General features: G+C 50.7%; 1 long non-coding RNA gene across 1 annotated transcript; it reads left to right on the top strand.

The window, feature by feature from the left end:
• Positions 1 to 27,568: 27,568 nt before the first annotated feature.
• LOC103787991 (uncharacterized) lies at positions 27,569 to 42,337 on the top strand. Its single transcript, XR_613787.5, has 4 exons — positions 27,569 to 27,638; positions 35,469 to 35,520; positions 38,275 to 38,386; positions 42,096 to 42,337. It is a non-coding gene; the product is annotated as an uncharacterized LOC103787991 (long non-coding RNA).
• Positions 42,338 to 71,124: the final 28,787 nt, after the last annotated feature.

Here is a 71,124-nt window from a genome sequence, read left to right as displayed (position 1 = left end):
TGTGCTAAGTGATTAAGTAGTGATGTTTTCTTTATGCTGCCTGAAAATATTACCACTTAGGTATTACGAAACCTGCTCTAATACACCAGGAGACCGAGGCTCCGTCATTCATGAGTCACTCAATTTAGCAACAGCTTCTGGGCTGGGTCCTGACTGGCTGAAGTCAATCACCATGTTGATTGGCTTAGAGACAGCAGATGGACTAATTTCAGCCAGTGAGGGAGAACAGATCACAAGTCCTGTGAAGGAACCACTGGAAAAGGAAGTATGTCTCCCTGGATGGTGTGGTGTGAAGACAGTAGGTTTGGAGCTGCTGAAGCCATTTTTCTTTCACTAAAGAAGAATCTGGGCTGTTGCAGGGAGAGGTAGCATGGGACCACGTGAGGTCAACATCGTGAGTCTTTGGAAACACAGTTTGGGCATGTGGACTGGGCTAAACTACATGAGTGAATACATTGCTTTGATTGTTTAAGCTGGGTTGATTGGGCTTTTGAAACTTGCAGTGAAAGACCAGCACACAAATGAGAAACTATAGCTCCTGTCCTGGAGGAACCACACCTGCCCAATAGGTCTGGCCCCCAAGAGGTAGCCCTGGAGTGAGCTCACCTGTGAAGTAGGGAAAGGGTTGAAAGCAGGTGCAACAATCATCACTTGTCCTGATGGCCACTGCTGATCAGGGCACATCCGTGGACAGCTGCCTGCTCCACCAGCCTGGCTCTGGCCTGATCTGTTGCCTCTGCTTCTCAAGTTACAGTTCACCTGATCACCCGTGGTACAGACACCCTAGTCCATCCTGCTTGGCCTAGTTAGGGTGCCTGGACCCAGCCCAGGCCTAGCGTAGCCCTATTCCTTTCCCACATGACAGTTCTAGAGGTAGCATGGTTGGGGCTGGTGCATAACTTGGCACCACAGAATGCTCATTTGTACCTTTACTTTTTCTAGACCAATCAGCATTGCCAGCAACTTGTCTATTTTGTCAGTCTTTTCAAGAGCCATGTTTTGGTTTTGTTGGTGCTTACTATGCCCATTTTATATTTCATTGATCTCTGTCCTCATCTTTCTTTTATCCGACTTTATTTAGGTTTACTTTGTTGCTCCCTCCTCCTCCCTAAGTTCTTGAGCTGGACTTCACACTCTACTTATTTTCTTACATGTGCCATAAATGAAGACTGCAATTTTCCCTCTAACATCTGTGAAACTGCATCAAGAAATTTAGAAATGTTATTTTCATTATTGGTCACTTCTAAATATTTTAGAAAGTTTTAAAAACCTTTTGAAGGTGCTTGCAAAATGCTTTTTATAGTTTGAAGGTACTTACAAAATAGGGAGATGGAATTTCCAGTCCACTGTTGTGTGACCTGAGCAGGAATTTCAGTCCAACCCTGTGTGATGTGAGAGTTGGTAGAAGGAAGGGGAGAGCAGCTCTCTCACTCTGGGCATGGTTGGGGCTCCTGTCTTAGTTCGGGCTGCTGGAACATTTCTTAAAAGTTTTGAACCAGTAAGTCTTCCTTTCTCTCTCTTTTTGATACAGGTCTCACTCTGCTGCCCAAACTGCAGTGCAATGGCAATATCTCAGCTCCCAGGCTTAAGCAATCCTCCCACCTCAGCTTCCTGAGTAGCTGGGACTACTGGTGCACATCATTATGCCTGGCTAGTTTTGTATTTTTTGTAAAGATGGGGGTTCGCCATATTGGCCAGGCTGGTCTTGAGCTCCTGGGCTCAAGGGATCTGCCCACCTTGGCCTCCCAAAGTGCTGGGATGACAGTTGTGAGCCACCGCACCCAGCCAGCTCTTTCACTCTTTGCTAAGGGTTTCCCTCTGGATATCTTACTTCTGGGATCATCATCCTTATAAGTTTTTCACCAGTCTCTTGTTTGCCTCATCTATTGTCACTATCTCAGGCAGCTGTGATGTTAAACAGTTGCTGCTTATTGTTTTCCACAAATACCCTGAGAATAGGACTTTTTTTCCTCGTGCCTGGACTGAACAACTGGGGAGCTTACAGGCTGTCCATGTACCAGAGGTAGGTCCCCCAAGCCCCAACTCCACCATCCCCCTGGAGTACAGTACTGCCTTTATGTGAATATCTTAACTTTAATTCTTTGCTCGTTGGTTATCAGGGCCGGTAACTCCCTGCCGCCACCAGTCTCTACAACATCACTTACTACAGTTAAAATTTTGGTTTTTAGTTACTTGTTTTTGGCTCCAGAAGAATTCTCTTTACTTTCTTGAAAGCTCAGCTGTGCATTTAAAAAGATGTAATATTTTATCCAGTGTTTCTAGAAGAATGAAAGACCTCATTTTCTTAATGAGTGAATTTATTTCAAACATACAGAGAAATAATCATGTAATAAAAGCCCATATGCCTACTTCTTAGCTTTAGGAATGTTTATATTTAATTTTAAAATTTTAAAGAAAGTAATGGTACAATTGAGCCCAAATGGTACAATAGTACAATGCCCCTTCCTTATCTCATACCCCTCCTTCTGTCCCCAAAGGTGAAAAATACTCTGACACTAATGGGTATCTTTTCCCCCTATGTATCAATGCATTTTCCACATAAGGAGTATGACAATTCATAAGTTTAAAATTTACATAATGGGATATTTGTAAATATTCTTCTACATTTTTTAAATTGTTGACCAAAATGGTTATCTAGGTTTTTCCATGTAGATACATCAAGCTCTCGTATGTTGACTTCAACCTATGTATAGTATTTCATTGTATGAAAATATCTCAATTTATTCATCCTTTTACCTATTAGTTGACATTTGGATTATTTCTGTTTTTTTTTTTTTATTTTGACATTACACAGAAAGCTGCACTGTCTTTGTGCATATTTCCTGAGTTCTCCTGCAAGAGTTTCTACACATAGATCTAGAAGTGTAATTGGTGGGTGGTAGAATGCGTATCTAAAGCCACAGGAGATCTCCCTCGTAGAGTCTCTTGTTCTCCGGCTGAAAGTAATCTCATTGTCTTCCCCACTGTGGAGTGCTGTTTATTTCTATCCCATTGCATTACCTTCACTTTGCCTTGTGCCATTGTTTGTATGCACGTCCCCTCTCACCATTTGAAATCCACAAGATTCAATTTTCTTGGAGGACGGGCACCATGACTTGCTCATCAGAGCATCCCTCATGGGGGCGGGTACCCGGTAGTCACTGAATAAGTCACACTATTTCAAAACCTGTGCCAGGTCCAAGTTCACTGGGAAGCTTTCAGCCTTCCCTCTTCCTCCCTTGAGTATTTCAACTCAGCTAAGTTCCTCAAGTGTTTTTCAGCAAGTCTGGAGATGAGTACCGTGAGATGGATTGGGGCTGGGATCAAGGTTGTCTCCATGTGGAAATTTTGGCTAAACCCTTCTTCCTGCTGTGAAATGCAAGCGTCCTCATGAGCTGCCAACTCAGGCAAACATCTTTGATTGTGGAGAAGTGGGCATTTGAGGTTTGTAATCATTTGAATATGGCTGGGGACAAGTTAGCCTTTGTTGAGCCAACCTTTTCTTAGTGGAAGTATAAAAAAAGGTAGTGAGAAAATGGTGTCAGGAGTGACATTCAAACAAGACATTTAAAAATACTTGTGAAGCTTGCTCATTCACATATAAACAACTGCTTTGCTGGTTATAGCCGATTCTTAGCTGGTCCTTGAAGCAGTCCCCCAAGGGCCTCTGCTGGTCACACCTGGTTCCCATTTACTATATCTACTTGAAAGTCGTAAAAGTGCCTTTCTTCAAAATGCCTGTAAAGCACAGTAATTCACTCTGATCTGCCCCTAGGCTGTCCAGAGCAACTGTCTGACAGTTCCATGTGATCACAGTTATCCACAGCCCCTAGTGAAGGCACATTTTGTTCAGACAGGAAGAGACCATTGGCCTGCCAGCTTAAAATGGCAGCAGAATTCAGCGGATACCTCCTTGGGCAGATGCATCTGCCCTGCACACTCAATTGGCAGCCCTGACTCAGGCACCATCCCCTGCATGCAAGATGTTCACCTCGGGTACACGTGGCTCTGCTCACTGCTGCCAGGGCCTCTGGATGGAAGTTCCACTTTTCTGGCCAATATGAGAAGACTGGAGAGAGCTAAGAGTTGGTAGTGTTTGGGGAGTGTGCAGCTTTCTGACACATGAAAGCCATTTCTTCCCTTCTATGGGCAGTGGGGAAAGAGCCTTTTCTCTTCCTTAAAATCAAAGGAGGGGACACCAAGAGACGTTTTCTTAAAGGTCCCATTATGCGTGTTTCCTGGATTAAAAAAAATCATTGGCCCACATTTAAATTTCTTTTTGGAAAGTTTGAAAAACCTTTTGAAGGTGCTTGCAGAATGCTTTTTATATTTTGAAGGTATTTACAAAATAGGAGGATGGAATTTCCAGTCCACCGTTGTGTGAGCTGAGCAGGAATTTTAGTCCAGCCCTGTGTGATCTGAGAGTTGGCTGAAGGAAGGGGAGAGCAGCTCTCTCACTCTGGGCAAGGCTGGGGCTCCTGTCTTAGTTTGGGCTGCTGGAACAGAACACCATTGACAGGGTGGCTTAGAAACAACAGACATGTACTTCTCACAGTTTTGGAGGCTGAACATCCAAGACCAAGCAGACAAAGCGAGGCAGAGATGCTGTGAGGAAGAGGCTGCTCTCTGCTTTGTCTCGGTTCCAGTTTCCATTCCTCGGCTCGCACATCCTTACAAATGGAATGCCTAGAAAGCTGCTACTCATGTGATCTTTCTCAGTGGCGTTGCTTCAAAAAAACAGAGTCGAGAAACCAACTCTTATGTCATTATAACTTCAGTTCTTTCCTTTTTGCAGTTCCATAGGGGGATAGCAGACCACATGGAAACCTCTTAGCCCTCCCCCCATTTCTCTGTCAGCCTCTGTGCCTCCCTGGGCACAGTTCTTTCTCCTCCCACCTCAGAGTCACCCTCAGCACTAGCCCTGAACTTCAGGTTCCTTAGCTGGGTGTGGGCCGGGTGAGGTGGCTCATGCCTATAATCCCAGCACTTTGGGAGGCCAAGGTTGGGAGTTTAAGACCAGCCTGACCAACATGGAGAAACCCTATCTGTACTAAAAATACAAAATTAGCCAGGTGCGGTGGCACATGCCTGTAATCCCAGCTACTTGGGAGGCTGAGGCAGGAGAATAGCTTGAACCTGGGAGATGGAGGTTGCAGTGAGCTGAGATCACACCACTACACTTCAGCTTGTGCAACAAGAGTGAAACTCCATCTCAAAATAAATAAATAAAAATACATTAGCCAGGTGTGATGGCAATTGCCTATAGTTCCAGCTACTCAGGAGGCTGAGGCAGGAGGATTGCTTGAGTCAAGGGGTTTGAAGCTGCAATAAGCTATGATTGGATCACTGCAGTCCAGCCTGGGTGACAGAGGGAGACCCTGTCTCTACTACAAACACACAAACAAACACAAACAAAAAACTTCAGGTTCTTTAGATTTACGTGGGGGTGCTGATTCCTGCCTCATGGTGGCCGGGAGGGTTGAATGGATGACCTGTGAGCAGCAGAGTGTTCACTTGAGCCTGGAGGCTCTGTGGACACCCAGGAACACGGGAGAGCAGCTACTCGCAACTCAGGAGGTGCTACTCCTGTACAGCCCCTGCCTCCCAGGACTGGGGGCTCTTTTCAGAACCTAGCTCCTTCAGGGCCAGAGTCCTCTCTGCTGTCCTGGGCGCCTTGGTTCTCCTGATCCTTGCTTAAGACCTGGCCAGGCTTCGCCTCCTGTTTTCCTGAGGCATTGGAGGAAGTGACCCTTCTCATTCCTCAAGCTCCTGCTCAGTTTGATTTCATGCTCCTTGGTGGTGTGCCTATCGTGCCCCAGGCTCTGCTGAGGGGGACTCTGGTGTTAGTTTTTGGAGGTGTCAAACTTGGGACTGGCTAAGAAACATTCCTTCTTGGAATCCCAGTCAGCAGAGCTTCCCAACTCGGGCCAGTGCCCCAAAGAAGTCAATGCCCTTCCCTGGGCCCAGTGTCTCTGCACTTGCCTTGTTCCCTTTGCTGCTTGGCCTGAGTCAGGTCCTCTGGGTCCTCTCAGATAGCCGGGCTGGGATCCTAACCTCCCAGGGCCCTTCCTTCCTGACCCCAACAGGGGCCCCTAGGGCCAGCAGTCCTGCTGCCCCCTGCCACTGCCCTGGGACTGACTTTTGGAATCCAAGGTGGAAAGCTGGGAGAAGGAAGGAAGGAGGCAGAGAGGGAAGGGGGGAAGGGAGTAGGGGAGAAATCCACCCCAATTGCAGGGCTGCAGTGAGAAGCTCCCAGGGTTCTATCGGCAGAGGAGCAAGGTGCTTGGCGCATAGTGGGTGCTCCCCGCAAATATGCCAGGGTGGCTGTGGGTCTCATGTGCCGGTTTATCCATTTCCGAGAACCTAGAGGAAGAATGCCTGCTGCCCTCACCTGCCTTTGCTTGGTTGGCTAACAAAAGCAGCACAGAAGGTGAACCGTCTGTGCCCCTTGTGGGCTCCGCCAGTACATGGGCTGTTCCAGCTGTGCAGGGTGTGAAGTCACCTTTGCTATCTGGGAGCAAAGCAGGACTAGTGTCAACAGGACACTTGAGCAGCCGGGACTGAGAAGCGGTTTAACCCACTTAGCCAATCCGCTGCTTAGAAACACAAACAAATAACGAGCGTGCTACTTACCAGTGATAACAAGGTCTGACCATTTCAACACCCATCAGTCATCTCATTTAAATCTCCCGACAGCCTGCGAGATAGGCCAGTGTTCCTCCTGTGCAGGCTCTACAGACGAAGTCACGGAGAGCCAGGGAGGTGCAAGTCAACACAGCTGAGCCCAGACTCACACCCAGGCCTGAGCATCACCTCATCCTGCCTTTGTTTCCCATCCCATCCACTCATTCCTGGTGTCCTTGGCCAGCGAGGGAGCTGGTGGTAGTTTGGAGTGTCAGTCTGTCCCAATGGTAGAGCGGTGACCACTGTCTCAGTACCCACAGGAATGGGGGCTACCCAGGATGGTCCCAGCATTTGAGCAGTTCAGGCCTCAGGTGGCTCGGGCTATTATGCTGCTGGTGAACCGGGGGGCGTGGAGTGGGGCAGAAGCAGGAACACGGGCCTTGGAATCAGACAGCTCTGGGATTCCAAACCCAAGGGCTTACAAACCATGTGACTCCAGACGAGTCCCCTTCTGTGCCTGAACCTCATTTCCTTCAACTGTAAGCTAGTTGGGCAGAGGGTATAATATCCCGATTTCTGATACTTGCCTTGATTAGGTGCACAGGAAATGTTCATTTATCTCTGTGGCCATGGAGCCCCCACAGCCACCCAGAATGAGGCTGTGCAGAGTGAGGCTTCTGTCTGATGGCAGGTAAGGGGAATGCCAAGGGCAAAGGGAGCCAGAGGGGAATAACAACTCAGCGTCTTCCCCAGCCAGAGACCCCTTGCACGCATCTGCAGCCCTTTACAGTCTCTCAAGTGCTAGACACACTTAACCCAGGATGGTTGTCAGCCCATTTTGCAGTTGAAACTGTGGCCCAGAGGCAAGGGAGTTCCCTTTATGTGCCCAGCTTGCTCTGGGCACCTGGGTACCTTATTTCATCCTGATATAGTCCCTGTGAGGTAGGCTATATTATATCCATTTATTGCTGAGGCAACTGAGGCTCGGGAGGAGTAATGGATCTGGGGTCACACGACTGCTTGGGGAAATCAGGTTGCTACTCAAAGGAATCTAACTACAAAATCTGTGCTCATTCTGCCCCGCCACGAGGACGGGGCAAACACCCTGCTCCCTTCTGGAGGGACTCCCAGTCCAGTACTCTTTCCTTGGCTCATATTACCCTTTTCTGTGCAGAGATTCAGGGGAAACTAAGAGACCTTGGCTGTGCTTTTGTCTTCTTGGGGCCACCCCATTTCCAGTGGGCCCCCACTTGGCGATGGCTTAACTTCCTGGCTTCAGAGGGCAATGAAAGATCAGTGCCCTGAGGACCCTCACTGGGCAGCTCAGCCCCATGGCTTTTACATGACCTCTTCCCTGTTTGGAAGAGCTGGCTCTGGTCTGCACAGTCCTGCTTCCCAGGTAGGAGCCCTTCCATTCGGCAGGGCTGCTGGGCGGGCATGCCTCCTCACCAGCACCATGGCTGGCACCTGTGCAGGATAGGTGCCTGACCCACCAGCCCTGCCTGGGGAGGCCGGGTGTCACTCTGGATCTAGGAGCCCATCTCCTAGGGCTGAGGGGTCGCTTCTTCCAAGCGGTCCTGTGTTTCAATGGTCTGATTTCTGTGGCCCAGGATGACGGGTGGAGGAGGGGGTGTGAAAGGGTTAATGTAATTTTGGCTGTGATTCCATTTTGGTATCTGCAAGTCAACTTAATAGGCTCTCAGTTTTCCTGTTGCCTCACCAATGAAACAGAAACCAGACCACAAGGGGGTCTGGAGATGGTTAACCGGTGATGCCTCCTGGTGGGCAGCAGGGCTTCCTCTGAGATGGCGCCAGAAATGACTGCTAGAAACTCGGCTGTGCTGGGCTCCTGGGTCAACAGGACGAGGGAAGGGGCAGGGAACTGGGGTGTCCCAGAAAGTGTAGCTCTAGGCAGAGGGGAAAGAAGGTGGGTGCAGGGTCCACAGATTCATGCTGGGATTCCCGGCTACCCGACCTTGACATCTTTGAGTCTTAGCCTGCCAGGGGTTTGTGCCTCTCAGGATTCAGTACCTACGAGAGCACTGAGCTTGGCACAGGGTACGTCCGCTTAATAACTGTCGGCCCTGCTGAACTTCTCTCTCCTGTTCTCCTACTCCCTGGGCCTTTGCAACTCCTGTGCTCTTGTCCTGAAGGCCCTTGCTTCTGTTCATTTCCTGGCCAGCTCCTACTCATTCTTCAGATCTCAGTTAGCATGTCACTTCCTCCAGGAAGACCTCTGCAGCTGGACTAGGGATCCTACCTTGGGCCCCAGGTAGGCCTTTGGGTGTCTTGAATATTCCATTTCAGCCTCGTCCCCACCCCATCCCTTAGTCCCCTGCCCTCACCCCAGTCACATTTCCCTGGTCTCCCTGTGCCTGTGGGGCGGGGCTGGAATGTGGCTCAAAGCCTGAGCAGAGGTTCTGCAGAAGGGCCACCCGTTCACTACCATGGAAGGGGTCGGGGAATGACTTGGGGGGGAGGACAGGTCACCAGTGCCCTGACCCACCCAGGAGCCCTCTGGGAGCCATGAGTAAGGGGATTTAGCCAATTTCAGGCTTGGGACTCTCCTGCCAGGATCGCTTTTCTCTCTGAGGTGGTTTTCATTATTTTTCATTCCCAGACTATTTTGGAAGCTGGCTGCCATGGGAACTGAGTCTTTGGAAAGCCCTGGCCTCCTTCCTCCTCCTGCCCCACCACTCCCTCCTTCCATCTCCATTCCCTCTTAATTGGTTTGTAGTTCCCTGGCTTTCAGGCCGTCTGTTTATTTTGATTGCAACTCCACAGAACAAATCTTTAATGAACCAGCTTGTGGGGAGAGCCATTAGCAGCCGCCTGCCTCCAGGGAGTGGGGGAAGTGCCTGGCCAGGAGACAGCCTCGGCTGCCCCAGGGAGGAGGCGGTGGCCAGGCACCGGGTAGCAGCCGAGTTTTGGGCTCAGTCTTCCTTAGGCTATAGTCTGGAGGTAAAGGAACAGAGTTTGTCCTCCCTAAGCTGTCTGGACCCTCAGCCAAGATGACCTCACAGTCTTTTAAACAACCCAGGGGACTTCAAAGGGTTCCCCAGTCCTCCCAGTGGCCCCAAGAGGGATGTCCTCTCAGTAACCTCACTACAGAGGAGGGGAATGAGGCTCAGAGAAATGGAGAAGCTCAAGTTACCCAGTCAGCAACCCATGGTTCCATGAACCCTGACCAGGGGCTTGTCCACTGCACCTAGGATGAGGCACCCTCAGTTTCCCAGGAGTGTCACCTCCTTAGGCCAAACGGGCAGCTGATAGTCCAGGCTAGGCTCTACCAGGCTCTGACTTTCTCCTTGTCTCGTGCCTTGGTTTTCCCATCTCTAAAATGTAGACATCTGGGCCTCACACTATTGATAGGACTTCTTCTTAGACTAGATGAGACTGTATGTGTCCAAGATCCTGAAAAACAGAAAACGTAACGTGTGTGTGTGTGTGCTGTTATTATTATAAGGAGGGAGTGTAGGCAGTCCATGCAGTTCCCTTACCTATAGCAGACCTATTGACTGGCCCCGTCTTCAGGGTGACCTGAGTAGATGTGGTTAGTTTTCCTTTCATATTGACCCTATTCTGCCAAAGCCATTAATCTTAGAAGGATAGGGTAGTAGAGCAGGGAAGTGTCTCAGAGATCAAGCCCAGCAGTTTTGGAATTTCTGTGACTGGGACCCTGAGGAATACAGGGGTGGGCTCCAGTCTCCCCCCATCTATAGTCCAAAGGGCTCTGCTTTTCTCTGCTCTCTGTCACGGGGTGTGTGGCATTTCTTTCGAAAGGAAGCCTCCTTTGCTGTCATGGTCCTGGTTGGCTCTCCAACATACGTTCACGCCAGGCAGTGATCTCACTTTTCTGTTCAGTGATTGGTTTAGGAATAGGCACTTCTGGCCAGTAGAGGTAAAGAGAAGTCAGCAGGGGGCTCATGGGAAAGTTTTCTTGCTCTTAAAACTGGAACACAGGCCAGGCTTGGTGGCTTACACTTGTAATACCAGCACTTTGGGAGGCCAAGGTGGGAGGATGGCTTGAGCCCAGGGGTGTGAGACCAGCCTGGGCAACATGGTGAGACCTTGTCTCTACAAACATTTTAAAAATTAGCCAGGTGTGGTAGTGCACCTCTGAGGAGCTGTGGTCCTAGCTACTCAGGAAGCTGAGGTAAGAGAATCACTTGAGCCCGGGAGGTTGACGCTGCAGTGAGCTGTGTTTATACCATTGTACTTCAGCTCGGGCAACAAAGTGAGAACTTGTTTCAATAAAAAGGAACTCGAGAAAGATGGATTCTCTTCTTCCTTGACTGCTCTTGTGCCTGGCGCTGTGGGAGCCAGCCCATGCCCAGAAAGGAAGCTGAAATCCATGGAGAACTGCAGAGTGCCTGACAACCTTGGGAAGTAGCGACCCAAACCATCCCTGTCCCTGGACTTCTTGTTACCTCCAATGATACATTTCTTTGTCGTTTAAACTATGATGCTATTTTTGGTTTTTGTTTCTCTCTGTGTATCCCTTTTTGGTTTTGGTTGTTTATTTTTGTCTGCCCACTTGCTTTTGCTATTTATAGCCAAATGCAAAGTAATTTATATAGTTTGAAAATTGCAGACCTAGCTGCATCCCCACTTTTCAAAGATGGGATGACTGAAACCTAGGGGAATGGAGAATGATTGGGTTGAGGTCACGCCCTGATTCATGGCAGAGGTGGGCTGGTATCCCAGGATTCCTGACTGCTGGCCTAGCACCCTTCTCTTAGATTCACAGCCTGGGGTCTTATATGCTAGGTTGTCCCAGCTAGCATTGTCCCCTTGTCCCAGGAGGATCCAGACAAGCCAGGGAGGGCCTGCAAGGCTGAGGGAGTTGGGACCACAGTGGGAAGAACAGACTGAGGGCCTCTTCCACTGTTCTTATGGGCAGCTTTTTGAAAAGTGCATAGCAGCCGGGCACAGTGGCTCACACCTGTAATCCCAGCACTTTGGGAGGCTGAGGCAGGCGGATCATAACATCAGGAGTTTGAGACCAGCCTGAACAACATAGTAAAACCCCATCTCTACTAAAAATACAAAAATTAGCTGGGCATGGTGGCATGCACATGTAATCCCAGCTACTCAGGAGGCTGAGGCAGGAGAATCAAGTGAACCTGGGAGGTAGAGGTTGCAGCCTAGGTGACAGAGTGAGACTCCATCTCAAAAAAAAAAGGAGAAAAAAAGAAAAGCGCACAGCAGCTGCATATCACCCATTCCTGCACCAGGTTATGGGCTCATGGAAAGAAGAAGAAACTGAGGTGTGCAAGGTTTCCATGTAAATCAGTTAGGACGTACATTTGGCTACTTAAGAGAAGCCTTAAACAAGTAAGGGGTTATTTTTGTCCCACAGTTGGAAGCCTGGGTATAGGCAGTCCAGTTGGGTGCAGATGCTCAAGGGAGTCATTAAGAGTCAGGGCTCTTGCTGTCTCCCTGTCCTGCCATTCTTGACTTACAGCTTTTGTTCTCATGGTCACAAATGGGTGCGTCACTTTCAGCCATCACATCTGAGTTCCAGGCTGGAAGAAGAAGGTGAGGAAAGAAGTCTGGGCCAGCCCATTCTGTCTTTTTATCAAGAAAACAAGGCCTTTCCAAAGCCCCACTGTACAATTCTTTATATATACACCTCATGGGCCAGAAATGGGTTGCATGATCATCCTAGCTAGATTTGGGGCTGCGAATATATATATATATATATATATATATATATATATATATATATATATATATATAAAATTATTCAACTTAAAAGATGAATCTTTTTAACCGAGAAGTTTGCTGCCCCAAACAAACTCAGGTTTTGTGAGAAAGAAGAGAGGGTGAATGGACATTAGGGGGCAATCAGTGTTCTTCCACACAGCACTGCCACAGACACTCAGCAGGGCAACTGAGCCAGGAGTAAAAGTAGAGGGGGCTATCCCCTCTCTGAAAGCCCTGAAGCTGCTCAGGCTTTTATCTGCTGCCTCCAGTGTCTTCTCTAAACCATCTCTTCCACAGATGTCAGACTAATCTTCCCACAGCACCCACTCTGCCATATTGCTTCTTTACCTGATATCTCCCTTTGCTCGTAGGATGTGGTCTTAATTCCTTGGCCTGGTATGTAAGGTTCTTCTGGATCAGGTTTCAAACCACCTCTCTGGCCCAATTCACCTCCTAGCCCCATCCTCAGCTTGCGTTCTGCCCTGCTTAGATAGTGCCTTCTCTTGGTTTCAGGGCCATCTCCTGCTTTCCTGTCTGACAGAATCCTACCACCTTTAGGGTCACCTCATCCCCAAAGCTGCTTGACTGCTCTAGACGTCCCTGTGGTTTCTAGAACATACCTTATGCTACTCAGATCAACTATTTTTCCTATAGCAACCACTCTAGGATTTAAGTTTTTTGAAGGTGAAAACCCACCAGCTCTGTCTCTATAACCACATCTTACATATAGAGGCTTGGTAAATACCTTTTCACTCAAAACAATTCTTCTCTGGCAACCTCCGGCCAAGGGCTCTGGAAGCGTCCTTGGAATTTGATGGGTTCTAAAATACAGACTTGAGAATATGCTTGCAGTGATGTAAAAAGCTGGCAATGTTCAGGTTTGCTTAAGTTGCTTTGACTTACTAATAGATAGGCAAGGATCCCATCTGCCTTGTCTACTACCACTGTGTTCCCAGCACATAGCGTGGTAGTGGGCCCCCATGGGCACTGAACAAGCACTTGTTGAAACTGACATAAGAAGGTACTTCTGAGCCACTAATGGTTGAATCCAATGCGCCTGACACCTTATCTTCCCCCAAGACTTTCCCTGCAGCTTGGAAAGAGCTCTCCTCTATCCTGGTAGGAAGAATTGAGAAGCCAAACCCCTTAAGACCTCTAAGAGAAGCCATCCACGGCCCCTCCCTGACTCTACTCATCCAGAGGTTTGGGTCCAGGCTTGGCATGACAATGTCACCAAGAACACAAGTGCCCTCTCATGCTTTTGCACTCCCATCTCCAATGTTTTGAATGGTCACATGCATATGCTGTAGCAACAGGGGAGGCTGGGAAGTCACACAGCTGGCATGCTCAGTCCTGGTGGGAAGCAAAGATGGGGGAAGGAAGGATATTTGGGCAGGTAACAAACAGCAATATGCCATCATTTTGTTTGAGGACAGGGAACAGGGGCTTGGAGAGATTGAGTGGCCTGCTCAATGTCCTACAGGAGGCCAGTGGCAGAGCTGGGGTCTGTCTGATTCTAAAACCCTGTTACTTCCTTTCTATTACCTTCATGATACAGGACAAAGGGGCGCACTGCAGAGCATATACGGGGCTGGATAGGGCAGTTCAGACACTAGGAACCTCCATCATCATAGGGACCAATGAGAATGGAATATCAGACCCGGGCCCTCTGGATCTGTAACTCCTTTCTCTTGAAAATGGACTTTATTGGGTAGAGATGAAATAGGATGGAAAGGAGAGACTATCTGCCTTTATCTTCGTAAAACTTGTATTAATAAAGTATAATACACATTTAGAAATAGTACAGAAATTATAAGAGTACAGCTCAATTAATTTTCGTAACAGGCACACACTTGTGTTCAGCACCCAGCTTGAGAAACAGAATATTACCAGTGCTGTGGAAGCCCCTTTCTTCACTCCTTCCAGTCTTCTATCACCCTAGCCAGATTAAAACAATTTTGGTTGTTTTGGTACTTTTTATAAATGGAACCATACAGCATATATTCTTGAGTGTGAATTCTTTGTTCAAAATTTTGGGCTGGGCACAGTAGCTCACGCCTATAATCGCAGCACTTTGGGAGGTCAAGGTGAGCGGATCACTTGAGGTCAGGAGTTTGAGACCAGCTTGGCCAACATGGTGAAACCCTGCTTCTATTAAAAATACAAAAATTAGCTGGGTGTGGCAGCATGTGCCTGTAATCTCAGCCACTCAGGAGAATCGCTTGAACCCAGGAGGCAGAGGTTGCAGTGAGCCGAGATCGCACCACTGTACTCCAGCCTGGGTGACAGAGTGAGACTCTGTCTCAAAAACAAACTGACAAACAAAGAACAAAATTATGTTTGTGAGGTTTATCCCTGGTGTTGTGTGAGTTGCAGTTCATTCATTCTCATTGATGTATAGTCTTCCATTTTGTGAATATGTAATTTATGTATCCATTTTACTGTTGATGGGCATTTTGGAACATTTTTAGTTTTTACCTATTATAAATAGTGGTACTGTAAGCATTGTAAACATAGATATAATTTTGTTGGATATATATATTTGAGAGTTAAATTCTGAGTAAGAGAAAAGGTGTATATTTAGTTTTAGTAGAAACTGGCAGGCAGTTTCTAAAGTGGTGATATTTGTTTACACTCCCATCAGTATGCATGAGTTCCAGTTGTTCCATATTCTTGCCAACACTTGACCTTATCCGTGTTTTTATTTTGACTATTCTATCCAGTGGGTGTGTAATGGTATTTCATTATGGTTGGGTTTTCATTTGTATTTCCTGATTAACTAATGAAACTGAGCACCCTTTACTGATTATTTAACGATCATTGGTCATTTACGTGGCTTTATCTTTCAATATTGACCTACACAGAAGGAGAGAAATGAGAAGAGGCCTTCTGAGAATGAAAGTATGTGATACTAGGTACGTTTGGAGGGCACACCTGTGCTACTTGAAGACCTCACAGAAGCAGATGGTGCCTGGGAATGAGAGTGGCAGTGTTACAGGTTGCACTGTAGGAGAGCCAACGAGATACTGATGAGAGGAAGAGCTGTCTTTGGCTCTGGCACTTCCTAGCTGCCACATTTTGGGCAAGTGCCTCAATTTCTACCTCTGTCAAATGGAAAAAAAAATAATGCCAACTTACAGGGTCATTGTGAGATTTAAATATGGAGTGTGAACACTGTCTGGTGTGGAAGTAGACAGAGATAGATCATCTACAGTGCCTGGCCCAATAAGTGACAGCTATTATTACCACAGAGGGACTGGGGAGTGACAACCAGAACAAGTGCCTTACTGGTTGTCTATCACAGCACAATGTTGTGACTCACAAAAAACTTCCTTTTTTGGCTTAGAACCTTGCCTCTTATATGGCCCTTGCCTTAAGAAATTAACTAGTCTAAGTTCTTTCCCTGCTTCCGGTATCCTGCCATAAAAACTTCTGAACCCATCATATGAAATGAAATAAAATGCACTTGTTTCTCCTAAGAAGATACTATTGAAAAAATCGTCTGTTTAGTGTTCTTCCTTACTGTAGCAAATAAGTAAAAGTCAGTTTTACAGCTGGGCACAGTGGCTCACGCCAGCAATCCCAGCACTTTGGGAGGCTGAAGTGGGTGAATCACCAGGTCAAGAGTTTGAGACCAGCCTGGCCAACATGGTGAAACTCTGTCTCTAGTAAAAATACAAAAATTAGCTGGGCATGGTGGTGGGCGCCTGCAATCCCACCTACTCAGCAGGCTGAGCCAGGAGAATCACTTGAACCCGGGAGGTAGAAGTTGCAGTGAGCAGAGATTGCGCCATTGCACTCCAGCCCAGGTGACAGAGAGAGACTCCATCTCAAACAAACGAACAAAAAATCAGTTTTACTTTTATCCTAACAGCTTTCTTTGAGCAAGGGCTTCCCACAATTTACGTGTTATTCATCTAACTTCACCTCTATCTTCTGTTTTGTCATGAACTTCACTTGTCCGTAGTGGGGGAAATGATCATAGAATTGTCAACAGAGGAGTGCCAATAAGTCCATGGTGAAAACTATCCCCAAGGATGACAAGTTTAAGGTCTTGCTAGGTTGGTGGCCTTCAGAAGATGAGCTTTACCTTGGGTCACCATATGAAAATGTTACAAACTCTATTTTTTCCTCCAACGTGACTTTGTTTTCTTGAGAGATGATTTGGGAGACAGAATCCCCAAAACCTCATTTTGCTGAGAACAGCAGGTAGAGGTAGCCAGCCTCTCTTGTTGGGAGCCCAAGACAGGAGGTAGAAAAGAAACCCACTTGACTGACTGTGACCAACTTGCCTGGGGTCGTCTCAGTCCAAGTCCCCCCCTCCACAGTCTGGACACCCACTCTTTGAACGAGTCTTACTGTAACACAAATTCTCAGGCATATCCTACAAAACAGCACAACTCCACTAAGAATAGTCTGGAATTACAGTGACCACATTGAGGAACTTTTCATATGACCAAAATTGTCCATCTTAGAGATATCTTGGACCAGAGGTTGATAAACTTTTTCTATAAAGGGTGAGTTTAGTCAATACTTTAGGCATTTGGGGCCATATGATCTCTGTAGCAAACTATTGGACTCTGCTGTTATGGTATAAAAGCAGCAATAGACAGTGCATAAACAGAAGGGTATGGCTGCGTTCCAACAAAACTTTATTTACAAAAAAACACTATGGCTCAGAATTGGCTTGTGGCCTATAGTTTTCCGAGCCCTGTCTAGTATACCTCTCACCCATAAGCAACATAATTTTGGCAAAACAGTAAAGGTGGGGCATGGATGGGAATCAAGACCTCAAGGCCCATTTGGAAACCTTCAAATGAATTTTACACAGTGATCCTCTGTGATGGAGTATGAACATGTTCTCTAGTTTTTGTTTTTGTTTGCATGTTTGTTTTCAAATGTGTTGAAGCCTTTCTTTGTTGAAGAGCATAAAATAAAAAGCCACTAAACTTTGTATTTCCTACTAGGAAAGTCCCAATCTACTGATCCAGAGGTAAGTATCCTCATTTTACTGAGATAGTCATTAAAGCACTCTGCAAGACATTCATGTTTACTCAAAATTTCCTCTGTCTATACCACCACTTCATCTTCAGGCAAAACAGAAAGGATAAACAGAATCCTCAAGTTAAAGTCAGCCAAACTTTCTAAAACACTCGAATTTCCCCGGGTCCAAAGTCCTGCCCTCAATCTTAGTGACGGTAAAATCAGCACCTTTGGGAAGTCATCGGCTCTCTCCTTATGAGTTGCAACAGACCTATGCAAATATCTAGGATGTAGCCAAATATTGTAAGAGATGCATACAATAGGCCAATCTTGTAATCAACATTCCCCTAATCAATCAACAACCTAAAACCTCCAATTGATCATGAACTCCAAAGATTTATTTTTAAAAGATTGTCCTGTTTGAATATTGCAAACAGTGTTTCTCCAATTTTAGAACATTAGGATTTTAAAAACCTGCATTTTAAAAATCACACAATTGACTCAAAAGCATCATCTACTCTCTACGTAAAGCTCACATTCCCATTACTGTGGTGTTCAGTAGAAATGACAACTCATAGCCCAAAGGAGATTGCTTGAGGTGCAGAGTAAGATCTTTTTAAGGCACCAGGCCTCTTTCCCTGGGTAGACAAACAGTTCCAAGAAAGAAAGGGTCACTCGGAGACAGAGACCCTTCTGCCTACTTCTTCTCTGTGGAATTAGGCTTGGTCCTCCCAGACTTACTGACCCTTAAGTGACCCTTCCAAATCCAGATAATCCTCTAAAGGTCAATCCACAAACCCATCACCATCAGCTCCATCAGAGCCTGAAATTTTCCTGGGCTGTGATGAAGGAAAGCTGGACGCTTTAAGACTGTCCCCCCCTCCTCTCCAGTAGCGATGGTCTTTTAGGTCTGGTGGGAGGGTCTGGCAGAAATGCCCCAGCCTGGGAGTCAGGAGTGTCTCTATTCTTTCCTAAGCTGGCATTGTTGAAGGAAGAAGGAATTCATTTAGAATGAGCCTGGACCAAAGTTTGCTTTGTTCTTTTGAGATCTATTCTGCTTTGCAAAGGCACTCCAAAGGGAGGAAACACTAAATATGGCGCAAGGGTAATGCAAAGGTAATGGAAACATATGAGGGAGGATAAACCCTAGAAAATCCGAAGCTGGTTCCCAGACAGGAGCCTCGACTGGAGGGGAGATCAACAGAGACAAACTTAATCCCTGTCCTCAGAGAGACCTGCCCACCGGGTTTTAGCAAAAGCCTCTGTGCTTTTTCTCTTTTCCTGGAGAATTTTGACAAAATAGCCCTGAGCCCTATGAGGCAGGGGAACAAAAGGTCCTCCCCCAGCTAGACTGGGGGCCTTTGTGAGTCTCATGAGCCCTGCCTCTGGAGGGGCTGAGTAGGGAGGGCAATTGGGAACATACCCTATTGTGGGAGGGAGACCAAAGTGTTTCCAGAGCCTGAGAGAACCCTGGAGATCATCTAATTCAACTCCTTCGCAGTGATTGCCACAGAGGACCAGAGAGTGCAAGACCTGCTCATGTCCCCCAGGAGCCACCACATTTCAAAGGCACAACTCCTGACGCCCAGGCTAACCCTTTTCCCAGATCTCAGCCTGAGTGGAAGAGTTTAGGTTTGGTGTTTGTTCGTTCATTAATTGATGTGTTTATTGAATAGTAGCTTTATGCTTAGCCCTGTGTAAGATCTGTGGAAGAGTCAGGGAAACTCACCATATGATCTTTACCCTCCAGGAACTTAAATCCTAAACACACACACACACACACACGCACAGACATATGCATACATGAAAACACACACAGAAACACACATGCATGCTCACCCCCATGAACAATGACGTTGAGATAGAGAGCAGTACATATTCTCTTCCATAATGAATCACATGAACAGAAAGTGATGTTGGAGATCAAAGTGCAAGAAATTGGTATTTCCTGGGGTAGGGGTCACTGTAATTCTCTAAGAGCACTTCTTACCCTGTGCCTTGGAAACAGTCTGCTTCATGTGTCTGTCTGCCCAGGTCCCCAGCTCTGGCTTGTACAATGCTAGTATTGTTGAGATTGAGTTGAATTGATTTGAATTGAAATGGGACTTTTTGGGCAGAATTGGGCTCCCTTGTGAGTGTGGGATGGAGTCACTGGGAGCTAGAGGAAAGAAATGAGAGGCGCTCCTCTGCCTGGTCTCCTGGAATTCAGACCCGGCCTGGAGGCTGGGGCCTTCCTCTGGGATGTCCAGGCTCTAGTGAACTTCTGGGGAACCCATGAGCCATGAATCACATGTACAACAGCATGTATCTCCAGACTGCCCGGTGAGGCGGGTGTGCAGTGATGAGCTTCTCCAGCACAGAGCAGTGGATGTGACAGGAAGGCACTTCCTAGTCATCTGCGGAATCGTGGTCACTCTCCAAGATTTCCACATCATGAGAAGGAGGAGCACCATTCATTTTCCAAATGCCCAGCACTTACGTATCTAGCACAGGGTCACAAAAGGTAGAGGCACTGTCCTTTCTGTGTTGGAAAGACAAGGAAAAAGTATCTGGAAGTGGAAGAAAAAATTGCAGAGGAATAACGAGGTGGGCTTGCCTCATGGGACGGGCCTTGCTCATGGTTGGTGGCAGCAGGGCATTCCCCCCAGAACGGTGTCATCCACCCACACTGGCCACGGACGTGCCGCCAGTGGTGCTGCCATCTCCTTAAACATCTGTGGACTCATCTTGGGAACTCACCTTTTTGTGCTGTGTGAGAACCTCAGCACACTCTTTTGATTATCCTCAAGATGCAAATCTCTGCCCTTTGTGGGTGAATCGAATTTTTGGAAATGATGTGTCAAAAGTGACCCCTAGCTGACACAGGCCATTCAGTTCAGTTCTGCTCAATTCAACACAAAATGACTGGGTGTCTGCAGCACTGAGGCACTGTAGTAGGCTCTGGGAATTCGAGAAACCCCAACTCTGCCCTCTCAGAGCTGCCAATGTGGTGGGAAAAGTAAATACTAAGTGTAAAGATGAGCACGGGCACGCATCACCAGTGTATCAAGGGGTGGGCATTGTTGGAACACTAACAAGGGCGGGGGCTCTGAACAGACACCTGATGTCTGAGTGGCAGTTGGTCAGACAGAAAGTGTTCTGGGTTGGAAAAAAAAGCATAAAGGATAACAATACTAGCTATCATTTATTGAACACAAACTGTGCACCAGGCATTTTTCTAAGTAGTTTAAGTTTATATCCATGATCCCATGTAATCCTCACAATAAAATTATGCAGTAGATGCCATTATTATCCCCCAAATTATAGATGAGAAAACAGAGGCATGGACAGAATAAGCAACTTTTCCAATTAGGAAATAGCAGAACTGGGATTCCAACCCAAGCTCTCTCGTTTCAGAGCCTCCTAACTCCTATGCTAGAGAGCTTCCACATGTGCAGATGGAATGGCACCATTTGAAAAGGAATAACGAGAATTCCACTCAAGAGTATGGGGTGGGAGTGGGAGGCGGGGAGGAGACTGTGGAAGTATGAATTGGTGTACTCTTTTAGAAAATAATGTGGCAACTCGTGAGTAAAGAGATGTAAGGTGTGCCTACTTTTTGACACAGTATTTTTACTTCTAGAAATGGATCCAAAAGAAACAATCAGAAATGTGCATAAAAGTGCGCCACAGGAAACGACCTAAACAGCCTTCAGTAGGGGTTGGTTAAATACATTACAGCACATTTATGCAGCTAAATTTTATGCAGCCTTTCAAAAGTAAAGATTGCGTCTGCTCCTCTGGGTTCATGCCTTAGGTGTACTGTGAGGAAGCATGAGAGAAGTCTGTGAACAGAAGGGGCTGGGCTCCTCTGTCAGCACGCCTGGGTAGTTCAGCACCCTGGGGAGGCAGGGAGGCCAGGAAGAGGGGCAGTGAGACTCAGCTCCAAGTAATCCTGACCCAGGGGAGGGGAGGGTGTGACTGGCCAGCGGACAGCCTGAGCTCTGGCCCTGGCTCCAGGCTCTGGGTTTAAAGAGCTTTAAAAGCTTATTAAAAAGGTTCCTTAGACATCAAATGGCTCTTAAAAATCAATATTTTGATGATTTAAGTGCAGGGGAATCAGAAACATATGGATCAAATTGCCCTCAAATTATACACACTTAAAAAAATGTGTTGGTCTTTAGCAAGACCCAAATATTTGAAAACCAGATAGAGACGTTTTCCTCATCTCCTGACACAGCTCTGCTAGGTCAACTTGAGGAGTCCAGAGAGGAGGTAAGTGGGAGTGGGTGGGGCTCAGAGGGAGAAGCGAGGAAATACCTCTAGCTGGTGCCTTCCATGTAGGCAGGGCTGTGAGGGGCAGCTCTGTGTGTGTGTGTGTGCAGGTGTGTGTGTGCATGTATGCAGGTGGACATGTGTGCACACAGGCAGGTAACAGTGAGGATGGGTGCACATTTCCTCTGGGTCTCCTCATTCTGCGCCCATGTCCCACGGCCAGTCTTATCCCTCCATGTCCTGGACATATGTACTGGCACTCAATCTAACGTTTAAAAAGTATGTTCCTTCGGTTCCTCCTTCTGGGTCTGTCCCCCTCCCTCAGCAGCAGATATGGTGTTTTCCATCTCTGCAAGGTTCAGGCCAGGAAGGACACAGATATCACCTTGCCCAGAGGTGACCAAAGGCCCCTCGGCTGTGGGCTGATTCTGCAAATGAAACCCTAGCGGTGCAAGTCGGTGTAATGACGCTAAGCCCAGAGCCGCTACGCTCTGCTTCTCTGCACAGAGAGCCGGGGCTCTGAGAGCAGCATTTGAACAGCGCACATGTCATCCCCAATCCTCCTTTCACAGAGGCCCAGAGCAGGAAAGCAAAGGTATATGTTTGGGCCCAGGGGAAAATGTGTCACACACCTAAGTCCAGCTCATCTCAATCCAAACCACCATGGCTCCACCCTGCCCACTCCTTTTTCTGTCCCCCACTCCCTCCTTCCCCCTGCTTGGCATGGGGAGTGGCAGAGCCCGTGGGACCTGGGTTTCAGCTGGTGGTGCCGCATGGTTTTGAAGGTACCTCTGGTTCTGAGGGCTGCTCCCATGTTCTCTTCCATCTCTGGGACAAGACGGTGGGGTGAGAGTGGGGAGCTCTGTCTGCTGGGGCCTCTAAGAAGGAGACAAGCCACACCTGAGGGCTGGCCTGAGGACTGAGGGGCTCCAGAGGGAACAGGATTGGGGCCAGCTGGCTCCCGCCTTCAGCCCCTCCAGCCTCTCTGGTTTAGGCCTTTGAAGGGCCCGACACCCTGCTGGCAGAGAGTGAGTCCCAGGTGAGCTGCTACAGAGAGCAGGTGAGAGATTGGGCCCTAAGGGATGCCTGTGACTCAGCAGGCCAGGAGTGTTCCTTGGGCACGCCGCCTCCCTGGCTAGACTTACTTCTGGGCTGGTACCTGGCTCTTCCCACTGGACCCCTGAGCATCCACTTCTCTTGTGCCAAAGAACATTCTAGGCCCTAGGCCTTGCAGTGCCTCAAAAGGACAGGGACTGGTTTGCTATTCCAGGCCCCAAGAATGGCTGGGGGAGCATGGGCATTTTTCCCAGGGGCCTCCCCAACGTGGCTGCTGGCATATTATGCAGGTTGTGTGTTGTGAGACTCCTCCAGCAGCCAGGGGGCGTGGTAATTAAGGTGGTGATTTCCACCTGGATGGGCAGTCTCAATGGCCAGAGGCTTGGGTCACTCTCTGCACCCCAGGTCCACAGGGGCTGTCCAATCTGAGGAGGGAGATAAGGAGACAATATCAGAAACGGGGTCCAGATGAGTGGGACAGGGCATCCCAGAGGGGATGGGGCCATCTGCTGGTATCTGAGGCTGGCTGGGCACAGCCCCATGGGACAGAGCGGAACACCAGCTGCTGGCCACCAGCAATGTCCCTGCCACCAGCAGAGTCAAGGGGCATCAACCAGCTGCATCTGCTGGTCTTATAGAGAACTTATAGCCCTGTCCCTGGCCCTTCTTTGGGAATTCTTGGGAATTCTCAGAGGCCTGAGCTAGAGTGTGGAGACCAGGAAAAAGGTGGGAATGTATTGGGGTCTTGGATGCAAAGGGGCATCCCAAGGGCCTCTCCTGACCACTACTGGGATCCTCAGAAAGAAGGGTTAAGAGCAGGTGACAGATGCCTGAGGACTGTGGCCACTGCGGCTGGACAAGGTGGTGTGTCCTACAAAATACAAACAGGAAAATGAGAAGGGAGGTGAAATTCACTCTTCAACACCAAGGAAAGGAAAGGGAGTGGCAAACGCCACCCAGCTCAGGGTTCCTGCTTCTGGAGTTGTGCTTCTTCCTGCACCTCAGCACTCAGCCCCTGGAGAGCCCACTGTGGAAAGAAACAAGAGGCTGGAGAGGCGCCTCCCAGGGTCAGGCTGGGCAGGCCCTGGGGTAACAGCTCCTGTGGGGGTTTCGAGTGTCCCCATGGCATCTGGTCACTGTGCTGGAGTAGGCTGGTGTTCGTCCCAAGAAGGAATGGTCATTCCCAGCATCCAGCCCTTGCTCCCAGGACTCCCCATGGGCCACTGAGTGGACACTGGGCCCAGACTAGGGAGGCCCCTTAAGTTCTGAAATGTGTCCGCTGCCCGCAGTCCTGCCTCTGCATCCTTGCTCCCCACATCCAAGGCCCTCTGCCATCCTAATCTACTGTCCTCCTTGTTGCAAGCACCCCTCTTCCCGACAGTCTTTGCTGAATGCTCTCCCACACAGGTGTGGGCTGGGATGGGGTGAGTGGATCTTGAAGCATGCTAAGGTTTGGCTTAGTAGAGAGGGAAGGCACTGTCCACTATGCTCACTGCACTCCAGTTCCCCGCCTCATCCTCTTCCCAGGCAGCACTGACGTCTGGGTTCCAACTTCTCCAGGGCTCCAGCCCAGCACCTCCCTCTCCAGACCCACATTCCTAACAGCCAGCCAGACACATGGCCAAGGCCAGCACACCAGCCTCTGCCTGGATTCCCACCACCACCCTCCACTCAGCCGAGGCGTCCAGAATCCTGGAATTCATCCTTAACGCCAGCCTGGCCCTTCTTCCCCCATGCCAGCTCATCGCAAGTCTCTCTCACCTCTCCTAAATATTTCTTACATCTGTCCCCTCATCTCCATCCCCCCAACCCCAGGTCCAGGCTCTCTCTGCTCACCTGGGTGACAGCCACATCCTCTGAACTTGTTTTGTCTTTGTGCTTTGGTTTGTGCTTCCTGCACATTTCAGTCGAGTGAACTTTCTAAAATGCTAAGCTGCTCATGTCTCTCCCCTCTTTAAAGCCCTGGCAGGCTCCCTACTATCGACCCTATGAAACCCTGGCTTCCTGGGCCAGCAGACTTTGCCCCCTGTGACCTGGGCCCATCCCTTTTCCAGCCCCTTCTCTGGCCTCTCCCCATGCTGGAGCTTTCTATTCAGGCCTAGTGAACTGCTGGCATGTCCCAGGCCTGCTAGGCTCGTCCTTCCTCCTTTCACGTGCGGTTCCCTATGCCTGGCAGGCTTGTTTGGGTCAGCCCCTCTCTCAGACCCCTTCTGATCTCTCAGTGCAGTTGTTCCTGACGCTCCAGATCATCTCATCCTATGCTGGATGTGAGATTCTGCTCCGCGTTTATGGCATCACCAGCATTGTTTCTTGACTCTCTCCTAAAAAGCCTATGCAGACTCTGAGGCAGGCACTGGATCTGAGAACCATGCTCAGCACCTGGAAAATGTCCACGGAATGGAGTGAGTGAATATGTCTACATGGCATGCATTGGCCGGCCCCCTGGCCCTCTCTTGAGGTCCCATCAGGTATAAGCCTCTGGCACACCCTGTCTACCGGGCATGTGGTCCTTGCATAATCCACATGCAGCTCAACTGTGGAATCTGGTTTTTTTTAAGTTTAGGCTTTTTGGGGTATAGCCCAGGGCTGGAATGGAGAAAGCCTCTGAGCATCCCCTTTCCTTTGTCTTGGAGGGAGTTTGATGGACAAGAGCAGCCACGCATCTGAGTGGAGGCCAAGGCTTCAAGGATTCCAGGCCTGGCTCTGCCTACCACAGCCACAGAGCCATTCAGTTCTTTATAGAGTCCACAAATATTTATTGAGTGCCTACTGTGTTCTCCTGCCTTTAATCCCAGCAATTTAGGAGGCCGAGGTAGGAGGATCACTTGAGGCCAGGAGTTCAAAACCAGCCTGGACCTCAAAGCAAGACTCCATGTCTACAGTAACAACAAAAATTAGCTGAGTGTGGTGGCACACGCATGTAGTTCCAGACACTCAGGAGGCTGAGGTGGGAGGATCACCTGAGCCCATGAGGCCGAGGATGCAATGAGCCATGATCACGCCACTGCACTCCAGCCTGGGTGAGAGAGTGCAATCTCACCCCCCTTCCCCACAAATCAACATGTGCTGGAGGGGAGACAACAGGGAGGCTAGAAGGGGTGGACTGTTGCAGATAGGTTGCCACAGAGCTTCTTGGAGGGTCAGTGTTTAAGCTGAGACCTGAAAGATGGGAGCGAGGCAGTCATTCAGAGCACTGAGGAGAGGGAGGGAACTCTAAGCAGGAGGCAGCCTGAGCCAGCGGCTTGAGCAATTTTTATCCCTCTCCAAACCTCAGTTTCCCCATTTGTGATGGGGCTATAATGCTTCCCTTGCCTACTCACAGGGGCCTTGGCAGGGTTCAGAGGAGCCCGTGCTAGAGGGCATAGCTGGGTATGGGACAGAGTTGCATAGGACACACCTGTTCAGACTCAGAGGCCATGAGATTCTGTTCTGTGTTTATGGCAAGATGGCTGTCCCCTCCTGTTCTCCACAGGAAGGCACCAACCAACATCTCTGTCCTGGTTAAAAAGTAAATAAGGGGCACATGTCCTCAAAACCTCCTGAGGCTGTGTCATGGGTGAAAAAAAAAAAAAGTAAAGCAACCTGGGAGGGTCTCCCTTGAGGCTTATCAGCCTCGAGCTCCTCCGTATAAATATGGTAATCAGAGTCTATCAGGAGACCAGATTTTTGAGGAAAGACAGTGTGGGGTCTGAGACAGATGGGTAGAAGGCACCCCTCGGGGGAAATAGGGGAACCCGGTCTTCCAAGCCTTCAAGGGGAACCCCAGGCCTGGGACTGCCTGACACAGCGTGGGGGCCCCATGCAGTGCTGGTGAGGGGATGAGCCAACATTCCCAGCCTCACCCGAGGAAGGGAGATTTCCAGACAACAGGGGTTCCGAGATCCCAACTCCCTTCCCTGCTCCCCACGCTTCTTCAATTCTTCTGTCATCTGCCCCTGCTTTTCTTGCAGGCTTTAGGGGGTATTCATGCTCTCCGTTTCCCAGTGGACATGTGGCCGGGCCAGTGGGGCTGTGTGCGTGTGTGTAGGCACGCGGGCTGTGAAGGGGCCGGGGACAAAGGCCTCGGAGTGAGATTCAGGGCACAGCTGAACTGCCCTGAACTCTCCTTTTTGTTTTCAAGGAAATGCATAATCCAAGAACCACCCACGGCCCTGGCGGCTCTGCTAAGCAGGGCTGGAATGTGCTGCCTTTCCCGTTAGTAATTGTTTTTTCTAGTTAGCCTGTAACCCTTCGCCTGCCATTCCCCTGCTGCAGGGGTGAGGCCTGCAGGGATGGACACCTCGGCCGCCCTCCTAAGATGTCTGAGCACTCTCCACCCCACTCCCATGGGGCCCAGGGCCTGGTCCTGGCATCACACCCTGGACCCTCTGCCTTCGTTGGAGCTCCTTCCTCACTGAGAGGGGCCAGAGCTGCTGGAGACCACAGAGTCCTTCGTGGGGCCTGCAAATCCTTGTTATGAAATCGACGTGTCTGGTTGTAGCCATGGCTGTGACTGTGAATGGGTGCCAGTGCAATGGGTGGAGGAATGTGTTTGTGTGGGTGGCTGTGACCTGGGATACTGAGGACTGGGGGGTGAGGGGGGGAAGGAAAGAGAGAGTGTACCCTGAGAACATGGGTACACATCTGTGAAAGGCAGCAAGTGTGGTTGTAAATCCAGCGTGTGTGCAAGCGGGGGGTGGGGGTGTGTGAGCGTGTGCCTGTCCTGGGAAGGAAGAGCTGCGTGGACCTGAGCTGACTCAGCACTTCTTTTTCCCGCCCACCGAGCTGAGCGCCTGAGCCTTTGCTCCAGGGAGGAAGTAGTGCCCTCTGCCCCCCTGTTTGTGTCATTGGCTGCCTCACCCTCACCAGCAGGAGGGGGGCAAACGTGGCACCCTGGGCCCCGTCCCAGTTAGCTGAGCTGTGTATCTTTAATCCCTAGGGATTAAAGAGGTCAGAGGCTCATGCTATTTCCTGACCCCTTCCTGCCAGGTCCTATATTCTCTGGGGTCTGGAGCCCTCTGAAGTGGCTGTAGGTAAGTCCAGGCCTCTGCTCAGATGGAGGTGGCCTCTGTGGAGTAAGAAGGGGTACTGGGCTATTGCGTGTTGCACCCTGAACCCTACCTCCTTACAACACTGACCGTTGCTGCCTCATCCTTGGTGACTTGTGGCTTCTAATTCTTAGTGTGAGCTCTACCTCCCTGGGTGGGGAGGGGTGCTGGGGTGGCCTCGGCGCCCCCATCTTTCAGGGAGGTCTGCCCCTCCAGAAGTCAGAGCTCAGATCACAGAAGGGCTGGGAAGTCAGGAGGGAGGGACAAAGCCCAAAGTCTCCTGTGGCAGGCCCTGGGGCAGAGGCTGGCCTGTGCCCTGAGCAGCGAGCAGCACAGCAGTGCCAGGGCCCGGTCCAGTGTGGCTGCTGAACATTTGGTTCAAATCAAAGGCCTTTTCCAGCCAACAGAGGAATGCTGCCGAGTGGGCTTTGGGAACGGGGCCCGGCAGGGCGAACACTGCCTTAATTGAGGCCCTTCTAGACTTTTAATTACAAGCAATGTTTTCCCAAGCTTCCTAAATTGACCATGGAGACCCGCTGGTGTTCGTGCCCATGCCAGGGACAGAAAAAAAAATCATTGTGCAAGCTTTTTCAGCAGGTTTATTTTAGCAAATGTTTTAGGTAGAAAGGCTCACACAAACTGGAGGTGAGATTCATTTTTCTAGGAAGGCCAGGCACAGACACAGAGAGACCCACACCCACAGGTGGGGTCAGACACACAGGCCGAACACACGCATACCGGCGGGCACCTGTCGAGAGAGGCACGTGGACAGGCGGAGGACGTGACTGAGGAGTGGCTGCCCAGGCTGCAAACACCAGGCTGGAAATCCAGCCTGAGCACCCGGAGCGCTTTAGAAAGGCAAACACTGTTGGCGCCCTGCCTGCTCCCACCTTCACCTCCTACCTCCCCTCCAGGCTGGCTGGGCCTGGGCCTGCATCGGAGCCCCTGTGCCCTCCACAAGGCCTGTTTACAAGACCCAGGGCAGCCGCCAAAACCCCAGCTGTGCCCCTGTCCTTGTCTGTCTCCAGCGGACATAACTGATTTGAAAGGAAGCCATGCCTTTGTCTGTGCAAAGAGGACCCATGTTCAGCACCCAGTGGCATCCTTGGGGCACCTCCTGAGGGAAGCTTCCATGGGGAGCAGCTGGTCCGGGTTACAGAGGCAGGAAGTGGAGGTGCCCCTGAAAAGCAGACCCCCTGGGAGGAAGCTCCCAAAGCACGTTTGTGTCCAGGAGTTGCCCGGATTCCAGGACTGCCTCAGAGCTGACTGCCCCAGGCAGGCCTGTGCGCCTGAGAGCGCTGCTCACTGCGGCAGCCTCAGCACTGGGCATGCTCAGCTCAGGACCTCTTTGTTCTAACAGTGACTGTTCACTGCTGGGCTCTGGGGGCCCTGATGGCTGGAAAGACAGAGCAGGTACCCTGACACAGGTGATTCTGGAAGCCCCAGAGGGGCCCTCTCTACCCTCTTTTCCTCTTTCCCTGATGTTTGTGCCCCATGTCTGTGGGTCGACACCCAGGCAGCCTCCAGAATCTCTCCCAGTGTTCAACAATGAGCCCAGAAAATGATGCATAATAGAAATGGGAACAAGTAGGGTGCCCCGAGAGGGAGGGAGGCCAGAGATAATGCCTGTTTTGCCATCCTGCCAAGGGTCCCCTTGAGTGTGGGCAGTGGCCAGACACAGGGAGGTCAGGGCCAGGAGCAGAGGGAGGCCATTCCCTGGGCCCAGCCCTGCCAGCCAGGGCGAGCCTTGATGGCCGTTACAGGCCGTTGCTATCGTCCCTTATCTGGGGCTCCCGGCTCTTACACCATGTCCCCAACCGCCCCTGGAGTGTGTGTGTGTGTTCAGGGGGGCCCCGCTTCTCCCTCCCTAAACAGACCGTTACTTGGTTTCCGTTGTTTGGGGAGGGGGTGGGGAGCTGTCTGCTTAATTAATCATTTTAGGCCACCCTGGGAAACTCATTAAGCCACCTCTCAGGGCTGGGAGCAGAAACTCAGCCCTTCAAGTTGGGACTTTCTGGTTTGCCATATCAGGGTCCAGTTTTCCTTCCACTCATGTGCACACATGTGCATCAGAGTGCGCCTGTGTGCGTATGTGTGCGTGTGTGTGTGTGTGCGCGCGAGAGAGAGCAGGAGTACAAGGGAGAGTGCCCTTGTATCTATGATCCTGTGTGTTTGCGTTTCCTAGATTCTGCGAGGAACTTCCCCTGATTCTTCTTAATTACCAGCCTAGAAGAAATTCAAGATGCTTAGAGCAAAGGTCAAACTCCACCTGTTTTCCCTGCACTTCATTTTCTGGCAGTTCCCACAATAGTACAGATAAGTAAAAGATTAAGGCAATCTTTTCTAATTAAAGTAATTAAAAAACGGCGATGATTGCACCTTTCATCTGAAAGGGAAAATATTTACTCACCCAACTGCAGGCCCTTAAAAGCATTCAGGAGGTCTATTTTGACAAACGGATCTTCCTCCCCTCCCCCAGCCCATTCTGCTTGTCCTGGACACACACACACACACACACACACACACACACACACACACAAAGGCTGGTTTATTTAGCAAGCAGAGGCTTGACAGGGGCACCCTGAAAGCGGGGCGCCTCAGGCGGTTTTGAGCAAATGGACACTTTGCTTCAATCCTGGCTTGGCCCCATTGAGAGGTTTCTGGGCCGTTGGGATTTTGATTTGATGAATCGATGTTTTACTCTTCCTTCTTCCTCTCCTTCTCCTTTGGGTGGGAAACCACTCAAGGTCCCTGTCTGCTCTACTTACCCCTCTGTCCTGGTTGGGATAGAGACCCCGAAAAGGAAGAACTGGTCAGAGGCTTGGATGTGGTCCATCCATCCTTTTACCCAACAAGCACTGTGCAAACAAAGCACTTGCTCGGTGCCAAAGGGGTGCTCTCGGGTGTGTGCCCCAGTCCCTGAGAAGTGCAAAGTCTAACAACTGCCCTGGGCTTCCCCAGGAGAAAGCAAACGTGAATACAGGCTGCTGTCATTCACTTCGTCTTTGAGGCAAGTGTAATCAGCCAGTTTCCTGGTGTGTGGGGTCTGATTGCACAGATTGCATTTTTTCTCTAAGTAGAGAGCCCCTCTGGTGACATGTGACAGTGAGGACAGTGGTACCTTACTCCAGAGGAGTGGGCAGTGTGAAGACTGACAGCGATGTGAATACCCAGTCCAGCATTCTGGGAGGCCCTGATCGCTGTCCCATCTGCTCTCCTCCTTCAGCCCACCTGCAGGAGATGCTCTGGAGCCCGTGCTGTGGAGCTTGGAGCAGCATGGATAGGCCAATATACAGGTTGCTCCTCAAATCCTCAGAACATGACATAAAGGAATATCGCTGGATCCAGCTCTAAAAACACAGGGGCCCAGCTGTCGCCTGAGAAGGGCCTGGTTTGCCTCTGCCTGCCCGAGGTCAAGCTAGACAGTGTCCTCAGTGTGACCCGCCGCCCTCCACTGTCCTCTTGGCAGAGATGCAGCCTCAAAGAGCCAGTATGGGCAGGTCCAGCTCTGCAGTGACCCTGCTGTCCAGGGTGGGCTGGGCAGGGAAAAGGAATGCTGTGTACACACGTGTATACGTGTGCAAGTGAGCACATGTGTGTGCTGTGGCTGACCTGTTTGTGGACGAGCTTGCTTGGTACCAAGAACAGTCTCATCAGAGATTAGGGACAAGCCTTCGGGGCTCTCTGTACTGCAAACTCACCCAGTGTCAACAGCACCCTCTTTGGGCTCTGGACTGTAGCAAAGCAACCCCCAAACCTCTCTCTTTCCCGGCCTTGCCCCTCGAGTCACGGCCTCTGGAGTGACAGCTCTCCTGGTGTCATTTCTCTGCCTGGTCACCCACAATGGCTCCCAGCTTTTGGAGAAACAGATGCACCAGCACACCTAAAGCACTGAGGTCCAGTGGCCCACCTTGCGCTCAGGGGATTGATTCAGGCCCAGCCTCAACCAGACTCTTCCCGCTGGTCCCGAACACCCTTTGTGAAGCTGTGAAAGTTGTGGATTCCCTCCCAGGAATCCTACTGATCTCTGCACAAGGGCCCACCCCATGGAAGGGCAAACAATTCCAGGGTTCCTGGGTGCCCTGATGCCCATACTCGGAGCCCAGGCTGAGAACTTTTGACCCACAGTCCCTATGTGCCAGGTTTGTCACTGGGCTCTGATAGGCTGCCCCTCACCTTGTCTTCCCTCCAAACTCAGTCCAACCCTCTCCTTGTGGGGGAGACAGGAGGAAGCCTCCAATCCAACAACCTCCACCCAGTGCTGGCTCTGCCCGAACTCTGCAGTGCGCTTTCAGCACAGCCCAGGGCAGCTGCTGTCGGACCCACTCAGGGAATTGTGTCTGACCCGACCTACGCATTTGGTGGTTAGCTGGCTCTGTGGAAACAGTCCCCGGGGGACTGGAACCCTCACTGCAAAAATAAATTCTCCCTCTGGATGTGCTTTTCTCATCTTGCTTTCTCTGCATTCTGGCTTTTTCTTTTTTCTTTCTAGTGTCCCAGCCGCTTTTATCTTCTTCCTTTCCTCCCACTGAGACCCAAACAAATCCCCTGGTAAACAAACTCTCAGGCCACTCTCTTAAAGAGACAGTATGTGTATGTTGCCATCTGGCTGTCCGGTCCTGCTAAGGGGCTGCATGAGGTCTGGGGACAGATGAGCTGAGAGGTGTTAAAGAGGACTCCAGAGAGTCACAGGAAAAAGCTGCCCTTTTTCTTGGTACACTGTGAGTGTACCAAGAAAATCACCCTAAGAGTTTCCTTCCCTCTCCCACCTCTCACCTGAAGATACAGAACTGGAGGGAACCAGGGGCTTTCCCCTCAGCCAGTCTCCCTGAGTGGTGGTGTTGAGATTTGATCATAAGACTATCATCCTCTTTTGTCTACATGATCTGAAAAGGATTTCTCCCTTTTTTTTGGGACAGAGTTTCGCTCTGTCATCCAGGCTGGAGTGCAGTGGTGTCATCTAAGTTCACCACAACCTCTGCCTCCTGGGTTCAAGTGATTCTCCTGCCTCAGCCCCTGAGTAGCTGGGATTACAAGCGTCTGCCACCACGCCTAGCTAATTTTTGTATTTTAGTAGAGACAGGGTTTCACCATGTTGGCCAGGATGGTCTTGATCTCTTGACTTCAGGTCATCTGCCTGCCTTGGCTTCCCAAAGTGCTTGGATTACAGACATGAGCCCCCTCACTTGGCCAGGATTCCTTCCTTCTTAAGTGTGATTTTAAAAATACATATTTTCATGTTAACCTCCTCCCCTCTACCCCACCAGGAGAACAGGTCTCTGAAGTGATCGTTTCAAACAGAGGCAACGTGAGGAGAGGGGCAAACCTAGCCTGCACACCACTTTCCTGGAACTTGGTGACTTTGTGACTTGGAGGGGCTCTGGTCTTCATTTGTCATTGAGTATATGTGGCTGGCTTGGCGAGTGGAAGTCACTGTGGGACAGGGGAGCATGTGCGTGCTCTCCAGTGTGCGCCGGTGAGCATGCATCTGCACTGGCGCCCGGCAGCTGCCTTGAGGGTCTCTGCTCCGAACAGGTTCTGCACGGTGCTGAGGCTGCCCCTCACTTCCCATCTCAGCTGTCTGAATGAAAACACTGGCATCTATTTCCTGTCAGTGCTCATTCCTATTGCCCACTGGCAGAGCAGCCACAGGACCCCGCCCAGGGACAGACAGCATCCAGGGCACGGCTTCCTGGGATTCTGTGAAGATCCAGGGTCCCTTGCAGTAGGTCAGCAGAGGCAGAGCCTCCTGGGGAGGCTGAGTGGCTGGTCTCCAGCCGATGATCTGGGCTGTGAGGTGGGAGGGAGGTGGCATGGTGGTCCTGCTGCCCACTGAGAAGGCAGGGCCGCCTCTGCCATGGCCCCGTCCCTGTCACCTGCACTGGGGGCTGGCCGCTGCCAGGCACAGGTATCACCTTCAAGGCACAACAGCAGACAGCTTCTAAACCAGGGCTCTGTGGAACAAACCACACCTAGCAAAGGTGGTTTTTCCCCTTTAAGAGAATACATTCCTCAGCAGGACAGTCGCCCTGGGCTCTCTCCCTCTACCACTTGGAAGCCAGGCAGAAAAACTGCCTGGTGGGCAGGATTACAGGATTAGTCAGCTTTCCCAAAACAGACCCACAGGCTCTTAGGTGGAAATGAGTTTTGGTCTGAGCCCTTCTTTCCTGGTGACAGGTGTGTTTGCTGGGCCCTCCCCCTGCTCCACTCCTCGAAATTTGCCTCTTCCTGACTGCTGGGAACTCCTGTGCTTTCTCATTCAGGCAGGCACTGGGGATTGGGGGGAAGCAGGTTTCAGTGGAAATGAGCCCTAGGGTTTAAGCGACCAGGCCCTGGGAGGAGGGTGGCACTGCTTGGACCAAGGGGCTGGCTTTACAGACCCCTCTTCATCCCTACCAGGGAGCAGCCCTGCTGAATAACCCTGTGCTGGACGGGCCAAGCGGGGCCCAGTGGGCCATGATGGTCCCAGGCGTGTCCGCTCCTGCCCAAATTCCCATCGGCCCTCTCTCCCCACTGGGTCTTTGGGTGTCTCGGCCTCCCTGACCTGGGCCTGCCCTGCAGTCTCAGAGTCTGCAGTGTATGAGCTGGCCTGTGCCAATTCCAGAGGTGGTGTTTCCCAGAAACAAAGGGACTGAAGACCAGTTGCTGAGGCTGGGCCACCATGCTGGGACACTCAGATGTCTGAGAATGTTGCTGTGGATGGATCCGAGATTTGGATCTAAGCGAGGAAGGGATGTGTCCTAAGTCTCTGCATGGGACCTGCAGCCTTGCTTGCATTTAGAAGTTCAGAATCATATACTCACAGCTGGTGTCCTATACAGGGGATGTTCTCCTTGGAACTTCTTTCTTTTTTTTTTTTTTAGAGAAAGCTGGCACAAGAAAATCTATTTTGGTTCTTTGGCCCCGATAATCTCTGGAGTCAGCGTGGTCCTCCTTTCAGCTCTGTGGCTCTTCAGGAATCTGGTGGGGGCTCTCCTGGCGATCTGTCTGGAGGCCACTTCTGCCACGTTGTTATAGCCACTGGGAGCTGCCTGGACTGGCCCCTCTGGGCTGTTATATCCCAGGCCATGCCCAGAAACTGGAGTCCTGAGCCGAGGGCAGATTTCAGAGCACACTAGGTGCAAGGCCAGAGCTCTCTTGAGGCTAACGTTAGAGCTGACTGCAATCAAATACAGGGGTGAGCTGTCAAACTTTCTCAAGGAAGGGCTGATACTTCTTTTAAGGGTACAACATTACCTGTGAAATAAATAGTTCTCATGGGTAAAGAGATAAGGCTCATTCGCATTTGAGCTGGACAGAAAGGTATGGATCTCCTGACTCTGGCTGGTATCAAGGCTTGCAAAAACATGGGCCCTGCCTGAGAGGTTCTGATTCAATGGGAGAAGCTGAGAATTTGTATTTCCTTTCCTTTCATTTCATTTTAGAGATGGGGATTTTATTCTGTCACCCAGGCTGGAGTGCAGTGGTGCAATCATAGCTCACTGCAGCCTTGAACTCCTGGGTTCAAGTGATCCTCCCACCTCAGCCTCCTGAGTAGATGGGACCACAGGTGTGCACCATCACACCCAGCTAATTTTTTAAAACTTTTTTTTTTTGAACAGATGGGGTCTCGCTCTGTTGCCCAGGCTGGTCCCAAACTCCTGGCCCCAAGTGGTTCTCCTGCGTGGGCCTTCCAAATTGTTGGGATTATAGGTATGAGCCACCATGCCCAGCCTAGAATTTGTCTTTCTAGCAAGTTCTCAAATGATGCTGATGCTGAAGAGGCCACAGTTTAAAAAGCATTGATTGTCCCAGTGCCTTTCTCTGATTTTACAGGTGCAGAGACCACTGTCCAGGGAAAGAGCAGTTTGAGCAAGGTCACCAGCGGGTAAGTGGTGCAGCTGCAGTCTAGGTCTCCCACCCCCAGGTTAGCGAAGAGCCGCTGCCCAGCCCTGGGAGTCAGCCCTTCTTATAGGCTGCCATGGCCCACTGGGCACTCCTTAGTGCTGGCCGTGACTTAGAAGACGAGTTAGTGCTGGTAGCACCCAGTTGGTGCTGGAAAAGGAAGTGGCATGTTTTGGCGTGTCCTGGCCTCTAGGCTGAAAACTGTTTATTTGGACAATTAAGAACATGGCTTCAGCTGAACCACAAAATCAGACGGAAACCTTTATCTTGGGTGGCACGTTCTTGGTTTCCTCCCATGCCCTGGCAGGCTTGTGGTATGGGGCCACGCTGGCCAGGGTGGGTCTGGGAATGGTTCCAGGGGCTCTGGCCTCCACCCTGGAGAGGTCGGTTAAGTGTGTCAGGAGCAAGCCCTTGGTTGCCCTTTGTGTCGATGATGTGGATGGAAAGGGGGGTGTTGGGGGGCCCCCAAGCTCTTTAAACCCCTAAGCCCTCTGGAGTCCCTTGAGGTGAGGCTTCTTCTACATTGACCATAAAATTCAGTATCTGCCAGACCACCTTCCCCTACTGCAGATCTCAATGATCTACCCTCCTCCCTCCAGCCACGAAATGGGGGAGCTCACATCACCTATTCCACATTCAGACCCCATCCCTCTAGGGTTCTGGGCCTCTACCTCCATGGGAGGTTTGAGGGTAGATAAGTGAGGTGTTTGCTTACACCCTCCTTGAAGTCTAAGCTTCTCCCGTACTAGGAATGGGGCTAGAGGCCCCAGGGCCCCGGACCCCACTGAGGATTATGGTCGGGAGCTGGAGAACAAAAGCCAACAGCTTTCTGCCACTCCACTCCCCAGAACTCCCAATCAAAGCAAACAGAACAAACACCAGGAGTTGCAAAGATCCATTCTGAGAATTTGTTACACACTGGCTCAGTCACTTCGGTAACATGAGGGCCATAGTGGACTCGGAGAGGGGCCCCTGCCCAGTGAGAGAAAAGGACAAGCTTAGAAATAACTAGAGAAGAAGCTGGAGCTGGAGCGGCAGATAAAGAGCTATGGGGTCAGCCGAGGATGGGGTGGCTTCAGCTTTATGCTCGGTGGCCAGAGGTGCTCATGGGAAAAACAAAACCCAAGCCACAGCCTCCCCCAGCGCCAAACCCCAAGAAGCGCTGAGGGGAGCTGGCCTACTCAGGCCACAGCTGGTCACACTTAAGCCACTGTGTTGAGACACAGTCTCATGACAGGCGCTTGGGGAACAGCCACTCTGCCTCCCTGTCTGAGCTGTGTTCCCTGCCCCCCATGGACACCAAGCAGGCCTGCCTGGCTCGAAGCCCTTCCAGAACACAAGGGCTCCCGTCTGTGTCCCTGTGAATACCAATAGGACTTGTTTCCAGAACATCAGGTTTGTTTTTTCAAAACTTTTAGATTCGGGGGTACATGTGAAGGTGTTTACATAGGTGGACTTGTGTCACAGTGGTCATCACCCAGGTATTGGCCCAATACATAGTTAGACTTTTCCGCTCCTCTCCCTCCTCCCACCTCCACCCTCAAGTAGACCCCAGTGTCTGTTCAGAACCTCAGATTTTAAAATTCTACATCTTTTTTTTTTTTTTTTTTTTTTTAAAGATGGGGTTTCACCATGTTGGTCAGGCTGGTCTTGAACTCCTGGCCTCAGGTGATCCGCCCGCCTTGGCCTCCAAAGTGCTTGGATTACAGGCGTGAGCCACCATGCCCAGCCTAAAATCCTACATCTTATTCTGTTTCTAAACGACTCTCATCTGCCAATCTTGTCTCCCTCCTTAGTTGTACACTATAAAAACTTCTTAGGCTGAGCACAGTGGTTCACGCCTGTAATCTCAACACTTTGGGAGGGCGAGGTGGGCGTATCACCTGAGGTCAGGAGTTTGAGACTAGCCTGGTCAGCATGGTGAAACGCCGTGTCTACTAAAAATGCAAAATTAGCTGGGCATGGTGGCGCACACCTGCAGTCCCAGCTACTCAGGAGATTGAGGCGCGAAAATTGCTTGAACCCAGGAGGTGGAGGCTGCAGTGAGACAAGATCATGCCACTGCACTCTAGCCTGGATGACAGAGCAAGACCCTATCTCAAAACAAAACAATAACAACAACAACAAAAACCACCTTCTTAGGCAGGAACTCAGTCTGCTGCCAATTACAAGCTCCACCCATCGCACCCCTCCTCTCTTGCCCCACCTGGATCTCAGTGGTGGCTGATGAGTGATTTTGGCAGTCACTACCTAGGCTAATGACGTTTGTCACAGGGTGTGTGTGTGTGTGTAACTGCAGGAGATGGAGGCACTGGAATGCATGTGGCTTCTGTCTGCCTCAGCTGCTACTTTGGGGTGCATCTTCCACCCCCAGTGTTTCCCTCACACTGGTGATAGGGCTGAGGGCCTGGGAGGCAAGAGGGTGATGTCTTCCACCGGGAAGTGCCTTCCTTCAGCTGCTCAGTACGCATAATCCTGCAGATTCCAGCAAAGAGGGTGGAGGGAAGGAGCCCCAAGGGGCACAGTCAGATCTCCAGTCTGTTTCTCCCTCCTGGCTCCAGTCCCAATTTTAAAAGAAAGAAGCAGCAGCAAAGAAAATAACTGCAGTGCTGTGAGTGCAGCCAGGGCTGAGCTGAGGGCGTGGGGGGTCGGCAGCCCACGGAGGTGAAAATTAAGCAAGAGTGTGAAGAATTCTGCATTGCTTCAAAATTGGTCAACTGCTTCCACATTTATACAGATGCCTAAAGATGACCTGGTGAGGGAGAGGAGCTGAGAAAAGGATTACACACCAAATACCTGGGAGGACACTGTGGGTTGCCCGTCAGCCCCTATGCCAGTGTCTCAGGGAGGTGAGAGCATATACCTGTCCTCTGCCTTTTCCTCACTGGCCCGCTGGTCCTGCCCCGCCCTGCCCCTGCCTGAGGCAGCCTCCTGGGCTGGGTCCTCACCCTGCCCCATTTCCTGGAGACCTCTGGAAGGTTTTCCAAGTCGCTGGCTGGGGGCCTTGAGGAATGAAGGGGACTCTCCTGCTTCAGCTGAGCTTGGAGGAGGGGAAGGAGGGACAGAGGGCCCATCCCTCTTCAGAAAAGAGGAGGGGAGGGTAAAGAGAGAGGCTAGAAGAGGAGAGAGGCAACTGGTTCTGTTGGAGGTCTTGTCCTGTGACCTCCCCCTCAGTAGAGTCCCCTGTGCCTCTCATGCTTTGGAGAAGGCCAGACTTCAGGGACAGTCAGTAACAACCATCACGCTGGTTTATTGAGTGCCACACCCCCAGCACAGAGCTTAACGCTTCACATGCGTGTTTCATGTAACTGTCACAACACCCTCCCCAGACGGGAGTTATTGTCCCTTCTACAAAAGAGGAAACAATTTCAGGCTGAGGGGCTTGCCTGAGGTCACCCGGTTTTTAAATGGCAGGGCTGGGGCTGGACAGCGAAGTCTTCTTCTTGCCCTCTGTTACCAGCTCTACATGACTCTCTCCAGGGGGGGATGGTGCCTGCCCCGTGGAGTCCAGGGCAGGCTGGGGCAGACAGACTGTCGCCAGGCCTTGCCTCTCTCTGGAAGCAGTGCGGACAGTGTGACCCTGCTCTGAAGGCTGAGTGGCTTCCTTGAGGAGGGAAGGCCACTCCCCACAGAGCCAGACCCATGTGCTAATCATCAGGGCTGGCCTGACTCCTCACCCGAGGTGTGAACGGGCCTGGTGTTGGGGCTGGAATGAGGCACTTTAATGGACAAGTTGGAATCTGTTTGTGAGCAGCGAATTGCTGCAGTCCCCGGGGCCATTTTCCACCTCAACTGTGTGACTCTGCAGATCCCCAGCACTGAGCCATCGACAGGGCAACAGGAAGGTTGTGGGAGATCTGACAGGACCTGGCCCCCAACAGAAGTCACAGCCTTAGCCACCCCCTGCCCTCCTCCCCTGCCATGCTTGGCACCGAGGCTCCTGCCGTCCTCCTAGAAAGCCTGCTCTGGTCTTCCGGGCATGCGCGTTCCTGGCGATCCTTGGACCACCAAGCAGACTGTTTCCTGTCTCCTGGCTGCTCGCTCTGTTGCTCCCACCACATCTGGTCAAGGGTCCCTCTCCCGGGGGTGTCATGTGTGGCCGCAGCCTCAGCGGTCACACCATGTGTATAACTTCAGAGCTGCATCTGAGTCCTGACTTCTTTCCCGTGTTTCTAAGATTCTTCACCAAGGTGTCTCACAGGCACCTCAAAGTCCCGGGTCATTTGTTGCAGGAGCCTCCTGATTTTCTGTCCCCTTCCTGAAGTGTAACCAAACGTCCTGAGAGATTGTCCCAAAGCCAGGCCCGGAGTGTGTTTCTTCCCAACTTAAAAACCCTTGAGGGGGTGGGATGTAGTGGCTCACGCCTATAATCAAACTTTGGGAGGCAGAGGTGGGCAGATCATGAGGTCAGGAGTTAGAGACCAGCCTGACCAACATGGTGAAACCCTACTCTACTAAAAATACAAAAATTAGCTCAGCGTGGTGGCACACACCTGTGATCTCAGCTATTCAGGAGGCTGAGGCAGGAGAATCACTTGAACCCGGGAGGCGGAGGTTGCAGTGAGCCGAGATTGTGCCTCTGCACTCCAGCCTGGGCAACAGAGACTCCATCTCAAAAAAAAACTCTGGAGGGCTCCCCACTGGCTCCAAAGTAAGGACCAAACTCGTTATCCAGATTCACAGACCACTCCTTGAATCAGCTCCCAACCCTGCTCTCCAGCATGGTGGCCCCCTTTTGCTCCTGCGAACCTGTGTGTTGCAGCTGTTCCAGATTTCATACCATCCCCCAAAGACGGCCCTGTGCTTACTGACTCCATGGTGTGGCTTTCTCGTGCCTCCTGCTTGGCATGGAGTCCTGTCTCTGCCTACCACACTCCTGCCCTTCATTTAAGACGCGGACACCAAATGCTCAAACCCAGAGGGTGGTTAAGAGCATGGAATCTACAGCCAGATCAACTAGTACAAGACCCAGTTCACTTTCCTCTAGATTCGACCTTTTGAGAAAGTTTTGTAAACCTTCTGTACTTAGGTTTACTCATCTGTAAAAGGAAGACAATGGTAGCAGCACCTGCCTCATTGGATAGTGTGAAGGTTAAGTGAGGCTACGTGTAAGGCACTTGGGACAGCATCCAGCTTGTGGTCAGCACTGAATGTGTCAGCAATAACACCCCAGATTATGAAGCCTCTGCTGATCCTTCCGAAGGCTCCCCTGGGCCACATCAATCTCTCTCTTTCCTCCTTACCTCAAGCATTTTCCTGGACACCAGTAGCAATCTGAACCATATCTGCCTGGTTGTGAAGTTAGGATTCTTTGATGGCAATTGGACAATGTTCAAAACCCATTGGATCAAACGAGAGGAGTTTACTTTTTCTTTTAGAGACAGGGTCTATCTTGCCTAGGCTGATCTCAAGCAATCCTCCCACCTTGGCCTCCCAAAGTGCTGGGACTAGAAGCATGAGACACCACACCCAGCCCAAACAAGGGAATTCTTATCACAAGTATACGAGTGGGCCCTACAGTGTCCAGAGGCAGGAATGCACAGCACCTCAGGAAACCCTGGCACTGGCATCTGGAAATATTGCTTGGGTAGGTTCGCTCTCTGAACATTCATTTAATTATTCTCTCTGTAGACTGTGGCCTTGCAGACTTGGCTAGAATCCGTTGCTTATGGCATTCAAGGGTATATACCACAGTCTGACATGGAAAGACGAAATCTCCTCCTTTGTCCCAGTTCAGGCCTTACTAGCCTCTCTAGCAGGGGCAAAGGGAGGGTTCATGTTACCCAGAATTATTGCTGAGCGTGTCTCACTTTGGGTGAAAGGGTACATTTAAGGGGTCCATGCCAGAGACTGCAGATTGGTCCCTAGGATGTATTTCTTTCTTTCCTTTCTTTTTCCTTCCTTCCTTCCTTTTCTTTTCTTTTCTTTTCCTTTTTTCAAATGGAGTCTCACTCTGTTGCCCAGGCTGGAGTGCAATGGCACAATATCGACTCACTGCAACCTCTGCCTCCCAGGTTCAAGCAATTCTCCTGCCTCAGCCTCCTGAGTAGCTGGGATTATAGGCACACACCACCACAGCTGGCTAATTTTTGTATTTTTTAGTAGAGACAGCTTTTTACCATGTTGGCCAGGCTGGTCTTGAATTCCTGACCTCAGGTGCTCCAACAGCCTTGGCCTCCCAAAGTGCTGGGATTACAGGTGTGAGCCACCACCCCCGCCCTCCCCATCTTTCTCAGTAATAGAACTCCAGGATTTTGCTGTCCTAAATAAAGACTGCATTTCCCAGCCTCCCTGGCAGTTGGCAGGGCCATGTGATTAGGTTCTGGCCAAAGTGACATTAAAGTTAGAAGAATGTCCTTCTGTGCTTCCTCCAGCTCGCTGGACTTTGGAGCCAAGCTGGCAGAGTTCAAATCCTGGGCCTGCCACCTATGAGTTGTGTGACTTTGGACAAGTTACCTAATCTTTTGTACCAGTTTCCTTTGCAGTAAAATGGGAATAAAAAGAATATCTACATAATAGTAGATATTCTGTGAGGATTACATGAATTCATATTTGCAGAGTGAGTAGAAGGGTTCCTGGCACAAGCTCTGGAAGTGTGGCTGTAATGAAGATGATGGCAAGGATGAAGATGAGGACAGCAAGGCTGGAGCTCAAGTGCCATCCTGGGTCCTGGAGTAGAAGCCACATGTTGAGAACAGTCTGGATCCTTAGCGAGGGTTGAGCCATGACACCAGCCCATGACTGTTTGCCCCTTGAGCTTGTTTACAGAAGAAGAAAAACTCACCTTGTTTAAAACACCATCCTGTTGGCTTTTCAGTTTGCTTGTAGCCAGATCTAATCCTAACTGATACAGGAGCGTTGTAGGTTCAACACACGTTCCCGTCCCCTGTACCATGTTGTAGTTCTTTGAGATGATGTCTCACCATTCCTACTTGGGTTGTACATTCCTTGAGGACAGAAAAGCCTCCCTCTCACAGGAGGTGCCCAGAAAGTAAGTATCGAATTAATGGAAGAACTATGTGAAGATCATTCTGGTTCAGTAGACAAGGAATTCTTTGGCTAGTTGGAGAAAATCAGTGATTATCATAACAACATTTATCAAGCATAATGCCGAGGGTGCTTTTTTTTTTTTTTTTTTCCAAGACAGGGTCTTGCTCTGTTGCCCAGGCTGGAGGGCAGTGGTATGATCACGGCTCACTGCAGCCTTGACCTCCTGCCTCAAACGATCCTCCCATCTCAGCCTCCTGGGTAGCTGAGACCACAGGTGTGTACCAGCACACCTGGCTAATTTAAAAATTTTTTTGTAGGGATGAGATCTCGCTATGTTGCCCAGTCTGGTCTTGAACTTCTGGACTCAATTGATCCTCCTACCTCAGCCTTCCAAAATGTTGGGATGACAGGTGTGAACCACCACACCCAGTCCCTGGCATTCTAAGTACTTCAAGTGCATTTTATAGTTTAGCTGTCATGACAATCCTATGAAATAAGTACAGTCAGGCCACTACACCTGTGGGCTCTGCACCTGTGGATTCAACAAACCATGGATTGATAATACCCTATTTGAGAAAGAAAAAAGATGGTGGCATCTGTGATAAACATGAAAAGACTTTTCCTCCTTGTCATTATCCTGTGTGTATAGGCTCCAGAGTCCAGTGAGCCAGAGGAAGCAAAGAAGGGAATTCTCCTCCCTTTAATGTCACTTTGGCCGGAACCTAATCACATGGCCCTGCCAATTGCCAGGTAGGCTGGGAAATGCAGTCTTTATTTAGGACAGCAACTATGCTACGTATATAGCATTTACATTGCATGAGCTAGAAGTGGTCTAGAGATGACCTAAAACACAGGGAGGGTGTGTGTGGGTTATATGCAAATACTACACCATTTTATATCAGGGACTTGGGTACCCTCACGTTTTGGTATCCTCAGGGGAGTGAGGGTCCTAGAACCAATCCCCCACAGACACCAAGGCATGACTGTACTCTCACTGGTTCCATTGTACAAATAAGGAAACTGGGCTTCAGAGAGATGGAGGTCAAGGTCATAGATGCAGCGGGTGGGGCCTGGCTCCAGAGCCCAGGATCTTCACAATTTCGCTGTGAAATCTCAAGGGCTTTTCTCCAGCAGGCTCTTTGGAAAGAAGAAACTGTATAAGCCAACAGGAACCCATCGCGTCAGAGTGACCTTGCTTCTCTTTAGATGTTGGAGATTTGTTTGGAGGGCTGAACTTTAGAGAAACAAAGGGAAATGGCAGGGTTTTCCTGAGATCGATGGAGGTAAAGACACATACAGATTATGAAGCCTCCTCTGACCCCCTAGGCCAAAGCGATTTCCCTGCCTGCTCTGCACTTCCACAGCCTGTCTGTTGACATGGCCAGCAGCTGGCCGACCTGGGTAATCTCCGGCAAAATTGTGACATTGGTGGAGTTTGTCTTCCTTCCTCTTGTATCTGCCTGCTATTGGATTTTCAGCCTCTTATTCCTATTTGGGCCCTCACATGTTCTCTCAGCAAGGAAAGCTTCATTTTGAAAGACAAAAATAGAGAACACAAAACTTAATCCCCCAAAATGAAAATGTAATGGTGGGATTTTAGGCAGCAGCGATGTGGGGGTTGAGGAACTTGCTGCCTCTCTAATCATCTCGTCCTTCCCCTTCCCCTTCCCCTCTCCCTCCCCTTCCTCTTCCTCCTCCTGCTGTCTTTTTATGATTATTATTTAACCATTTCACACCAGCAGTCCCACGCACGGGTCACCCTCTCACCCTGGTCATCCTGGGCTCAGGACCCCCTGGTGCTTTCACTCCTGGCTGCACACCCCCTGCCGGTCCCCCAAACACCGCTTATGTCTTCGGTTTTGTTAAACTGTTTGTTCTGAGAGAACAAAGACCACATCTAATAGCCAGGGATGTGGCTGCAGGAATATTTACTTCCAAAGGCGTTTTGGTCTCCGTGGCCTCTGAAGGCTCTTTCTACCCTGAGCCTTAAAGCACCTCGGCTCCTCCCCTGGTTCCCCGCATTGTGCCTGCTTCTGGGTTGGGTAGAAGATAGGTGCTTAGGAAGGATGTATTGTGCTGCTGCCTAACTCTTTTTGTAAGCAAGGCCGCAGGCCCCTGAGGCAATGGTGGAAAAGCTCTCCTGTTTTCAAAAGTCCCTCAACAAGCAGACCCTTGGAGGCAAAGCACTTTTAGAGTCAGGGTTTTAGAATCAGAGTTTTTTCTGGGCTGCAGCACAGCCTGCTCTGGCACCTGCTCTGGCCTGGCAGGCCCTGGGCTCCTCTTGGTCTAATATCTGGGCAGCCTTTTATCGGGGCCTGAAAACCACAGCTAGCCCTTCCCAAAATGACTCAACATCCAATATGGACTCATTTCCAGATCACCTGGCTCCAGGAGGCCCGTCCCACAGGACCAGGCCACGGCCATAGAGGCCCCAGCTTTTCTCAGATTCAAAGCTGACCAGGGACAACCATGCCAGAAATTCTGCAAAATGCAAGCACAAGCACTCTCAAGCGGCCGCTTCCTATTTCCCCACAACCTCTCCACCATACTCCATAATGTACAGATGGAGTGAGTTCAGCTCAGAAGGGAAAACATTTTTCCTCCTGTGACTTCTCCCCTGACTCAAGTCTACAACCACCAGGAAATGGCTTGGGACAAGGCTGGGGCAAGGAGGCAGGGCCCTTGGGGTTGGGACCAGGGAGAGCACCCTGCCCCATGGGGCCTAGATCCTTGGCCCCAGCACTCCTAGAAAACATGGCTTCTCAAGGAGCCACATTCTAGACAGAGCTGGAAGAGCTGATTGGGCTTGGGTTTTAGTGTGCATTGTGATCTAGGCACCCTAGGAGATGACGCCCATGTTCCCAGCACACAGACGGTACTTTTTCTGTCTGCCTCCCTAACCCAACACTTTGCACCAATGGGTAGAATGAATAGAGCTGTGACTGTAGACACAGGGGAGTTGATAACCCATTTCTTCCCACCTGCTTGAGACCATGTGGCCTTTGCATCTTGCCAGGCATGAGTTATTCGTCTCTTAGCCCGTGGAATCCATTGCCTGGCATGGCCTCCATACCCTTGCACCATCCATGTCCTCCCTGTCCACATCCCCACTCCAAAGTGGGTTCCATCCTACCTTCACATCCTTTCTTCTCTACCTGGAGCCCTCAGGGACCTCCTTTTATCCCTTGAGCTCTTAACTCTCAATGTCTGCACCACGCTCATGTGGCAGTAATCTCCATTCAACATGTAATACTATTTATTGTCTCATGTGGCTATGAAGGGCTTTGTGTGTGCCTCTTCTATCCCCAAGCACACTTTATTTTTTTATGTAGTTGTTGTTGTTATTATTATTATTGAGACACAGTTTCACTCTGGCACCCAGGCTGGAGCGCAAGGGCACAATCTTGACTCACTGCAACCTCTGCCTACCAGGTTCAAGAGATTCTCATGACTCAGCCACCATGCCTGGCTAAATTTTGTATTATTAGTAGAGACAGGGTTTCACCATGTTGGCCAGGCTGGTCTCGAACTCCTGACCTCAAGTGATCCATCTACCTTGGCCTCCCAAAGTGCTGGGATTATAGGCATGAGACACTGCACCCGGCCCCCAAGCATACTTTAAATCAGCTCTGTTTAGTAGATTTCTAACGTGAACTACTTATGTACTTCAGAATTTTTCAGCAGTCACATTTAAAAGTACCAAAAAAGACAAAATGAGTTTTATTATATTTTATTAACCCAATATATCAGAAAAGGTTATCATTCCAATATGGGATTAATATAAAAATTATTAATTAGATACTTAACACTTTTTTTTAGAAAGTCTTCAAAGTCTGGTGTGCATTTTATAGAAAGCTCTTCATCTGATTTAGATTTAATAATGACTTTTCCTTCTCTTCCACCTGCCAAATACCAAGCCAGAACAAGATGTAGCTCCAGAAGCAGGGTGTTCTGGGAATTGTAGTTCCAAGATTCTCTCAGAGCCACAGAGACGACCTTGGAAAGGGATGGTGGTGATGAGTTGACCACAGACAGTCCGGCCCATTATCAGTTGTCAGATGCAGGGAGCGCATCAAAGCTTCACGGGGAGGGAGGGCAGTGGACACAGCAGGGACCCTGAGTGAGCTGACTCCCAGGGGCAGAGGGGAGAGGAGCCTCCGGTGGGGGTAGGAGAAGCAGCGATGGAAGGGCATGGAGGGAGCAGAAAGGTGGGTCTCTGCGAGTCCCTAAAGCATTCTGGGCAGACAGATGCTCCAGTGTCATGAGGTGGCCAGACCTGCACTTCAGTGACCCCCCCACCATGGTGGCGGGGGAAGGCTCACAGGTGTCACTCCCCGTGCCTCTGGGTGCTGAGAGAGACTGGCCTCTGAGCACCCCTGCTTCAATGTGGGTGGACTCAGAAGCCATAGGGACCCCACCCCTCCAGAAGGCTTCCCGAGCCACTCTCCCCTCAGCCTGCACTCCTGACTTCGATGCTTGTCCGCACATGTGTGGGCACAGCTTATTAGCTGTGCTGCATGGAACATGCCCCCATGCACAAGGAGCCTTTGGGGTCAGAGGCCCAAACTGCCTTCTAAATCCCACACCATCTTGGAAGGTGCCCTACACGTCTGGGCTGAAGGGAGCTGGGGTGGAATCCAGGAAGAAAGATTTGCAGGCATCAGCCCAGTCACCGAAGCTGCTCCCGTCACCCACAATCAAACCTCTGAAAGAAGGGGCAGAAGTCCATCTGGGGCCCCTTTCATGCCCTGAGCAGCCAACCTGGCTCACACAGACCTCAGAGACCCAAGGGACATCAGAGATCAGGCTTTCGAAAGGAGCAGCACAAGCAAATACAGTTGTGGGGTGGGGGATGCACAGGGGTAGTGCTCCTGGCTGCAAGGTGCTAAGAGCACTGGGCCACTCTGCCGGTGCTCTGCCCCAGCAGGGGCAAGGATCTGAGAGGGAAGCGGGAGCGTCCTCTTGGAGACACCCCCACCAAATTAGAACACCTGCCTACTAATGAGAATGCCAGCCTCTGACCAGTGGCTGAAACCCGTCTTCTAGGCATGAATCCAGAAGTTAGATGTGCCATGACCCTTCTGTTCTTTCTTAAGAATTGTGGGATTTTAGGACTGAGTTACAATCTGAAGCTCACCTAGTCCGAGGTTAAACCTTGAAGATAAGGTGACCAGAGCAAACATGGAGTCAAGCTGGAGGCGGGCCTGGTCTCCTCTGCAGAGGCCTTTCCTTCTTCCCCACCTTCTCTTTGGTCCTCCCTACTGCCCTCCCCACTGCCCTCCCCCACCCATGCATTCTCTTTCTTTCTTTCTTTTTTGAAACAGGGTCTCACTCACTGCAACCTCTGTCTCTTGGGTTCAAGAAATTTTCTTGCCTCAGTCTCCCAGACCCGCCACCACACCCAGCTAATTTTTGTATTTTTAGTAGAGACGGTTTCACTATGTTGGTCAGGCTGGTCTCAAACTCCTAACCTTGTGATCCGCGCTCCTTGGCCTCCCAAGTGCTGAAATTACAGGTGTGAGCCATCGTGCCTGGCCACGTACTCTCTTTCATTCTCTCTCAGGTCTAGAGTCTTTGCCCGATAGCCCATTTTCTAAGAGACAGGGGTCCCCGAACGTAACCTACTTGAGCAGCAACAGAGCAAGCTCGGAGTGCCTGGTGCCTCTGAGAACCTAAGGAATGGCTCAGGTGTCACGTGGGGATCTGGAGAGGAACACACATGGGGCAGAAAATCAGACCCCACGGGACTGTTGAGCCCTCCAAAGTCAGACTGTGGTGTTTGAAGCAATGAAATAGGGTTAATTTGGCAAGGCTTGTCCCTGGGCACGGATTCCCTCCCCTGCTATAGTTTGTGTTTGCAATTCAAGTTTCTGGCACCAGATGGCGGCGTTGCTCTGTTATGAATGACTTGATAGTCTGAGAAGTTTTAAGTCATTCATTCATTCATTCCACAAGTATTTACTGAGTGCTTTCAATGTGCCAAGCACTTTTGTAGGTACTTTAAAAAGTCAGGGCTTGAGCACTGAACTAAACACAAAAATCTGTGCCTCCTGGGAGCTTCATTCTCATTCAGGAAGACGATGAATAGATGAGAAAAACATTTGGTGTGTTAGATAATAGGTGCTGTGGAGGAAATAAACAAAGCAGACAAGGGATGGAAGGAGGGCTGGAATGGGGGCATTGTGGAGTTAAAGGGGAGGAGGGCAGAGATAATAATATCAGGGAAATGAGAGCTGGGCAGAGCAATGGAGGTTCCAGGCAATGGACAAAGCAAAGGAAGGGTCTTTAGAGGGGTCTTTATTATATTTGGCAGATGGGAAGACTGAGGCCCAGAGAGCTCAGTCTCAAGTGAAAAATCTGCCTCAAGTGAAATGACTGCCCAAGTGAAAAATCTGGAGGCAGGCAGCTGAGAATTCCAGGTCCACCCCATCCTACCCCGCTGCCCCTGCCGCCCTCTAACCCCACCTCAGTCCTCCCTCAGTGTAGCAGGACTAGGAACTCACAAAACCTTGCTTGCTTTTGAGTCTCACCTCTGTCACCAAGGCTGGAGTGCACTGGCACTATAGGTGTGTGCCACCACACCCAGTTAATTTTTGTATTTTTAGTAGAGACGGGGTTTCACTACACTGGCCAGGGTGGTCTCAAACTCCTGACCTTGTGATCCGCCCACCTTGGCCTCTCAAAGTGCTGGGATTACATGTGTGAGCCAATGTGCCTGGCCTCTGGACACAGTTTCTAGTCTACCTTGCTGTTACCATGTGCAGTTACTGAGTTCTGGCCAATGGCTAATGGGCAGGAGTAATGTACGCCTATTCTAGGCCTGGCCCCTAACAGTTCCTGTATAATCTTCCATGTACCACCTCCTGCCCCTTCCCCATCAATGCAACTATAAGCACAAGACTCCAGAGCTCTAGGGGATGAGGACATTGCTAAAAGAAGGGGGTTCTCTATGTCTGCGTGGAGATGAATACCCCATCGCCCTGCTTTGGACTGTGGTGTGATTGACTCTGGTATGTTGAGCCATTGAGATGTGGGGGTTGTTTGTTACAGCAGCTTTCTTACCCTAACTAATACACCCACCATCATGGAACCGAACTGAATGCATAGCTTGCCAGCCTCAGCTCCCAACACTATGTGGAGGACATCTGATGCTTCTGTCCACCCTTTCTCTCTTTGCCTGGCCTGAAGCCCATATCCAATGCCATCACCTCACAGCTGTGGAAACCAAAGCAAATATAGCTGCTCAGAGCTCCTGTTATATTCCAGGAGCCAAACCAGTTCCTGGTGAAGTTCTTTCTTATGGTGCCTCCTCACCATCACCCAGAGGTAGGCATGTGAGCCAGGTGGTCATTCTGAACACACAATCCTCCTGTCCAAGTGACTGGTTCAGGGATAGATGCATGATGCAATCAGAGTCTTGCTTAAGATTCAAGCTATGGATGCTGGAAAGAGGGTCTGTCTTCCTCTGAGATGCTGAGTGATGACCAAGAGAGCTGGAAGCTGTTGGAGGCACACTGTCCAAGAGCACGAGGAAGAAGCTATTGGGGGAATGAAACCAACATGTAGAGGTGGCCAAAGAGCCATGGCCGGGTGTGGTGGTCACGCCTGTAATCCCAGCACTTTGGGAGGTCGAGGTGGGCAGATCACGAGGTCAGGAGTTTAAGACCAGCCTGGCCAACATGGTGAAACTCCATCTCTACTAAAAATACAAAAATTAGTGGGGCATGGTGGTGGGTGCCTGTAATCCCAGCTACTTGGGAGGCTGAGGTAGGAGAATCCCTTGAAACCAGGAGGCAGAGGTTTCAGCGAGCCAAGATCATGTCATTGCACTCCAGCCAGGGCTAGAAGAGTGAAACTCAGACTCAAAAAAAAAAAAAAAAAGGAGCCAGAAAGAAAATCACACTCCACCATATTGTTCCGATCTTACCTGAAGCCAGGTCTTCTTTCAATGTCCCCAGTTATAAGGGCCACTTAGTTATCTTTTTAAAAATTTTGATTCAGTTTGATTTTCTGTCGCATAGAGCACAAAGAGTTCCGATTAATAATGATTGAACTAATATTTACTGAGACCTACTGCCAGCCTAAAAAACTGGGATGAAATATGAGCAAATTAGACAGCAGCCCCTAGGATCCCCTGCCTGCCACATACAAATCTATGTGATAGGTGGATTTGATGCCAAGGAGAAGTTGCTGAGAAGTTGGGTCTCATTTTTCCAGTTTCTGGGCTGCTGGCTTATCAAGATAAAGGAAGAAATATTTGCTTTTTCCTTTACCCTTCTGGAGCACCTGGCCTTCGAATTCTTGAGGTTTGAGATTTCCTTATCTCGAGGAGGAAAGTAACTGTGTCTGGTGTGTGTTTCCGGCTGAATGGAGAAGTTGCCGGGCCTGGTGGGGTGCCCCTGTGATTTGGAAGGCCTGTGCCACTTCGGAGGTGGTAAACAAGGTGTCTGTCAGACCCGGCCAGGGACGGCCATGGCCTTGCCTTTAAGACTTGTCAGGCTCTTTGGACTGAAGGGGAGAAGAGTTTGGGGTATTGCCGGGGCATCAGAAATCTGCCCCCATCGAGTGCCGAGGTGGCAGGGCCCTGGTGGTGGTGGGGCTGCCGCATGCCTTGGAGAACTGGGTCCCAGATGCCCAGGCTCAGAAACATTGAGCAAGGTCCCCAGGTCAAGCCTGCCTCGAAGTCACGCTAATCCCTCTGCTGTCTCGTGGGCAGCACCAGGGACAACCATGGTTGACAATTAAGTCCTTACTATATTAAAACATATATGTTCATGGGTGGGGTAAACTCTGAAGTCTTCCTATAACCTTGACAAAGGAGAGTTTTAGCCAGATGCAACTTAATGTGGAACGTTTGAGAAATGTAACATTTCTTGAAACCTAAATTTTGTGGCATGATATAATTTGTAATATATTTAAGTACAAATTGTTGCAAACTCTGAGGGGAAATGACTGGGCTCCATAAATCCATATAACAGGAGGATCTGATCGATTCAGGGGCATAAACGATATTTTCTGCTCAGAGGGACTAGCTCTAGAAAACCTCCTAGGATGCAGATTATGCTTCAGTGAAATGAAGTTTTGTTCCTGAATTTTTTTTTTTTTTTTTTTTTTGAGACAGAGTTTCGCTCTTGTTACCCAGGCTGGAGTGCAATGGCGCGATCTTGGCTCACCGCAACCTCCGCCTCCTGGGTTCAGGCAATTCTCCTGCCTCAGACTCCCGAGCAGCTGGGATTACAGGCACACGTCACCATGCCCAGCTAATTTTTTGTATTTTTAGTAGAGACGGGGTTTCACCATGTTGACCAGGATGGTCTCGATCTCTTGACCTCGTGATCCACCCGCCTCGGCCTCCCAAAGTGCTGGGATTACAGGCTTGAGCCACCACGCCCGGTCAAAATTTTTTTTTTGAGATGGAATTTCACTCTTATTGCCCAGGCTGGCGTGCAATTGCATGATCTCGGCTCACCACAACCTCTGCCTTCCGGGTTCAAGCGATTCTCTTGTCTCAGCCTCCTGAGTAGCTGGGATTACAGGCATGCACCACCATGCCTGGCTGATTTTGTATTTTTAGTAGAGACAGGGTTTCTCCATGTTGGTCAGGCTGGTCTCAAACTCCTGACCTCAGGCAATCCACCCGGCTCGCCTAGGATGCAGATTATGCTTCAGTGCATAATCCCAAAGTGCTGGGATTATAGGCATGAGCCACCACTCCCGGCCTTGGCATTTGTTTTTTATCAAATGGTAATAATCACTTATTATGTGCAATTGCTTCAAGCTCTCTTGAGCCTCATTGTTCAACATCCTAGAGGAAGGGAGGCCCCTCCTGCATCCACAGACCAAATCTAAAGCAAGCCTCTGGTTGGTATCATCAGGTCACAGGTCCCTCTCTCAATCAGCCAGGCCAAGAGGATTGCATGCTTGGAATGGCCAGCCTAGATCCCCTTATTCAATCCCCACAACCACCTCCTGGGGTAAATATCATCAGCCCTTATTTTACAGATGAACAACTGATGTGGAAATGGGTTCATTTTCTCCTCCAAAGTTGTGGTGGACAACCTCACCAAAGTTATCTCATCACATGGGTTGTGGGGAGTAGGGATGGAAAAGATTCTGAGAAAGACTTTCCATTTTCAATCAAATAAGAAAAGCACATAAAGAGAGCTCTGGCCACACTGACCATCACCCATATCCTGACTTTGGAAGGAGACTTAAGAAGATGTGATATCTGGGGCTGGGGCTGCTGTCTCGAGACCATGTGGGGATGATGGAGAGAATCTAGAGACATTGGCATCTTGGAGTTGCAAAGCCATGGGAATTACCTGGCTCTGGACTTCTTAGTAGGTAACCAGTCACTTTTCTGTGGTTTAAGTCCCTGTTAGCTGGAGTTTCTGTTACTTCCAGAAAGACATGTAGGCTCTGTTAGAGTCCCTGTGAGGGTTGGTGGGCTGGCATCATCCTTAGAGTACAGAGGGGACCTAGAGAGGGTAAGGACTTGCCTGAGGTGTCCTGGTGTGGAAGAATGTGCTCTCTTAGGGGGTGGCTGAGCAAGGGGTAGGTGGTTAGGACAGTGGAACCCCTGGGACAGGGTGGGACAGTCTGGGATACCAGGAGAGGGGCAGCGAGCCAGCAAGTTTCTCAGCAGGAGGAACCTGTAGGCTTGGAGTTGGAGAAGGCACAGGGAAGGTTTGGGGGACTTAGGCCAGAAGCACACATGCACACTTGCAGGTGAAACAACAAAGGCAGAGCCCTTCCAGCAGTGGCTTCCCATGGCTATGCTACAGAGAGCCTGCAGGAAGGAAGGAAAGGCAGTGGCTGGGATTCAGCTGTGACTACAAGGACCTAAATTTAGATCAGACATCCAGGAAGACACCAGGAAACCCACTAACGATGCTCTCTCACTCCATGCGACACTTCGTCCTGTGCAGGCACATCTAGCCACAGTTTCTCATTTGACCCCTGAATAGTCTTTTGTGGAAGGGAGGGGTGAGAACATCAACAATGGCACAAAGACGTGTGATGAAGTCAGGGTGAGAACCGGGTCCCCTGAGCTCCCGTCCCATGAGGTCTCTCTCAGCCATCCCTCTGGACCAGCTGTGGTACCAGCTTTCTGGTGGCAGGGATTGGGGGGGTGGAGGGTGGGGGGATGTGGCCTTGATTTGTAGCACTTGCTGATTTCCATGGTGTAAATACTCCCACTGTGGCTGATTTTGCCAACATTTAAACAACTTTCTTGCAAAGTTGCTGGCATTGAACAACGGCTCTTGAAGCACACATTAGACCCTGCCAGCCACATTCTCACATCCAGTATCCTGGCTTCCTGTCCTGTTCTCACATCCAATTTCTTGGTTAAGGCCCACGGGCCTGCCTCTCCCCTGCCCTGACCCTGGCTTAGTGTGTCAGCTCTTGGCCCCATAACCTGATGCCGTCACATGTCCCTGGTTTTCTGCCTCTGCTCCTTGAAGTCCTGACCCCTAAATTCCTGCCCCTGATCCCTCTTTGTGCCTTGCTGGATGGCTTGATGTGAGACCCACTCCCTCCTGCCTCCACCGTGGCTGCCTCTGGCCATTGCCCACTTCCCTGGAAGGGCTCCAGTGCTTCACATGGGGATTAAGATGCTCCTCCATGACTTGGGAAAGGGATGTCCATATGGCTACAGATGAAAAGGTCCTGGGAGCTCTGATATGGTTTGGCTGTGTCACCCAAATCTCATCTTCAATTTCCACATCTTGTGGGAGAGACCCGGTAGGAGGTAATTGAATCATGGGGGTGGGTTCTTCCTGTGCTTTTCTCATGATTGTGAATAAGTCTCGTGAGATCTGATGGTTTTAAAAATGGGAGTTTCCCTGCACAAGCTGTCTTCTCTTGTCTGCTGCCATGTGAGACATGCCTTTCACCTTCCACCATGATTGTGAGGCCTCCCCAGACACGTGGAACTGTGAGTCCAATAAACTTTATTCTTTTGTAAATTACCCAGTCTCAGGTGTGTCTTTATATACAAGCTCCTTCTGAATTTCTTTCATTTTCTGAATGCCCCACTCTTCCTGCACAAGCTCTGAGACCCCCTTAAAGACTGGCCTCCCTCCTTCCTGCCTTCTTAATTGCTACCCTCTCCTCTACCTTGATTCATGTATTCTCTTTCCTTCACTGAGAGAGACATCCCAACGTCCCATCCTGACCTTCAGCTCCTCCAGCTCTCTGGGGCCCTCTGTCCGTCCTAACCATCCCTTCCAGATCCATCCATCTGGGGTCTGTTGGCCCATGCACCAACCTACTCAGTCTCCTCTCTCTGCCTTGATTAAAGTCTTATTCTGTCCCACGAACCAAACCCTAACTACTACTATCAGGGCTTAGGTCAGTCCCACTACCTTCCAATCCCACCCCTAAAGTCCCAATGACACTTCTAGCCCAACTCCTCAGCATGCTCAAGTATCACTTCCTCCAGGAAGCCCCCTCTGACCTCCTCCCCTCTTTTCTCGAAGCTGAGTGTCCTACCTGTGAATGCACTGCAAACCTTGATTGTGACTCCCTTCCTACTGAGAAATAGCCCTTGACTCACTGGTCTCTCCCATCAGGCCATGGTTTTGTGGGAGGAGGAGCTATGTCAGTCTGCCTTGGAGCTCCACACCGTGTCTGACCCATGGTAGGTGCCGGCTCCTGTGGTGAGTGGTCATTCCTCTTTTGGCCTTCCTGTGGGAGTGCCTCCCAGCTCCTCTACTTGAGTGGAAGTTTCTCAAGGCCAGGACCCCATCCCGTTCCTCAGGTCCTCTCCCCACACGTAGCTTCAGGCAGGCCATCTGCTAGATGCCACTGAGAAGCCAGGCAGGGTCAGGGCTGTGCCCTATTTCTCCAGCCGGTTGACTGATTAGTCTCAAGAGGCAATTAAATTTAAGAGGGGCTTTTGACCTGCTCACAACTTCTCACCCTATCTGATTATGTTTTGCCCCGTGGAAGGGCAGAGAGGGACAGTCATTAAACAACAGACAGTTGGGCCAGGCATGGGTGGCTCACACCTGTAATCCCAGCACTTTGGGAGGTGGAGGCAGGTGGATCACTTGAGGTCAGGAGTTCGAGACTAGCCTGACCAACATGGTGAAACCCGTCTCTACCAAATATAAAAAATTAGCCAGGTGTGGTGGCTTGAATCTGGCGGAAGGAGGAGGACGTTTCCGTGAGCTGAGATTGTGCCACTGCACTCCACCCTGGGCAACAGAATAAGACTCCATCTCAAAAAAAAAAAATACAAAAGTTTGAAGGGGCCGTGTACTGTTTGGGAAGCCAGATGGCAGGACAGCCACTTTGTTTTTTCATTTTTATTTGAGATAGAGTCTTGCTCTGTTGCCTAGACTGGAGTGTAAGGCTTACTACAGCCTCAACTTCCCAGGCTCAAGCAGTTCTCCCACCTCAGCTTCCCAAGCAGCTGGAACTACAGGCGTGTGCCACCATGCCTGGCTAAGTTTTGTATTTTTTGTGGAGACGGGGTTTCGCTATATTGCCTGGCTGGTCTCGAACTCCTGGGCTGAAGCGATCTTCCAAAGTGCTGAGAGTATAGGTGTGAGCCGCCACATGTGCCCCGCTCTTTTTTTGGTACAGATGAGGTCTCACTGTGTTGCCCAGGCTGGTCTGGAGTTCCTGGGCTCAAATGATCCTTTCATCTTGGTCTCCCAAAGTGCTGGGACTATAGGCGTGTGCTACTGTGCCAGGCCAGGCCAGCCACTTTGAGCAAAGGCAGCAAGATCGGGAGGTGGGTAGGCCAGCGCTCCCAAATGACCCACCCCACCCTGGGAGCTGGAGCTCCACCGAGGGATCAGAGGTCAAAGGGATCTTTGAATTCATCTAGGGGACTGCAAACAGCTCGTGAGGGTAAGGCAAGCCCCCTCCTCTGACCCCTCTACCCACTGAGCAGCCTCCTTAGCAGGGAATATGGCCTCCAGCTTCCAGCTGGAACCCACGAGCAGAAATGTTCTTTTGGTTTTCCTGTTGGAATCCCACGAGCAGGAATGTTCTCGTGGTTTTCCTGTTGGAATCCCTCAAGCAGAAATGTTCTCGTGGGTTTCCTGTTGGAATTCCATGAAAAGTGCTTTCATTCTTCGAGGCTTGTACCCCTGACGTTTCAGGGGCATGGAGTCCTGGGGGATTCCCAAGCCTGGCCCCTCCCAGCCTTTGCCCTTGGCCTCTGGGCGTCTCATTAGCATGGACACCTTCTGGAGAGGGAACTCTTCACCGCATATGCTGCTGCCACTGCCAGGATTTCTGAGCTAAGCTATGGTCGTTACTATCCTGCTGCTATAAACTGGGTCCACCAGAAAGTGGCCAGCCCTGATCTGGGGTGAGGAGGTGGGCTGGGGTAGTGGTTGAGGGAGCCAAACTGCCTGAATCTGAATCCTAGTTACTTGCTAGCTGGCCATACCATGACCCAAGACGCTCTAAGCCTCCACTTCCTCATCTGAATGATAATAGAATCTATGCAGCAGAGTCGATGATGGGGATAATTGAGATAACTTTCCCATTACTTGTCCCTGAGCCCAGGACTAGGCTGTACTTGCCACACCTTGGTGTGGTCCAGCCACTTCCTGCCTTCAGCTGATCAAATCTCTCCTTTTCCTTCTCAATGCCTCATCCATCCCACAACTTCTTATTCCTGGGACCCCTTCCTGCTCCCAAGAGCTCCAGCCAGGTGTCAAGGGTCACAGGCAGGTCCCTAGGGGTCCTACCCTTGACCCCACTCACCAGAAGATACCTCTCCTGGCATGCTTGGCTGACTGAGGGACTTTCTCTGGGCCTTGGATGTTTGAGGAAAGTGGCCAGGGGCCCAGGCCGGAGCAAACTGCTTAGGTGACATATCTAACGCTACTGAGGCTCAGCTCCTGGGATGGTGGCTCAGTGAGTCCCACCATGGCCCTTCAAAGAGAGCAGCCGGGAGAGCTGCCCCAGCCACTTCCCCTCCCTCCTCCATCTTCATCTACATCCGCATCCTCATCTTCATCCTCATCTCCTCATCCCCATCCTCATCTCCTCATCCCCACCGCTTCTTGTTCCTCCGGGTACTTGCATATTCACTTTCTTTCTGAATTCCACAAAACTCTCGTTAGGCAGTGGAGCATAGACCACCTTCCTCATTAGGGAGAAACCGACACCCAGAAGGAATCCCAATGCTGGCAGCACACCTTTTATGTTAACGTACACATTTCTGGAATAGGTAATCCAGAACCCTCACATGGATGACGAATCTGAATTGTTAAAGAAGTGTACAGTACAGAGTCCTGCTCCCGCCCCCTCCCCTTCCGTGCCCCCACCTCCCACGAGGTAACTCCATTTGCTGGTTTCTTCTGCATCTCCCCAGAATGTCTTTATGTAAAATCCAAGCAAAAATGGCCACGTGGTCTGATCTTGCCACTTCCCACCCAGAGGGGAGCATGCTATCCACGCTTTTGTGCTATGCTTTTCCCCACAGAATCTCTTCCCATCAGCCCCTAGAGGATGTCTTTATTCCTTTTATGAGCACTGACCACCTGCACTGGGCGTCTTTGGTGCTTGGGTATTGTGTTAAGAGACCTACATGGGTTACGTTATTTAATCATCACACAGACCTAAATGCAGAGTGTGCTAGAATCATCCCCCTTTACAGACGAGAAAACTGAGGGCTGGAGAATTTGATAGTCCAGGTCATATGCCATCTGGTTCCAGAAACGGCACTCCTTGCTGCCATGAGGTTCTGGAAGGGCCAGCCTCTTGACATTTATTTGTTTATTTATTTTTGTCTCTATTCCTGGGTCCTAGTCCGTTTTAAAAAATTTTTTTAATTTTTTATTTTTGGACATTTATTTATTTAGGGATGGGGTCTCACTTTGTTGCCCAGGCTGGAGTGCAGTTGTACAATCTCAGCTCACTGCAACCTCTGTCTTCTGGATTCAAGCAATTCTCCCCACCTCAGGCACCCCAGTAGCTGGGACTATCGGCACATGCCACCATGCCTAGGTTAATTTTTGTATTTTTAGTAGAGAGGGGATTTCACTATATTGTCCAGGCTGGTCTTGAGCTCCTGACCTCAGGTGATCTGCCCGCCTCCGCTTCCCAGAGTGCTGGGATTACAGGAGTGAGCCACCACACCTGGCCTCAGCCTCTTGATTTTTATCCAATCCCCACTGGGTGGTTTGAATGCAAATGCTAATCGGGTTCAGCTGAAAGACACAGTTGAACCCGTGACCTTAGATTGTTGATGAACACACACCAATTGCCCCATTTCACCACTCACAAAAGGAACAGGTCAGAATGCTATCTAAGTGGTTACAGATCTGTGTCATAGTATCACCAGATTCCCAATGTGTGAAAATGAGTCTCCTTATTTTCTGGATGAGGAAAACGAGGCTCAGAGAATTTAAGCCAAGAATGCAGCTTGGGTCTTGGGACTTCCCCTCAGTGGCCCCCATGGTTGGCTCCCCTTCTCCTACCTTGGCCCCTGAGATGGGGGAGGGGTTGGCTGCCAGGGCCCCTCTCTGAGGGAAAAGTAGTGGGGTGGGCCTGGGTCCCCAAACGGCCACAGTGGAGGCAGGGCAGGCACTGGGTCAGCCCAGGTGGGTGGGATGAGGTGTCATTGAAGGTTGGTGAAAAAGGGGTGAAGTGCTGTCCCTTCCTCTCCAGCTTGGGCTTCCTGCGACAGAAAGGCCCGGACCCTGGTGGTGATCCTGGGGGTACTACAGTAGCTGCTGAAAGTGACTCTTCACCAGGAGCTGGTCCTCGGGGACAGCCAGCATCATGGCCTCTCCCTGGCTCCCTGTGTGCCCTGGATGTATGCTGAGGGCTCGGGGTGGGCCATAAACCCCACCGCTGGTGGCCACTATGTCCCTCTAGGTTCAGCTTGACCATCCCATAGAAAGAAAAGCATGGCATTGTTGGGGAGGCTTAGAGCTTGGTAGGAAACTGACCTCAGCTCTCAGAGTGGGGAGCCCTGCAGCCAGGGAAATCTAGCAGGAGGGGTGGCCACATGTTCTTCAGGGGTCCTTGATACAATCAACACTGGGGGCGCTACAAGTGGGCCAGAGTGGTCTCCTATCCAGCTTAGGGGCATATGGATTCCTTCCCTCAGACTCCTCTGCCTGTCCCCTCGGCTCTCTTTCCCAGCGTTCACAACCCTGCCTGTCCCCGCAGAATGCCTGACTCCATACCACACGCATTAAAGCTGCCATTGATACCTCCCTCACAGTGTGCCAGGCATTTGCCAAGTATTTTACACACACACACACACACGCACACACACACGCACACACGCACACTATGTCAGTCAATCCTTGCAATACCCAAGTGAGGAAGGTATTATTACCATTATCTCCACTTTATAGACCAGAAAACCGAGAGGCGAATAGTGTAGGGAAGGTCTGCGTGGCTCCGGCCAGGCTAACGCTGGAGGAGCTCTACCCTCTCAGCCCCAAGGTCAAGGGCATGGTGTTGGTGGAGAAAGGAAACGGCTCACTCTGGGGTGGGGGTCCCTCATTCTGGTCCTCTCGAGCAGTCACTCTTCCATCTGTCCTGATGGTCGTGGCGGGGAATGGGGTCAACAGAGAAGAGCCTCCTCCCTCTTCCTTCCTTTCTGTCTTCCATCTCTGCTTACTCTCTACATCTTTTCCTTTCTCCCTTCTCACTTTATGTTTCTGCATCTCTCTGTGTGTGTGTCTGTTTCTGTCTCCTCTCTCTTTCTCTCTCCCAAGGGTCTTGCTCTGTCACTCAGGCTGGAGTGCAGTGGCACAAACAGGCTCACTGTAGCTTCGACCTCCTGGGCTAAAGCAATCCTCCCACCTCAGTCTCCCAAATAGCTGGGACCACAGGTGCACAGCACTACACCCAGCTAATTTTTAAAATTTTTTGTAGAAACAGAGATCTCACTGTGTTGTCCAGGCTGGTCTCAGACTCCTGGACTCATGCCTTGGCCTCCCATAGTACTGGGATTACAGGTGTGAGCCACCGCTGCCAGCTGGATCCTTTCAGCCCCAGCCTGGGCAGACGCACCTGACCAGCACCCTCTCAGCCCTCTATCTGCCTCTGGGTGCACCTGCTGCACAGAGCATCAGAACCCATGGACTTGGGGAGATGGACGGCTATCACAAAGCCATTTCTGTGTGTGTGACTTCTCTCACTCTACTATTAGGGATGCCCCATTGCTCCCATCACACTGGGACCCCCAGAATAGGGTTTGTTCCTCCCCCACCAGATGGAGACACTACCCCTCTCCTTGGATCCTCTCTCTGCCCCCCTCACCCTTCCCTGTTTTGTCTTCCCTCCAAAAGGAGGGCTCTCTTGGGCCCTCTGGATTTGGGGCTGCATGCTTGGTGTTGACCAGCACAGAGCAACCAGGGGCTACTTCCCAGCCACACCCAGAGAGAACTCCCTGGAGGGCAGAAGGGCAAGCCAGGGAAGAGGTCAGCCTTGCAGAGTGTTGCTTTTGTGGCTTTTCTGAAAGCTGCAAAAATGTGGCTTTGTCTGAGCAAGTTAAAACAAAAAAATATCAATGGTACCTCCCACAGATGATACTGTTGCTCAGGCTCGTGGAGCCGCAGTTGGTAGACAAATAACACATTAAAAATAGCCTGTGTTTCCCAATCGTATGGCCTCTGGGGGCTGCAGGGAAAGGTCTTGGCTGAGCGGGGTTTTCTGGCCCATTGTTTGCCTGCCCTGGGTTAGGAGTGGGCGTGGGGGCCGTTAGTAGGCACAGCAATTCCCGGTCAAAGAAGGGAGGAGGGTGAGTTCTTGGCGAGGATGAGCAAGATAACGCGCACTTGAATGGAGTCGCTGTTTGATGTTTATTTTTCCTTTCCCAGGCCAAGAAATATAGCACACTCCATTTGGAACTTCAGTTTCCACCAACATTTTCCCCCAGCCTTTTCTTTTTTCTGGAAGTGTGCAAGTGAGACTGAGATACAAGGTCTTATTTCCATCTGGGCTCTGGCCCAGGAGCCTTGACCAAAAAGTTACTTAAGTCATATTTCCATCATCTGCAGATGGCTGTGTATTTATTTCTCACCAAAGTAAAATCCCAAATGGACTGCAGATATTTGCACGAGTCAAAACTGCTTCCTCCTGGCAGGGCTAGGAAAGGGGCTTTGATCCTTCTGAGAAAACAGAAATGTTGGCCCCAGCCCGGCGATGATGGTGCATTTGGGGTTCCCATAACCACCCAAGATCCAGGCCCTCCCTGATGGGGTGAAGCGGGGGGACTCTGGGGGCTAGAGGGACTGTAGCCCTGAGATGGACACAGGGCTTTCAGATAAGCAAGCTAGAGGCAGCTCAGTGATGGCGGCAGAAATCAATGCAGGTGGGGTCACTGAGCAGGTGAGTGACCCAGAGTAACCCTCTGGAGGACCAGCCACCATCTGAACTCTGTGAGTAAGTGTGTGTGTGGAGAAAAAGCCAAACTGTGGAAAATTACTTGGGCAAAACCCGCCACTCCTGGACACAGGGCCTGCTGTTAGGCCTGTGTCGTCGGCCCCGTTTTTAAATTTGCGCCCTCATCCCCAGGGTGCTGAGCCTGGCACAGGGAGACAGGCATGGCCTGATACGCCCAGGCTGGTTCAGTCCTGGGTCAGGATGGCCCCCCAGGTTGTGCTGTGGCAGGGCCTCTCGTGGCCACCAGGGCGCCCTCATTCCCAGGGCAGAAATCCATTCAGGACTCACTGTCCCTCTCCCCACATCCCGCCTTGTGGCTCCCAGAAGGAGAGGGTCTGAGTGAGCACTGTGAGGGCATCTCTGAGTAGGGGAGGACCCCTTAGGGCTGAGGAGGGCAAACTGGTAAAGGTAAAGAGAATGGTGGGCAGCTGAATGCTGACAGCTCGCTTTCCAGTCGCATTTCTCCTCTCCACATTCCCATGGCGCGTTTGGGGTTGTCCAGTGTGCATCTGCCGCGCCCCCTCTGCTTCTTGACTTCCGTTTCCCTCTTTGGCTTCAGGCATCCCGCCCAACAGTGTTGCTCTCTATCAAGGGGATCCTGTGTTCCCGTTGCCATTCGTCATGAGACTTCAGATGTGCTCCTGTAGCTTTGGGAAGGGGCATGCGAGCCCCTGGGGGAGCTGAAGGCTGTGTAGAGGAACAGGGATGAGGTGGAACACTGCAGGTGCCACTGTGCCACTTCCAGAACTTTCCAGGCTTCCTCAGGGCTATCCTTCCTGAGATCCTTTCCTTAGCCCCATACAATTCCTCTTCGGCTGGGGATGTCTTGCCATCACTCACTACAGGGCTAGAGCGGGACCCTACACCCAGGGTCAATTTCCAGGTGGAGGCCACCCCTGGTAAATTCAGCACCACTTTGCAGGGAGCAGGGACTCAAGGTCTTTCGGCTCCTGCTTGGTTCTTGCCATTGGCATCTTTGGGTCCTTTCTCTCCAGGTCAGTCAGCAGGCCCTCCTCCTCCCTCCCCCGCCACATCTTGGCTCCACACTCTGTTTTCCTTTAGGGCTTGCTTTCAAAGAGCACCAAGCTGGCCACTAGCGCCTCTGGCCTGGCCCACCTTGAAGCCTGATCCTGACTCATGGTCCTGGTCCCGACAGGACGTGGTTCACACCGGTTTAGAAAACTCAGGACGGCAAAGTCACAAACCATCTGCACCCTCTTCTTCCGCCCCAGACGTTATTTATGTGTGTGGCTTTGTGTTCGTTGCTAAATGCGGCCTGTGTGAAGGCTGTTAATTAACCCTTTGAGAAACACGCTTCCCATCGGGGCAGGGACAGGAACCAGGAGCATGTTTCTAATCACTGAAGATTTATCCTGCTTCAGACAGGGCATTTAATGAAGGCAGAGGAAGGGGCTGGAGGAGATGCCCTCCGAAGTGGTTTAAAGAAAGCCTGTTTTGTCCACACAGATTGTCAGAAGGGCAGGAAATTCTAAATCAACTGTGATCCTGGGCCTCAGGGAGCAGGCAGGGGCCTGTGGGGTGGGAGGAGGCCTGGGGGCACAGTCTGGTTATCAGGAGGTGGGGCCAGGCAGCTCTCCCGAATGAGCTGTGTAGTCACTCATCCCTTTGGCCATCTGTAAAGTGGGACCGTGTCTCACCTGCCTCCTCCAGGGAATCTGTGGAGGGACAGTGGAACAGAGCTGGAGGAGCACTTATAGTACAGACAGTCCAAAGAGTGACCATGACTATGCTGTGGGTGCCTTGGGAGGCGGGTGGGGGTAACAAAGTGAAAGGTGGGACTTTCCCTGCCAGTGCGGGAGGGTGAGCTCTGAGGTCAGGATGTTGATAAGCTTTCCAGTGGGGAGCCTCAAGTCCCTCCCCTGTAAAATGAGGGGCATTCTGGACTCTTCACAGCTGGCTGTAGGATTATGTGTTTCCTGACACTGAAAACAGCCTTTCTCCTGAAGAAGGAAAAATTCACTTTTGGGTTTCACAGCCCTTTAGTTTCCCAGCCCAAGGTGCATGGCAGTTCCCACCCTTCCCAGAAGCACTGAGGGTGGTGCTGGCTGGAGGGGCTGGGGGAGGAGGGCAAGCGGGAAGTCCCACGGCATCCCAGCTGGGCGTGGGGCTGAGGGACAAAGTGGGCCACCGAGACCCGCTGATATTTATAACTGCACCTCTTTACATTCTGTATAAAGGCCTGCCTAAAAAGCACCATTGAGAGAGGGCTCAGACGCCCGCCCGCACTCAGCCAAGCTTCCTGTCAAAGCCCAATGAGCCCTGAAAACAAAAAAATGTATTCACAGCTCTGAGCCTTCCCTGCTTCCCAGGCTTATTTCATTTGAAAATACTCAGAGTTGGAGGGAGAAAAGGAAGAGGAAACAGAGTCCGGCCTGACTCCCTAGGGACCGTGTGTCTGCTGCAAGGTTGGGTAACCTCTCGGAGCCAGACATTTGCCAACTTGTAAGGTGGCTGTGCGGAGGAGGTGAAAAGATGGGTAGGAAGAACAAGGTCAGCAGGAGACCAGGAGTGGGCTCCCCTACTCCTCTCTTCCCTCCTCCCTCCCTCTCCTCCATCCCGCGCTTTCACCCCTTTCTTTCCTCTCCCCACACTGGTTTCTCCTGAGGTCTGCCATATCACTCTCTCTGCTGCATTCCTTTCTAAGATGCCCAGATGAAACCAACCTAATATCTTTGAATGATTTCACCCAGACAGGCCCACACAATAATGAGCCCTATGCTGAACAGAACCCAGATACCCCTATTTCAGTCTGCCGCATAGACGGTGGAGGTGAGCATGTTTCCATTTGTACTTAGTTAGCTGTGCCTTCGCAAGCTTCCAGGGATTCCCGTGCAAGCTGAAGTCTGAGGACCTTTGTGCTGGCACATGCAAGTGCTCCCAAGCCTTCAGGGAATTTGTCCAGAGGTGAGGCCAGGGGAGGGCTGATGCTTCCCATTTGGGAGTGGCTCCCAGGGAGCCCTTTGCTAGGAAGAGCACCTGCTTTGGCCACATCCTCCCTCTCTGAGGCTTCCCCTGGTGCCACTCAGCTGGAGACCAGGGAAGCCTGCTTTCCACTCTAGGAGTCAGGATGGAAGCTGCCTCTGGAGTGTCCACACCCCTACTGGGTGTCAGGCTCCTGGCTCCCTTTATGGCAGGTCTACCTCGTCAGTCATGAGGTGGGGAGAGGACTGAGAGTATGTCTCCAATGTTTCTTGTCCACAGTCCCCTGCCCCAGCTGCCCACCCCAGGATAGTAAAGCTACCAATGTCCCAGCACCTGGTCTTTCCCAGCCAGGGCATGCGCCTCAATAGGACTTCATGTATTGATGGAGATGTTCTGTATCTGTGCTATTCAACACAGTGACCATTAGCCACATGGAGGCCAGGCTTAGTGGCTCACACCTGTAATCCCAGCACTTTGGGAGGCCAAAGCTAGTGGATCACTTGAAGTCAGAAGTTCAAGACCAGCCTGGCCTATATGGTAAAACCCAGTCTCTACTAAAAATGCAAAAAAAAAAAAAAAAAAGCCAGGTGAGGTGGCACGTACCTGTAATCCCAGCTACTAAGGAGGCTGAGGTGGGAGGATTGCTTGAATCTGGGAGGCAGAGGTTGCAGTAAGCTGAGATCGTGGTACTGTACTCCAGCCTGGGTGGACTCTGTCTCCAAAAAAATTGACTGGAGTGACTGAGGAACCAAAATGTGAATTTTCTTTCCTTTAAATTTAAATGGCTATGAGGGGCTTGAGGCTACCATACTGGACAGTGAAGTTCTGGAAGCTCCTTCCATGCCTTGGCCTCTGATGCCTTCCTTTCCTGCATCCTTGGCATCTGGTCCAGCCCTATGGAGTCCTGTCCCATTACATAGAGGGGAAACTGAGGCCTAAGAGAGGGTGTCCTTTTCCATGGATAGGAAGTGAGGGTAAGACTAGACCCCACCTCCTCCTCTGCCTTCCAGCCCAGCCCTCTGGCTAGCAGTCCCATTCGATCCTGGTCTCTGGCCGAGGTGTGGGAAGTTGAATGTGATGAAACCCAAGACCCCTTGGCTAGTGCCCAGCTGTGGTTTTGCACTTGAGCTGCAGAGCTGGGTGGAGGCGGCTGGAGAGGACTGTCAGAGGATGGGAATTTGGGCGGCCTGGCCAGCAGGCTCTGTGTAAGCAGGAGCTGTCCCCAAGGGGGTTTCCAGGCCAAGTGGGCTTCCAGGTTCCATTGGTGTCTGCTGACATTGGAGGGCCCTGAGTGACCCAGATTCTCCTAGATGCCCCACTGTGGAGAGGGCAGAGAGGGGACCATGGAGGTGAATGAGCATGTGTGGCTGTGTGTTGTCAGTGGGTGGAAGTGGGAAGGGCCATAGCTTTTCCAGGGAGGAAACTAGCCAGCTTGCTCCACCCTCCCCACCACCACCACCGGCTATGTAATTTGTGGGGCCCAGAGCAAAATGAAAATGCAAGATCCCGTGTTCAAAAATTATTAAGGATTTCACATGACATGTGTGGAGACTTTCTGACAGCAAGGCCCTGTGCAGCTGCCTTGGCCAACCTGTGAAGCTATCCCTGCCAGAAGTGCCTTCGTCCTTCGAGTCCAGAAAGAACAGAGGATGTCCAGGCTCACTTTGGGAGGCCAAGGCGGGAGGATCACTTGAGGCCAGGAGTTTGAGACCACCCTGGGAAGCATAGCAAGACTCCTCCATCTCTACAAAAAATTTAAAAATTAGCCTGGCATGGTGGTATATACCTATAGTCCCAGCTACTCAGGAGGCTGAGGCAGGACTGCTTGAGCCCAGGAGTTTGAGGTTTCAGTGAGCAGTGTTTGCAAAACCCTGTCTTTGAGCCAAACATAGACAAAAGCGGCCAATTCCTCCATCCCCAGCTGTATCAGGGCTTCTGGAGACATACAGAAATGGTTCCAAGTCTCCTTCAAGACACATATTCCAGCCCCCCAAGTCTTCTCCTGGTTGGGCTGAATGCCCTTAGGCTGGGGTAAGGAGGTGGTCCAGCACTGATCCCTGCCCCGGCCAGTGAATGATAGCAATGCATTCTAACCAGCGCTTCCTGCATGCCAGGTGCCTCTCTAAGGATCTCTCTCACCTGTGTTATCGCATTTGATTTTCCTAACACTCTGAGGCAGACAGTTTCGTTTGCTTCCTTTTGTTTGCACAGAAGGAAGGGCTTTCTGGGGTGAGAACAATGTTCCATGTCTTGACTATGTGGTTATTACATGGGGGTGTACATTTGTCAACATTCATCAAGCTGTGAACTTAAAATCTGTGCATTTATTGTATGTAAATTATCCCTCAATGAAGTGCATTTATTAAAGAAAGCTTTTTTTTTTTTTTTTGAGATGGAGCCTTGCTCTGTTGCCCAGGCTGGAGTGCAGTGGCACAGTCTCAGCCCACTGCAACCTCCGCCTCCTGGGTTCAAGTGATTCTCCTGCCTCAGCCTCTCAAGTAGCTGGGATTACAGGCACGCACCACCATGCCCAGCTAATTTTTGTATTTTTAGTAGAGATGGGGTTTCACCATGTTGGCCAGGATGATCTGCCCACCTCAGCTTCCCAAAAGTGCCGGGATTGCAGGTGTGATCACCACGCCTGGCAAGAAGCATATTTTTTAAAGTAAGGCACAGAGACTTTGAGAACTTGCCCAAGGTGGAGTTCCTAAGTGACAGAGCAAGAATTTTTAACTTAGGTACTCAAGAGAGGTGCCATGCCTGTGCAAAGATCCCAGATAGAGGGGTTAGAAGGATAAGATTTCAGATGTAGCAGCTTCTTATTCTTGAGCAAATTACAGGACAGGGTCTCTTAGAGCCTTGGGTTTCTCATCTGTAAAATGAAAACAAAGATAGAACCTGTGTCACAGGGTCATGGTTTAGTGCTATCAGGGAAATGTTGGAAGGGGGAGGACCCTGGGGAGCTGTACAGGGTGCTTATGTCCTGCTGTTCACCCTGTAGGCTGGGGGCAGAGCTAAGGGGCAGCCTCCCATGTGGACGCCTTCCTCTTCACCCCATCAGCCCCTGCAGCTCCTTCAACCCAGGGGCCTGCCCTATTGTGAGGAAGTGGGTGGTGTAGTACGCCATGGCTGGTACAGGACCCAGGGCAGCAGCGGTGACATATAAGGTTTGGGCTCCTGCCATGGAGGGTGGTGGTCACTGATGAGCTCTGTCAGGGAGGACTGATTGAGGATTTAGAAATTTGGAGAATGGGGCCAGATGCTGTGGCTCACGCCTCTAATCCCACCACTTTGGGAGGCCGAGGTGGGCAGATCACTTGAGGTCAGGAGTTTGAGACCAGCCTGGCCAACATGGTGAAACCCAGTCTCTACTAAAAATACAAAAACTAGCCAGGCATGATGGCTAGTTTACACCTGTAATCCCAGCTACTCATGAGGCTGAGGCAAGAGAATTGCTTGAACCTGGGAGATGGAGGTTGCAGTAAGCCAAGACTGTGCCACTGCACTCCAGCCTGGGTGACAACCAAGACTCAGTCTCAAAAAAAAAAAAAAAAAAATTGTGGAGAATGGGAGACGGTATCTGGAAGGAGTGTGCTAAAGTCCTTGTCTTTCTTAGGAGGATGAAGTTTGCTGCAAAAAAAATTATCAAGTTAAGAATGTCTTGGCCAGGCACAGTGGAATCACACCTGTAATCCCAGGTGTGAGGATGGAGAAGCGGGAGAATTCCTTAAGGCTAGGAGTTTGAGACCAGCCTGGGCAACATAACAAGACCCCATCTCTTAAAAAATATGTAAAAAGAAAAAAAGTCTTAAAAATTAAGGATCTCCACTAAAAGAATATAAATAGAATGTGTTACTTCTGCCCCCTGGCCTCACCCCGTCCATGTGTACTCCCAATGCTGGGCTGTGCTGTGTTTCTGTATTTACCTGTGGGCTCCTCTCCTCCCTAAGGAGCTTAAGTTATGTTTATCACATTGGTCTCCCCACCTCTGCCCAGGGCCTGACACATACTAGAGATGAATAAATGCTGATAGGTGAAGGGCTTAGAATTGGGGTTAGACTTGTAGACCCCAAAGACTTAGGCCTAAGCTCTACCAAAATTTGGGTCAGGGGTGGGCCTGATCCATTGTTCAGGTAGGAAAGTGGCCCTGGGCTCTGGCGTCTTCCTGACATAGGCCAACTCCAGTGGCTATACCCCTCTAAGTTCCGTTTTGGGGAAAATTCTGTTGTTTTTATCCCCAAGGAGCCACCTTGGTCCCAAATCCTGATAGTACCTCCATCGTTATAACACTTTTCATGGGTGTGAAAGTACCTCCATCATTATAACACATTTCACGGATGAGAAAGTCAAGGCTCAGAGAGGTTAAGAGACTCCCCCAAGGACACAAAGCAAGGTATTGACAGAGCCAGCCCAAGAACTCAGACCTCCTGGCCCTGGTCCAGCTCCACTCTACACCCCATTACCACGAATGCTGTCTCAGCTCCCACCCGCTAACGTCCACCTTGGTAATGGAGCCGGGCTGGGTGGGGTTGGCTGCTGAGAGGGTCGAGGCTTGGCTTAGGCCAGCGGCTCCTGGAAATTGGGCCATTTTCCTGGGGCGGAAATGAGAAGCAGATGTGGCTCAGAGCTGTAGTGCAGACTCATGCTGTGTCAGGGGGCTCAGGTTACAGGAGAGGACACGTGACTGGGTTCCAAAAACAGCCTGAAACCCCCAAAGCCTACACTGGGACCCAGCCTGGGCCTGGAGCATTCAGTTCCACCCCGATCGCCTCCTGATAGCCCCTAAGAGCCTCGAGGAGAGGGTAAAATGAAAGGCAATGGGAGTGGGCGCGGCCCCGGACCCTCGTGGCCTATTGCTCCAGCTCTGTGTGCAGGGTTGTTTCTGCTCCTCAGCTCAGAGCTGAACCCCAGCACCAAGTCCCTATCTTTAGAAAGACATCTAGGAAGGGCAAGGGATAACATGGGGAGAAATGCCAGATGCAGGTGACGGGGGGATGGAGGAAGCAAACCACCTGGCCAAGTGCGCACCTATTCAACAATCCTGCATGATCTGCACATGGACCCCAGAACCTAAAGTACAATTAAAAAAAAAAAAAAGAAAGAAAGAAAGACACCTAGAAAGGGCAAGGCACCTCCTATTGGGGTCGCCAGCAGCCTGCGTGCCCAGGGCTGGCTTGATGCCTATGCTCAGAACACCTTTGGCAGTCTCGAGTTGCGCCACTTTGCTTCAAATCTTTGGGGTAAGGGATTGGCCCTGGTCACAGTTCATGCTTCTCTTGGAAACCATCAAGTCTTATGCAGTATTCAGGCAGCCACTCTGGAGTGACGATGAATATCAATCCCTTCCAAACTGGCAGTGGGGACTGGACCCAAGGGGAAGGGTGTGAGGCAGGATTCCGGAGAGAGTGAAATCCTGGCACAGGTGAGAAGTCCGGGGATAAATTGGCAATGGTATCATTTGGCAGAGGGATCTCTGACCTTCGCAGCCCCTGAGTCTCTCCCTTGGCCAATGGAGCCAGGCCCCATTCATTAATTTATTCAATAGATGGTTTTCTTGCATACCCACTGTGGCCAAGGCCGTGGCTAAGCCCTAAGGATCCAGAGGTGACTGAGCATGAATTCGGTCACCAGGTCCCCCCAACTCCCGAGGGAGCCCCCACAAAAACCAATGAACAGCTTTAATGGATGGATTGGCTGCTTGGTCATTAAGTGAACACTGTGTACCAGCACCCGACTGGGCTCATGGGAGCCACTGGTGAACAAAATAGGCAAACACCCTGCCCTAATGAAGCTACTACTTTTGCAAGGGAGATGGACTATAAAAAATAAAAATTAAAAATCATTTAAATAATATGTTTAGAAGGTGATGAGTGCAATGGAAAGAAAAAGGTGGGGCACGGGGAGGAGAGCCAGGAAGTAGGGGCCAGTTGCACTGGTGCCCAGGGCAGGGAGGGTGGGCTTCCCAGAGAAGGCGAGACTACAGCAAAGACATGAAGCTGGTGAGGGAGACGAGGGTGGTGTCTGGGGACATGCCAAGGCCCAGAGAGAGGAGGGGCCTGTCTGTGCAGGGCTTCAAGGAGGTAGGTGCAGCTGGGGCAGACAGAGGAAGGAGGGTAGAAGTGAAGGTCCAAAGGGAAGGGGGGCCAGACAGGGAGGACTCAGAGGCCACTGTGCAGTTTTAGCTTTGACCATGAATGAGATGGGAGGCGCTGCAGGGTTGTGAGCAAAGAGATGTGTATTGACTGGCATTTTCTTTCCCCCCTTTTTTTTTTGAGGT

This window comes from Callithrix jacchus, chromosome 14 (assembly GCF_049354715.1).
Source record: "Callithrix jacchus isolate 240 chromosome 14, calJac240_pri, whole genome shotgun sequence".
NCBI classification, from domain to species: Eukaryota; Metazoa; Chordata; class Mammalia; order Primates; family Cebidae; genus Callithrix; species Callithrix jacchus.
This window is presented reverse-complemented; position numbering and strand designations above follow the sequence as displayed.